The 72,089-nt window shown below is 43.6% G+C and overlaps 1 protein-coding gene across 1 annotated transcript; it reads right to left on the reverse strand.

Annotated features, from left to right (window-relative positions):
* Window positions 1-14,510: 14,510 nt before the first annotated feature.
* On the reverse strand, window positions 14,511-49,059 carry LOC118089956 (glutamate decarboxylase 1-like). The gene is made up of 15 exons (XM_035125163.2): window positions 48,887-49,059; window positions 44,480-44,614; window positions 43,268-43,510; window positions 42,061-42,151; window positions 34,358-34,470; window positions 33,197-33,312; window positions 32,119-32,198; window positions 30,642-30,696; window positions 27,766-27,882; window positions 27,403-27,467; window positions 25,856-25,934; window positions 22,480-22,629; window positions 21,254-21,361; window positions 17,417-17,506; window positions 14,511-16,088 (listed from the first exon to the last, which is right to left on the reverse strand). Exons 1-15 carry the CDS (start codon window positions 48,939-48,941, stop codon window positions 15,915-15,917), a joined length of 1,671 nt encoding a protein of 556 aa, XP_034981054.1. The 5' UTR covers window positions 48,942-49,059; the 3' UTR covers window positions 14,511-15,914.
* Between the last annotated feature and the right edge of the window lie 23,030 nt (window positions 49,060-72,089).

A 72,089-nucleotide genomic window follows, 5' to 3' on the forward strand; every position in this document is an offset into this window, starting at 1 on the left:
GGAGAGATAGAGAAGCAGAGACACTATCAAAAGGAGGGAGAGGGAGAGGGAGGCAGAGACATCGGGCAAAAGGGGGGGAGAAACCATAGAGAGGATAGTGATAGAGGGGCAGAGACATCGGAGGCTCACACAGCCAGCGAAAGACGCTGAGCAGCAGTGAAAGAGAGAGCGGAGAGAGAGACAACGAGGCTGGCTCAGTGAGCAAAAGGGGAATAGAAGCCAGGGAGAGGGAGAGGGAGGCAGAGACATTGAGCAAAAGGGGGGAAAGAAACCATAGAGAGGATAGTGATAGAGGGGCAGAGACATCGGAGGCTCACACAGCCAGCGAAAGACGCTGAGCAGCAGTGAAAGAGAGAGCGGAGAGAGAGAGAGACGGAGAGATCCCTTTGCTTTGCGCTGACAAAAAGAGAAGAGGCAGCAGCTTGACACCAATGAAATACACAAAACTGTATCTCTGCGCTGATCCAGGTCACAAAGCCATGAGGGAGCCATTCTCCCTGGCGGGGAGCAGCCCCCTCCCGAGCGCGCTTCTTTGCGTTCATATGGTCACTGCATACAGTGGGGATGCGGCCGTTTTTGAGCTCCCACCACCGTATGCGGTGACTGCAGATTCTTGGACCCGGCGTATAAGACGGGCCCCCAACTTTTGAAAAAAATTTCCTGGGTTCAAAAGCCGTCTAATACGCCAGTATATACGGTATATTAAGATTTAGATATGAGGATAAAATAGAAATTGAATATTGTTAAAGAATTAATATGAAAAATTAGATGATTGAAGTAAGATATAGAAATTTGTTAGTTAAGGTAATATAATCGAAGTATAATACAGAAATTACTAAGGATGAAATACAATGAAAAGCAGAAAGGAGAGACTTGAGGAAGTCAACAATTTTAAGATACATGAGGGTTAAATATGGTTCCTTTTCTTTTTGTATTTTGTATTTTCATGTTTTGTCTTTTATGTGATTCTTTATTGTATTTTTGTATTTTTCTGTTTTTTCTGTTTTATTTTTAGTTTTTTAGTTTTATAAAATCAATAAATATATTTGAAAAAAAGAAAGAAAGTGATGTGTCAAAAAGAGAGAAGCAGCATTTGGGTTGATTCACAAAGCAGCCCTAAGCAAAGCCTCTATGTTGTCTGAAGCCTTGGGGTGACTGTAGCAGTGTCCATCCTTTCCAATGGCTGCTACAGTCACCTGCATAGACCCCCTTCTTCAGTGCTACCCAGCTGCCACCATAGTCACTTGCTTACTTCTTGGCAAGACTAGGCTGCCTGAAGCAGCAGTAGAGAGGAGCACACAAGATACGGTGCCCTTCTTTCACCTCACAGTTTAGAGCTTTCAGCCATTACTTTGTACAAAGCAGCCCCTCTCCCGATCGCTAAGCCTGTGAGCCGGAAGGCTTGGTTCGAGAAAGCCATCTGCTTTGAAGTGGGCGAACACCACAGGGCAACATCGGAGCAGTGTTAGAAACTGAGGTATGAAAGCTAAGAGCTAAGTGGCACCTTAAACCGAGGTTATGGGCGCAACAAGAGTTATTTTTAATAACAAGAATACAAAGCTGAAAATGAATGAACTGCAGCTAAAATATTATGTTCATTTTTCACATGATCTAATCCTTCCCCTGCCCAACCCCCTAATATTCTTAAGAGGGTCTATTCTCCAGTCTTCTAAAAGTAGCTGGATGTGGGGAGGTAGAAAAAGGTCCTCCTTTCCTTCCACTCTGCAGTTTTAATCTGAAATCTTGGGCACAGTACTGCGCGCAGAGCTCAGAAATGAGATGCCCTGTCACATAATACACCTAGAACAATGGGAGTTTTGAACACTGCATCAGAGCTATGGTGAGCGCAGTATTCTGCCCTCCAATGTTGCATTTTTGTGGCGTGCGTGTTAAGCAAAATGCATCACGGCACCAAGATGAAAGAGGCCTTTTCAATTTATTCACATTTTCAATTACATTTCTGAGTAGCAGGGACATTCCAATAGTATATAGCATTGCACCAGATACAGTAATGACACCCAAACTGCATTTGAGCCATTAAAAAAATGTACCTCTGAACTGCCAGTGCTTCTAATTACATCCTACCCTTTAAACAAATGGCAGGTGGCCAATGAAATGCAAATATTCAAAAAATGGAATGTGTTTAGACAAAGGGGATGATTAAGCTGTGGTAGGACTTATAGTTATGTAAATGAAGGGTTGTTTTTTTCTCCAACAAGTTGTTGAGTCATCCCACGAAATGGAAACATTTGTCTGAATGACTAATTTGACAGGACTCACTTTGCTTAATATCAGATCATGCATTTTTTGTAATTAAAGTGTGGATTTGTCAGGGACAGAGCCAGAGAGCCCAGAATGCGGGCAGCCTCTCAGGATCTTTGCAGAACGCCAGCCAGAAGAGAGATTTGGCAGGTGCAGGTGCAGGATGGAATGAGGTCCAAGCAGAAGGCAATGCAGGAGCCGGTCCAAGGCACAGAGGAAAGAGGATCCGGTCCTGTAATGTGAGGACAGATTATGCAGAAGGTAGAGAGACAACAAGAGAGGATTGGAGCCCAGGGCAACAAACAGCAAAACAGTAACAACAACAACAACAACAACAACAACAACAACAACAACAACAACAACAACAACAGAAGAAATATTTTAAGGACATTAAGAAAATCAGCTGGTTCCAAAAGGATGAGGACAAAAGAATGACAGAGGTTTGAAGGCAAGCAAAGACAGCTGCATTCTTCCTACTTTCTTTTGCTGACCCTGACGTGGGTCACTGGGTTCAATGATATGCATTTAGATTTAAGGGCTGCCTGGCCAATACCTGGGAGTCTGGTGGCCTCCCTCAGCAAAATTGGGTCCAGAATATTGGAGTGCACCTGGTGTGGGAGCTGTTTGTCATTTATCTGGGATGACCTGATTCCTAGGACTAAGAAGATTCCAGGCTTCAGTGATGGTGTCAGGAGCTGCTAGGATTCTAACTATAGGTTGTTTTGGACCTGTATGTGGCTGCCCCATATGGCGAGCCACAGAACTGAAGATTGGAGCAGCAATTGTCTCAACAATTATGACCTGCAAGCTGACGATGGGACCTTCCTGGGCAGGAAGGACTATAAACGGGCTTGGTTGCCTGGGACCTAGGTCTTATTTAGCTCTCCTGAGTGTACATTGCTTTGCCCCCGACTTCTGGTTTGATCTTCAACAGTGGCTCCTGCTTGTCCTACAACTTCAACTTGCTCCTCAGCTCTGATTCCTTTTGCTCTTCATTGTTTACTTCCTGGCTGAACTCTTGCTTTCTGGCTCCTGGCTCCTGAACTGTCTTGGACCCAGCCACAATACCTGACTTTGAATGAGTAGCTGCCTCCTCCTCCAGCCATCCACGTGGAACATGGAACCACTGCCTGACTCACAGGGCTTCTGGTTCAAGGGCTGTAGCAGAGGAATCAAAATTGAACTAGGAGCAGACAGAAAACTAAGGGAAGTAGGGAGAGCCCTCATTGGACTCCATGGTGTCAAACCAAGGTTTAGATCAGGCATCGGCAACCTCTGGCCCATGGAGGCCATTTATCCAGCCCACGGGCCACCTGTGAACCGAGCCGCCCGCTCAGTAAGTCCCCCGCCTGCTGTAGTAAACTGGCAGGGCATGGTGCGGGGACTCACCAAGCAGCACCGGAAATCATGTCTACGCAGCTGCAGAAGCGATTTCTGGTGCTGCAGACATTTTGGAAATGGGCAGCCAGCACCGGAAATCACTTCCGTGCAGCCGCAGACATGCACAGAAGTGATGCCTGCTTCTGGTATTACTATATACGAGAGGGAGAAAAATCCTCTCTCTCTACACCATACATAATTTTGTTCACCTCTACCATGTCCCCCATTACGCACCTTTTTTCTAAACTTAAAAACATCAAACAATGCAGTCTTTCCTCCTATGGAGCTGCTCCAGCCCGTTGATCAATTTGATTGACCTTGCTTGAACCTTTTCTAGCTCTGCAATCTCCCTTTTATGGTGTGGTGACCAGAAATGTACACTGTAGTTCAAAGGTGGTCCCTCCATAGATTTGTATAATAGCATTTTGATATTGGCAGATTTACTTTCAATCCATTTCCTAATGATCCTTGACACGGAATCGGCCTTTTTCATAGCTGCTGCACACTGGGTCGACCTTTTCATCAAGTTATCCACCATAAGTCCAAGATTTCTTTCCTGGTCAATCACCACCAATTCAGTTCACAATGGCATATATATGAAGGTAGGACTTTTTGCCCCAACGTTCATCACTTTGCACCAGCTTACACTTAGCTGTTCATTGGCCCCGTTTGGAGAAAACCATTCTTGAGCTCCTCATAATGCCATTTTTAAAACTACCCTGAATAATTGGGTTTCAGTGCTAAACCTTGCCATCTCACTGCTCACATTAATGCCAGAACATTTATGAATGAGTTAAAGAGCCCAGGTTCCAATTCAGCTCCTGTGGGACTCCATCCCACCATTATGAGAATTGTCCATTTCTTCCTGTTCTTTACCAGTTACTGATCCTTAAGAGGAACTATCTGTGATTGCTAAACTTAATTAGGAGTCTTTGGTGAGGAAGATCATCAAAGCTTTTTGAAAGTCTAAGTGTACAATGGCTATTCCCCAGCCCAGCCCAGCCCCATGCATATTCTCAATGAACTCTAACAGGTGACATAGACAGGACTTACCTTTGCAGAAACCATGCTGATATTCTCAGTTGCCTAGCTGCTATTTAAAATTTGAAGCTTACAAAACTAAACGCTGCCCTCCATACATCCTGGGAGAGGGACATGTTTGTAATTCTCCAGTATTGCATTCCATTCCAAAGATTTTCATATTTTGTACTGAGAGTCCAAAATACTGAAAGTCCTTGGTCTAAAATCCTCATATACTGCCTGGGTTTTAGTCTTACTAACTTCCAGAATATTGTAGTTGATTTGCCAAATACTGTAGACTACCATCTCTCCCAATGCTTTCTGTCTACAGAGCTTTGTATGCCTGAACAGAGACGTCAAGCATTTTGAGAACCGCTGCTTCTCTCTTTCCTATGCATGCAGAGGTTGGTAAAAATAAGGATTTTGCTGCCACCAAGTGAGAGAGAGAGAAGGGGCTACTGGATGGATATCATACTAAATTTCTGAGGGCCTGGCAAGTTGCTATGACACAATGGTTTTCCGATTTCAGCAAACCTCTTCCACAGTGTGAAGGTTTAGCAGCCATTCTCACTTTCCTGAAAGCAAGCCCCACTGAACCCATTAGTAGATATGTTTAAGATGGCACTTTAATTCATCAGCTTGAGGAACAAAATATTTGAATTCTTAGCACCCACAATTCAGCTTACAAGCTTCATTTGTTTCAAGGCAGTGTACAACAAAATAGGTATAAATTTGAAGTGAAGACACATTTCCATTCTCTGTCTCCCAGACTCTCCGAGTCCCTATTTTCCAGGGACATCCCTGATTTACAGAAGCCATCCCAGTTTCTGATTTGATCCTGGAATGCCCCACTTTTCCTTTGGATGTCCCACTTTTCATTGGAGAAATGTTGGAGAGTATGGAGTTATCCGACCCCCCGAGCCGTCTGAAGGCAATCCTGTATTGGGAAGTTTTGTTTAATGATTAATGATTAATCATGCCTTTATATAAGTTGGAAACTGCCCAGAGTGGCCAGGGCAACCCAGTAAGATGTTTGGGGTATAAACAGTAAAATTATCATCATGGAACAGGACGTCCCTATTTTCATCAGAGAAATGTTGGAGGGTATGGTCTCCTTCTGCCCTGCCCTTTCTCCTTTAAAAGAAAAAAAAATAGAGAGAAAGAGACAATAACAAATGCTATGATGCTCCTGGGGTGCCTCATCCGAGGTCGAGCTGCAACCTACTTGTGGGTCCTGATTCACAATTGAAGAAGACAATTGTTCTAGTACACGCCTTCAATTCATATGGGGCAATGGTGTGGCCTGTTTCAGTTTCCCAAGATTTAAGGTAGGGGACATGACTGAAGGTGCCAGGGATGGAATCTGGGACCTTCTGCTTGTCAGGCGGGCCAACTCTATTTGATATTTGTTTGAAGGGGGCCTAGTTCAGAGTGCATTCAAGCTTCAGCACCCAGCTCCACTGGAGTGCTGGGCCTCCTCTAGAGCAGTGTTTCCCAACCTTGTGCCTCCAGATGTTTTGGGACTACAACTCCCATCATCCCTAGCTAGCAAGACCAGTGGTCAGGAATGATGGGAGTTGTAGTCCCAAAACATCTGGAGGCACAAGGATGGGAAACACTGCTCTAGAGGATGTGATGTCACACACATGCGATGGGGTCTCAGTCCTCAGTCATGGGGGCAACTGACTGTACCTATGAGACTGTACCACACAGGTCTCGCCGAAGGGAAGTTGGATAGCAAGTGGTAGACAAACTGTCTTCCTCACCTCTTCCTCACCAATGTAACCCCGAGAAGCTTCCAAGGATCCTCCCAGTTCCCCGGCAGAGTCTGAAAAAAGGACCTGCTGTAGTGTATATCTCTCTCTCACACACGCTGTGAGAACTTAGGAAAAAATGATTTGCGTACCTGTTCCCACACATAGTCATCTGCATGTCTATCGGCATGGTTAGTATTTTGAAAAGCAGAAAGGAAAAGTTGCTCAATAGTGCATTTATCAATATGAATAGCCTTAGCAAGCAATAGCAAAATTCATTCCAGTAATTTATCTGCCTGCATCAATGACCATTGACTGCTTGGAAAATCAAGATCAATATGAATGATAGATTTTCAGTGCCATTCCTATGAACATATATTAATAAGCACAGCACAGAAATGATTCTTGACCCTGTGGCATAAAGGACAGATACTCAATAGCCCCATGTCCTTGCCCAGAATGAACCCTGTACTTGGATTATGCTAATTAAAAACTAAACAAACTGCTGAGGTTTCGTATAATTAAGAGATGGAACAAGGCCATAAACAGCTTGTGGGTGATTTAGAGTTGGAGCCTTTTGATAACGGCAACAAATTGTTTCGGCCAACCTAAACCTCCTCTCTGTGCATTATTTATTTCACTGATCTGGAAGACAAGGGAATACATTGCAACAAGGGTGGTTTGAAAGTGATGTGCATAGACCCAGGAAACAAAAGCATTACTGGGGTATAAGCAAGTATTGACATGGCTGAAATGAGAGAAAGGTGAGCTCTCAATAGGCCCCATTAAGTAACTGGGAAGTCACCTGGGTTCAAGAGAGGGAGAGAGCATGATCAGAAGAACTCAGAAGAAATCTGAGAATTTGGAAAAATTACCTTCCCCATTAGGAAAGGTTCGATTAACAAAAGTGTGCTGTTGACAAATTCAAGGCTGTGCTAATGGGGTCAGTTTCCCGTATCCTACTTGGATTCTCCTCCCCATTCCTAGCATCTTTTTCATTGCCTCGGTGCAAATACTTTTGCTCTATTACAGAGATTTCCAAACTGTGGCTCACAGGAGGGCTCTGCAAGCTTCATACAGATGGTTCAGGGCCGGTCTGTGGATTTGTGGTCGAAAACACCTATCACATTAAATGTTCCTATTGGTTTTTAATTGTATTTTTATGGCAGATATTGTTTCTTCTATTATTTCATTATAATTTGAATTTGATGGCATCGGAATGCAATACAGTATTATAAGAAATAAAAGGAGTGATTAAAAAGAAACGAGGGTTACTACGACGGGCACATAAATTATTCAGTGGCCTTCCAAGATCCTCAGCAGTCCTCAAGTGGTCCATCGGGGTGAAGGAAGTTTGGGGAACACCAGTCTCTTAAATTTCATTCAGCAAAATTGAAAGCAACACGATGGCCAGAAACAATTACAGTATAGAAAACGTTATGAAATAATGCAAAAACATCAAAACTATCAAACTGAAGTCTCTGCCAATTAGTTCATAATCAATTCAATTAGTTACATAATCGCATGAGCACTGTTCCAGAGTATTTTTCATTCCCATGCATATTATATCACTTCAAAAAAAGATTGGTTAATGAAGAAATTACACATACTTCTACTTACGAGTGTTTGTTGAACTACCGGTAATTGGCTGATGAAGAAACAGTAGTTGCTATCCGGAAACACTGCTCAGCTGAGTTCAGAGTTGGACATCGGAACTGGACATTTGCCAATTATACAAAGCTTTACAAGCTTGATCTCCGCCGGGTAAAGTCTGGCACCATGACTTATTCAAAGACTTTCAGAGACTTTAGTTTGATAGTTTTGATGTTTTGCATTACTGTATTTCACAAAGTTTTCTATACTGTAATTGTTTTCGGCCATCGTGTTGCTTTCGATTTTGCTGAGTCGTATTTTGCAACACAGGGGTTTGTTTGTTTGTTTACTCTTAAATTTCGTTGGCAGAGAAAAAGACACTGCAGGGGCTAAATTGGAACATGGTGGGAGAACCACATCCTTTAAGGTTCTTCACAGGTGTGTTGGGGTGTGTTCATGACCATTGGTCCACAACTCACAGACTGCTCCGGTGCTCTGCCCTCACTGAATGTAACAGGAAAACTGATTACAGGTAGGTAGCCGTGTTGGTCTGAGTCGAAGCAAAATAAAAAAATTCCTTCAGTAGCACCTTAAAGACCAACTAAGTTTTTATTTTGGTATGAGCTTTCGTGTGCATGCACACGAAAGCTCATACCAAAATAAAAACTTAGTTGGTCTTTAAGGTGCTACTGGAGGAAAACTGATGTTATTGTGTTGTGTGTTAACAGAGCAGTGTATTCAAATGGAGGGATCCACAGAGGGACTGGATCATCTCATGCTGTGTCTATTTTGCCAAGGTGACACTGGCTTTGCATTTGCCCTGCCAAGCTCATAAAATTGCAGCAAAATAGACACATGTAACTTTCACCCATCATAGTAAATGGTGGTGCCTGCCTTCATGGAAGTTATTTAAGGGAAAGAGTTACATTCCTTTGGAAACTAAGGTGGAACTAAATAAGCCATTGGCTGACTGATAACACAGGGCTTTGGTTGAGCAAAAGGGCTGACGGATATCCCTCACTCCCATTTGTGTGTTCAGTTTCCCCAGAAGTGAGTGCTGTCACAGCACCACCAATGCTCTCATGCTTAAGTTAGTTATTGTGGGCTAGCTGTGCCACCTGGTGTTAAAGTCTGAGAGCTGCAGGGATGTGTTTGCCATGGCTCTCGTAAATTATGGTATACTGTACGTACGGAGACCTTTCACTTAGGCTGTGTTGTGTTGGTCTGGGGATGCGGGTGGCGCTGTGATCTAAACCACTGAGCCTCTTGGGCTTGCCGATCAGAAGGTCCCTTTCTCTGCCCCTGGGGATGGCTCAGGATGCTTTGAGGCTCAAGGAAAAACAGAAAATGGATAAAGGAGGATACACACAGGGAGGTGGTGGACAGAAGGTCAAGGGCCCTGTGTGAGAGACAGAGTAGAGAGGATCCCTTAGGGTGGGAGGCTGAGGGAAAGGGACAAGGCTCCTAGGTAAGAGCTAGGCAAGTTCACTCTTCCGTGTGCAGAATAAAGATACAAAGACCTTGGTATTACTATATTCTTTTCCGCCTTTGTCTTCGTCTTTCTTTTCTTCTTTTTCTCTTTTCCGCTTTCTCCCCTAACTTTCTTCTTTAGATTCTTTGGCGATCACTCGTAGCCGAGTAAGATTGTCTTCCATAAACACGATTGTCTTCCATAAACACGATCTTAACAATTGGACTGTAGAGGCCAATTCTGTATCCACACGTCCTTCCACAGCGGGGACATTGGTTTCCAGGCGGGAGTTGATCACGGTGTGGATTTGCCAAGCGTGCCTTCCTCTTAGCACGTTTCTCCCTTGCGTCCTGAGATCGAGTTTCTTCAAAGCCCATGACACCTTTGGTAAAGGCGGTTCTCCAACTGGAGCGCTCGCAGACCAGTGTTAGTTAGGCTTCCATTGTATTTTAAGTGGGAAACTTTCAAGGAAAACATGGTTTCGAAAAAGGAAATAAAATGCTACATAAACACACCCAGCCACCACGACCCACTCCTCCACAGCTCCTCTGCTGCTGTTACCCCCCTCTGGGTGGCAGGGGGCCAGTGGGCAGGCAGAAACAGGCAGATGGGGGGTAGAAAGAAGCAGTGGGGACAGCTAAGAAGGGCAGGAGTTAGTGAGCAGTGCATGCCTCAGAGGCTGGATCTGCCACTGCTCCCAGCTGTCTGTGGCCTGTCACCCTGAGGCAACTGCCTCATCACACTTCATGGGCAGCTCAGCCCTCTTGGAATGACCTGCACAAGCAAGTTCAAATCTACATCTGAGTCAGTACAGGATTCCAATTTAGGAGGGTAGCAATTTCATTGTTGCCTGGTTCTGTCCCATACCACACTCGCCAAAAGGGTTGCCCTCACCTGCTGGTAATGTTATCATGGTTTTATTTTAATGGTAGCTGTCCTCTCTGCTTTTCACCCATCTTCTCAGTTCCTATGCGGAAAGTAAAATGGGCCGCCAACCCCGTTGCCTTGTCAAAGAAGGAGGTCTATGAGTGATCTGTATTCGACGCAAATCACTAAGGTGCCTGGGCGCCAATTCATTATAGCTAAAATTATGTCTTACTCAAAAATGGGTGGCATTTTAAATGATATTCTTAACACTTTCCCCTCATGCCAAGGTCTTTACAGGATAGCTTGTCTTTATCTCGCTGACCTTTGGTTACTTAGTGCGGTTTTTATGTTCAGTAATTGGACGTGCCAATTAGCTACCTATTTAAGGATAAAGGCTATATTTAAAATGAGTCTGGAAATGCTGAAATGCTTCCCTCGGCAAGGGAAAAATGGCTGAAAGGCCATTCGAAATGAATGCACTTGTCAGTGCTAGCAAATAAGGGTTCTGTCTGCCACTGATGCTGAATTTGCCCCAGTTTATCAAGCTGTTTCATAGCTGATTTGCCCAACTGAGGGAAGTGGGGAGGTGTTTCAGAGAGAGAACACCTGAAATCAGCTGGATAGCTCGGTTGGTTAGAGCTTGGTTGCTGATAACACCAAGGTCGCAGGTTCGATCCCCATAAAGGACAGTTGCATGTTCATGCATTGCAGAGGGCCGGACCATATAATCCTCAGGGTCCCTTCCAACTCTATGATTCTGTGAGTTTACCATGAGCCCCCCAGATTCCCCTCCACTCTCAAATGCCATGCAACCCACTGCAGGACCAAACTTTCAACAAGGACAATGTTTGGCTCAAATTGCGGGCGACAGGTGCTTAGAAATAAGAGAGGGAGCCAAATTGCCCTTCCTCTTTCACATTTCTGAGGGAGAATTTTGAGGGTGGAGCAAAACTCATGAGCACCCCTCATAGGTTGTATTCAATGTCAGCCTTATCCAGAGTTAGGAGGTATCAGTGAGCCTGTTGATTTCAGTTTCCCTCTGTTTCTCATTTTCCCCCCATCTTAAAATCTGTTCTTCACATTTCCACCATCAGTGTGATTATTATTATTTCTTAAAAAAGAAAAAAAGTCATCTTGAAAATTCATCAGCATTTTAGTTCAAAGTTTAAATGAGGGTTTTCTTTTATTCAACCTATATGTATCCCACTTTCAGGGGGATGATTTAAATGAGCAACTAAAATGTTAAAGGGTAGGAATGCAAGCCTGTTATACAAACACACTCATCAGGGAGCCATGATGTGAAATGGTTTCCTAAGGTGACATTTTTAGCCACACAACCCGGGGAAGTAGGCTAAATTGAGAGCCAGTGACAAGGACAGCAAGGACATCCAGGAGCTAAAAAAAAAAAGTGTGTGTCGAGTAGTGGTTAGAGTGTCAGATTGAGGAGATCCAGATTCAAATCCCTGCTGATTGGTGACCTTGGGCCTACCTTGCAAGCTGCTTATGAAGATAAAATGGAGAAGGGGCCCATTTTTTATTCTAACAAATAAAGGGGGGGTATAAATGCAATCAACAGTGAGAAGCTATTTGAACCCTGGGAGTTCCTCATCCAATCCTACCCCCTTATCAATTGCAACATAAGTGACCCTCAACTGGCAAAAGATTCCAGGTAAGTGTCCCTTGACAGCTTGCAGTCTTCAAACTAAACTGAAAATTGCCCCAATCTAGTGTTGCAATACGTCTGTAATTTCCCTGATGTAAGGGCATCCCAGGCATCTGGGTGGAAATCGCTGAAATGTCTGGGAAAATCCAGGTGTATGGCAGCCCATGTCGATAGTGTAGATTTTTGTGAATTTCATTAAAAATAGCTTCTTTCTCTCTTTTTTGAGATTTCGCCAAGAAAAGCTCAACACGTTTTTTGTCTGGATTTTCCCTTTTTGAAATATGGCAACCCTACTCAATCATTTATCTTTCCATCATTTAAACAGACGAGCAGAGTTGAACAGAAGTAGAGCATCCTCTCCCCTCTCTAGTGTGATATGTGCTTTATAGCTGAAAAATAGCTTAGGGTGTATCAAGCTTTTGTTCCAAAAGCCGCTGCAGATGGGATTTCTTTTCAGAGAAAGGAGGTTCTGCCATTATACTAGCAAGCTGCGACAAGCAGGTAGGACATAAAATACTCACAAGGTGCTTATTATTGTGACTACCTGTGAACTGCATGTTGCAAGCAAGCTCATTAGAGTTGATCTTTTACTGTAGACAGAATGCAGAACCCCACTTTCAAACTCTATGCAGCTCGTCGCAGAGTGCCCCCATCCATTTCTTTTGAAAAGCGAACAAGGGAACAATACGTTAAAATGCACTTTATAGACAAATAAAAGGAACGCCTGGATCAGCAGAATGTGTTGGGCTTCTGTTTAATTTGTGGCCCCAAGGCTCCACCATTTATTACAGCAGAGTAGGCTGATCTCCAGTCATCAACCTGACTCCTATTATGGTTTAAGGCAGGGATGGGGACCACAAAGGAGGGCACCCTGTTGGTTCTCCTGGATTTCTCACTGGGTTTTGATACCGCTAACTGGGTTACCACAAAGGGATGGAACTACAGTAGATGGGGGGGGGGGAGCACAGTGGTTCTCGAGAGCTGAACTCATTCCCGAGAGATGGGATTGAGAAGATGGTGCTGTAACTACAGATCAAATATCACAGATACAACTTCCATATCACTTCGAACCTAATACGTTTTGATGGAGCCCATTCACACATCCAGCTTCAAGTTATCAGGTCACCTGGCATTGATAAATAAAATTATATAGGTGAACAAATTAATTTATACATGAATATGGGCCTATATGCCAACAAAGGTGTTGAAGAAGAATATGGGCCCAATTCACCCAATGGTTACAATATACAAAGTTTAGTTTTCCAGCTTGCATGTAGCTTCAGTAACTTACATTTTATTTCCTTGTTTTTTGACAGAGACAAAAGGGTTAACTTGGAGAAGTGTCAGATAAAAGAAACGTTCTTGTGTTAATGGTAATTTTATAGCTGTGGGATGATTATTTTCTTAATAAGACTGGGGAAAATCTAGTGTGTGTGAAGCTTCATAGCCCTTCAAAAATATATATGTATGCTGAGTTACATGAGGCTATTTCTTTTGGGGACTCTTAATATCTAAGAGTTAGGTGCTCTTAACAAATGTGATAAGCAGAACATTAGAAATAGTATATACTAACCTATGTTAGACAAATTAAATCAGGATTGGAATATATGTTGTTGGGGAAAGTGATATGCACACCCCTTGAGGTTTGGATAGGCAGTTAATGCTTCTATAATCATTGAGAGCATTCATAAAATTTGAACCGAGGTGTTTTATAACACATAGCACAGATGTGAAAATATATGGGTGAGTCATTATTGTTCAGAGAAGTTTCATAAGACCATAAAAGAGCTGCCCAAGGGAAGGATGCATCACCTGTGAGAATGGAACGAGACTCAGGGAAGCCATAAAAACTCATCCTCAATTTATTTTATGCCTCATACATGCAGGGAAGATTCTCCCCTCAGATCGTTGCTAGTGATTCAGCAAGGACTTCTGCAGTATCACGAGTCCTTTTGCAGTATCAGCAAGATTACCCAGCTTGAGTCCTCCTGCTGTATCTGCAATCCTTCTGATCCCACTCAAATGTGAAGAATCACATAATCTAGTACAGCCAAGGGAGCCCATCGTAAGGGACTGAGCTGGCTGATCACCACCTCTCTTAAGAACCCAACACCCAAGTTATACTGAGTCAGACCACTGACCAATTTAGTCCACTCATGATTACTCCAACTGGTAGTAGGGCTCCGATTCTTCATGTCAAACCAAGCAAGTGGGAGGTATGTGAATAGGGCCTGCTGATGTGTTAAAATGTGTTTAAGAATAGCCATGCTGGACACCAATTTGAAGCACGGAGTACCTTTCTAGTTAAAATCACCCTATGAAGCTGACTTGGGTCTGTTCTGGTTCCATTCCTGAACTGCTAGATCCCCCTGAGGTCCGCACTGAACCAGCAGAAGAACCAAGTAATTTTGGAACCAAAAATGGGCAGCTCTGGCTGCCTTGTCTCCCTGCTGGAGGGATAGGATTCCTGGCCTTCAATTACATGTTCCACACTCTTACCTAGCTAACACCAAATGAACAGGACACATACCTAGATGAAAACAAGAACCCTCCTCTGTCTTAACATGCATATTTCACGTACATAATTCATAGAAATCAACCATGTTTTACATAACTGGGAAATCACTTGTGCGTTTATTAATTTATTTAGCATTCATAATACAATGGCAATATTTTCTGCAATGCTGTTCATCATATTCTGGATTATGTACATTAAATCCATATAACTTCATCTAATAATCTATTACTCTGTGCTTATTGAGATCCCTGTCAATGTCCCTGATAGTAATGCCCCTTTTCAACACAACACAAATATAATTTCCTAATAAATATTAAGGATTTATTCAGACATCAAAAAATAAAAATAATAATAATCATCCCTATGGATCTAACAGGCAGAAGAAAGAAATGTGTATTTTTGACCTCTTGTGATGCTTGATTTGCTTAGGGCTGCCATCATATAATAAGGCAGGCTTGTACCTGTTGGTCCATTGTGCCCTGGTACATTTGGTTCAAATCAAAGGCAATGAAAAGTGCACCGTAATTTTGTGTGTCTCGATCTATCTGCCTAGACTTGGGCCTATTAATTCTATGAAAATGATACATGGACTCCTCTTGTCTGCATAAGGAAAACAGCATCCCAAATCTGAGAATTAGGATTTAACAGACAAAACCTAAGGGAGCAATATCCTCTGCACAAGAAGCTGGTGTAAAGCAAGCTGGTGTGAGTTAAGCTGATGTAAAGAAAGCTACGCCACATCCAAACTCCATTCAACAGCATGGCTACTGCTGGCAGAGCTAGCCTGGCAGAGGGAAAACAAACCTTTTATATAGTGTTTGAGTTACATCAGCTTTGGGGCAGGTTGCAAAGCCACATGACTGAGCTGCCAAAGCCTGGGGTCCAGCTTAAGTTACATCTCTCTTGCCACACACCCTTTTCACAGACCTTAAAGGTAAAGGGGCCCCTGACCATCAGGTCCAGTCGTGTCCGACTCTGGGGTTGCGGCGCTCATCTCACTCTATAGGCCGAGGGAGCCGGCGTTTGTCCGCAGACAGCTTCCAGGTCATGTGGCCAGCATGACAAAGCTGGCCTTATGACAGACCTTATGCAAGCTTAAAATTCACCACCTAAAAAGTGCTGATATTGTTAGACACATGGAAGCCAGAGATGCAGGATATCTACTAGTCTACCATCTACCCACCCCTTCCTTAAATGCTATATTAATAGATCTTGTATTTGAAGATAGTTTTAAAGATGAGCAGCTTCTAACCACAGTTTGTTCCTATTTTGAAGAGCCTCAATATTGCACCCAAGGTCATCAGAACAACAGTGACAAAACTTTAAACAGGATCCACTACACCAATGAAATGTTGGTCCCCACTTTTTGAGATTTATGGCCAGCTGTCACAAATCCTTCCCAAGCCTCTCAATTTCTTCCAAGAGAAAATCAACATCTGATTTCTTGGTTGCTGGGTTAGAGAAGACCATTCTGAAAAAATTCACGTGGTTTCTGTGAGGCTGATAACTAACCATTGTAGTACCTTCTTCTATCATCCTCGCTTTTATCTTTGGAGCAACCTAGACATGGATATATATTAAAAAGTTGCAATTATGTTCTGGAATAATTTAGGGACTAGTTCCATGAATAGGCAGTAGCAATGGTCTGGATTTGTAGCAGAGTAGATACGGTACTGTAATGTTTGGATTTAAAGAAAGGATGGAACTCATTGGACATGTTAAAAAAGAGATTTATCATGTGCTTTTGATATTTGGCAGGCATCCTCTCTGAATTCAGTATACCTGGAGGAGCGTCTCCACCCCCATCGTTCAGCTCAGACACTGAGATCCAGCGCTGAGGGCCTTCTGGCGGTTCCCTCACTGCAATAAGTGAGGTTACAGGGAACAAGGCAGAAGGCCTTCTCGGTAGTGGGGCCCACCCTGTGAATCGCCCTCCCATCAGATGTCAAGGAAATAGTCAGTCCAACTGACTTTTAGAAGACATCTGAAGACAACCCTGTTTAGGGAAGTTTTTAATGTTTGATGTTTTATCGTGTTTTTAATACCCTGTTGGGAGCCACCCAGAGTGGCTGGGGAAACCCAGATGGGCAGGGTATAAATAAATAAATAAATAAATAAATAAATAAATAAATAAATACTAATAATAAATTGTTTTAGATGACAGCTGAACACCTTTTTTCAGCAAACGTGTAATCTATTGAACTATTTTTGTTTCCAAAGTTGTACTGGTTTCTCAATGCTTTGAACAATAGCTATTTTATGTATATGTGGGTTTTTGCTGTGTTTTAGGTACAATTTTACTACATATGCCTCTTAAGAGAGCTCTTTAATTCAGCAGTTTATAAATTTCTCTAAATAAAATAAATACAAGTATTGGAAACAAATGCCAAGAAAGGGCTTATACATTATGAGAAAATTATGAATAGCCCTTTTTAAAGGGTATCTAGCCACTGGAGCTGTAGTATGATTGGCTAAAACATCCAAAGATGTAATAAGCACAACAGCTAGGACACTCTCAGGACTAAGCCATGGGCAGCAGCAGAAGGGAAACAATCTCCAGGAATCAGCAGCCAAGATTTTCAGGGTTGAAGAACATACCAAAACACATTTAAATATGTGCTTTAAGAGAACTGTGGCTTTATATTCCTGAGAGGCTTTCCCCCTAAAATTGCAGATTGATGTGGAAATGCAACAGAATGGAATTATGGATAAAAAAATATGCAAAACTGCCACAGACTAGAAATGGACATGTTTTCCCATCCCTAGTTCTGGTGTGTAGATGAAAGAAATTGGGGTCTGAAACAGATCTTCACAACAACAGCATTGGTGTTCCTATTTCTGCACACACTTTCCATGACTGACAAAAAGGTTTGCATGAGAAATTCTACCTGATGCAGTCTTTTCTCTCTCTCTGGTCCCTTTGGGATCTTTCGAAGGCTGGGTGGGATGTACCAGAAACACACATTGGTGAGTTCAGGCTTAGACAAACAAAATAAAATACAAATTACTAAATGCCAGTGTCTATCTGCAACAAATGTTTCCATTTATTAAACCCACCCAGGCAAATTCTAAACTTCACCATTCCTTTTCAGCAATTTCTCTAGTGCAATTCACTCACAAATGCTTACTGTGTGTGAATGTGAAGCAAACCTAAGCCCAATGAGCTTTTAATATATAAAATATTTCATAAAGATTCCAGAATCTGAAGGAGAGAAACTTGGTTTTCACGATTTCCTTGCACAAAATTAACATGGAAGTCAATGTTTAGTAAGACTCAATTATATAAAAAGTCCTGGAGATCTTTCATAATCTAGTTGGCAGTTGCAAAATGATCATTACTCAAAAAAAGCCCTACAAGAGTCAGTTGTATGTTACTGTGAAATCTAAATTCATCCCAATATGATATAAGCCTGGTCTCTGGGAAAGAGATGGCTTTAAAAAGTGAAAATAAATCATTTAAATGTACCAAAACCCCAGGTGAGACCAGATTTATTAGCAAATACGTCACACAAATAGTTCGATAAAATCAGTTTGTCAAATGACAACTGTCAGCACTCTTAGTACAAAGTCTGAAAAGTCAGAATTCTAATTTATACAAAAGTATTCATTTATTTGTTGCATTTATAGTCCACCTTTCCTTCAAGGAGCTCAATGTGGATTATGTAGATCTTGCCATTTTATCCTCACCACAACCTTGTGAGGTAGCTTAGGCTGAGAGTCAGTGACTGGCCCAAGGTCGCTCAAATTCAGTCATGAATAAGGTCTCAGCCAAGAATAAACTCAACCAAGACATACATTTCAATTGAATTTGTGGGTCCGAGCATGAAATGCGTCGACATTCAAAGCTCAGAGGGGAAACTGGTAGTTTCTATTGACAAAGAAAGCAGATGGTACCTTGGACAGCTCCCAGAGACCCTACTAAGGCTGCTGCAATAGATACCATCTCTGCAGGGAGCTAGAACCCAGTGAAGCTCAATGAAGCTTTATATATAGGCTAACCCAGGCATCCCCAAACTTCGGCCCTCCAGATGTTTTGGACTACAATCCCCGTCATCCCTGACCACTGGTCCTGTTAGCTAGGGATCGTGGGAGTTGTAGGCCAAAACATCTGGAGGGCTGCAGTTTGGGGATGCTTGGGCTAACCAGTAATAAAGCTCTGCCTCCCTGAAGGAGCTGGCTGGCTGGATAAAAAGGCCCTCAACTTATCATCTTCTACTCCTTGACCTCTGCGAAGCTAGAGAGACAGAGATAACATAGGAGATTCATCCTTTGAATAAGTTTCTCCCATCAATGAAGTGGCTTGAACCTCATCCACATCAGAGTCTTCTTCTATGAACTGCAAAGGTTGTGGGTTACGACAGGCTGAATTCACTGCAACCCTAATTTGCTGTTGAATTTGCCATACTTGAAGTCTAACTTTCAGACATTGGGTTGCAAACAGTGGTGGCTTTGTGTCGTTGAAAGTGTTTCCACTTGCCTCAAAGCAAGAGACCATATTTTCACCACTGCCCTGTTCCAATTGCAGCCCTGTGTGCTCTGTTTTGCACTGCCCCCCCCCCGAGACATCAGGAGAAGCTTTTGAGGGTTGGCAACAGGCATTGGGCTGGAGGGATTGGCAACCATCAGGCCTTGTGAAAGCACTTGCTAGTGTAAAATCTCCATTGGACACAATCAAATATACTGAAAGGATGGACAGTTTTCATTTGACAGACAGATTTCATTGAACTGTTTCTGTGATATATTGATTAATAAATGATTCCAGTTGTCAATGTGGATCCAATCTTGGCCAGTTACAGTCATCACACTTAGGACACTGGTTCATCTAAATTGTTTATTTTCACCCTTAAAGGCGTCTCTTTTCCCCAGACTAGGCTTACATCAAATTGGGAGGAAACAGGGTTTCAGCATAGCACGTCTGGGCACAAATGAAACTCATGCAGCAACATCCCATAAGAACCACACATATTTGGTGGCAGAGCGTATCCTCTTCTCACAGTATCTTAGCATTATATATTTTACACCCACCGGCTAGAATCACAAAGCCTCTCTGTTACTTTTACTATCTCTTTGGTTCTTACTGAGCATCATTTCCTAGCATGGTTTTTCTTCTTCTTCTGGGATATTGTGTAAAACAGATGAAAGCTCCTTCAGATACTTACATCTTTATTAAGCATTTTATGCATTAATAGCTCAGGGAAATCAGTGAGGTTACCTTGGGTTCATATCTACACACAGTACAAGTATCTGCATACATTGCAGAAGAAAACTTGCTGGAAGTATTTTATTGATCATCACAATCCAACACTATCTGAAGCAATAATCTGTGGCTCATAGATCTTTTTTGAAAAAAAAGCTGAGAAGCTTTGCATCTAATTTACTTATTTTGCCTAATTTATTTGGCTTCTACTTATCATAGGCATGCCGTGTGAGGCATTCCAACTTCATAGATCACTGGAAATTCTATTGAGTTCCACATAGCCTGGAAATATCCATTTTTTCCCTTTCTCTTCAAAAATGAAAACAGCTCAGCATTTGATTACATTAACTCAGACCAATTTTTGTGATTTTTTTTTTAAAAAACCTATGTTTTTGTAGATCAGGAGTGGGGAACCTGTAGCACTCTGGATATTGTTATACTGCTAGGGTTGCCATATTTTGAAGAGCAACAAAGAGGACACATTTGCCGTCTTCTACTTTTAACTATGGATCTCTATGATGACTCTCATCATGGAAAAGAGGATGTGTCCTGGAAAAAGAGGACATATGGCAACCCTATTAGACTCCAACACCCAGCATGACCAATGGTCAGGGAAAGTGGCAGTTGTAGCCCAACATCTGGAGGATCACAGGTTTCCAATCCTTTGATTGATTGATTGATTGATTGACAGCACAGAGACATTGATTATCACTTCTCCACTTTGCCAAAACCCCAACATGATGTACAAAGTTTAAATATACTTTTTGAAACAATCACTTGAATGGAATTGCCTCGTACACAGAGTCATGTACATGGCCAGATGAGTGGGACTTAATAAACAAAATGGCTCTGGAAAACAGGAAACAGAAGTAACTCAAAGAGCACATGCCACAAGCTAGAGGCAGTCACTCCTGTTGGGTTGTGTGTTAGTCTGTTTGTTTATCAGTAATAATTAAATTTGTATACCACTCTTCATCCATAGATCTCAGTGCGGTTCACAACATAAAATTACAAAATTATATATATCTATATCTATATATCCAATAATTCCCCCCCCCTCCCACAACACACTTAAAAGGGCATCAGACGTTAATCAGCCAAAGGCCTGGTTGAAGAGGAACATTTTTGCATTACACCAAAAGTGTGTAAGGAAGGTGCCAGGTGAGCCTCCTTGGGGAGAGCATTCCACAAATGGGGAACCACTGCAGAAAAGGCCTGTTCTCATGTTGCCACCCTCCTGACCTCTCATGGAGGAGGCAAATCAAGAAGGGCATCAAAAGATGATCTCAGGGTCTGGGTAGGTTGAAAGAGAGAAAGGGGGGGATCCATGAAGTATTGCAGTCCTGAGCCTAACCAAACCAATCCATACACAAAAGCTGAGCTTCTGTGGCAATTTATACCCTGGGATTTCAAAGGGATCTCTCATTTTGAAAAGAGGACCTCTGTAGTATCTGGGACCTGTTGTTTTTAGAGTCAGGATGCCAGGCCAATGCCTAATCCAGTAGTACTATCTTTGTTCAATACTTGCCTCGGCATCAAACACAAGCTCATAGTTCTTTCTTGCCTTCAGTTCCTTGTAAAGGTATTCTGCAAGTTCTAGAAATCTGTTGATAAGCTTTTCAAATCCTCGTGTGCCCTGTAAGATATCAGTGGAGGGAAAGAGACAAAGTGAGAGAGTTCACCTTGCATCTAGACTGTATCATATTATTTAAAGGATGGAAAGGCCAGTAAATCTAGCCTCCTGGACACTCACAGGTCAGCCTACAAAAATCAGGTGTCAGTAGGCTACAAGTATAGCAGAAATCCAGAACAAATCTGCAGCCCTTCAGATGTTGCTGGACTCCAGCTGCCATTGGCCCTAGTCAACATGCCCAATGGTCAATAATTGTAGGAACTGTAGTCCAGGTATATTTAGAGGGCTACAGGTTCTCCATCTCTGAATTGGACAATATGTGCACTGCCTACAGGGAAGAGCTGAAACTCAAAGGTAGTGCAACTGCTTTGCATGCAGAAGGTCCCAGGTTCATCTCTGGCATCTCCAGGTGGGGCCATCTTAAACCCTGGAGAGCCACCTCCAGCCATTAGTGAGCTTGATGGACCAAGCCTCTGCATGAAGTCACAGAATCATAGAATTGTAGAGTTGGAAAGAGTCCCAAGGGTGATCTAGTGCAATCCCATGTGGCACAGGAATCACAACTAAAGAATCCCTGGCAGATGGCCATCCAACCTCTGTTTAAAAACTTGCAGTGAAGGGGTCAACCACCTTCCAAGGTAGTCCATTCCATTGTAGGAAGTCCTTCCTAATGTTTAGCCAGATTCTGTAATTTGAATCCACTGGTTCAGTTTCTACCCTCTGGAGCAGAAGAAAACATGTCCTTTAGAATATCCCTCAAAAACTAATGCATCACTCTGTGGCAGATGTTTCTCAGCAGGTGCACCCAGTGCTATTTTTCTACAAAAAGAGATGCCTGAACTCACCATGAACACCTCCCTTGTTCTCTTAGATTGGCAACGGTGCCCACCTAAGAGGTGCCAGAACTGAGTTCCAGCTGAAAAAAGCCCTGGGTGCATCAATATAGAAGAGCTTTGTGGGTTTGTCAACCTCACTTTACCTGTAGTTCCCCTGCTCTCCCTTCCTCTCCCTCGCTTCCATGGCTTCGGATTCATCTTTTCATGATGAATGTCATTGTTATGCAATTTATCTCAGCGACTTCCTCCCACGTGGGATTCTGATCCCTGGAAGATGTTTCCTACCTTAGCTCTCCACATTAGCCACAGCTTGAATACGTCAACATGCCGGCCACACTGGATTGCCTTGTCCCCAGTGTCGTAAGCTGTGTCATACTGTTTGTCTGGTTGGAAGAGATATCCGGCGCAGAGCTGATTACAGGCTTGGAGAAGACCCTAGCAGAAGGATAGAACTGTTAAGATAATGCTGCATTTGAAATCACCTTCACGTTTGAAACTATTCAGTGGCAGGAAGTAAACACAATTTATTGACATTTTAATGATTTTGTAGAACCTGCTTTGAGAGATTTGCCTGAACATGATATACATGTGTACAGGGAACGTAAAGAACTCTGCTGGAACAGACCTCTCTAATCACACCTGGCCCAGCATCCTGATCTCCACAACTGGGGGCTAAGGGAAGTCCACAAGCTGAGCATGATGACTGTGACAATTTTTTTTTGCACTGTTTGTTCTATCCTTTTCAAACCAACCCATCAAGGGTTAACTCAGACTCCAGGTTGAACTGACTGAACATTCCATGAGGGGCGGAGCGGCTGAACGTTTTAATAGAATGGGCAGCCGTTTTGTCAGTTGAGAGGGTGCTTGGGAGCGGGAGTGTGAGGGTGGTTGAGAAGAAGGTCTGTGAGAGTAGGTTTAGATTAGGTATTTGTGAGGTTATCAATTATATGATTAACAAAGATATTACCCCTGAAACTAAGCTTGTTCACAAGAAACCTTGATGCAACCATTACGAACTTAAGCAATTAAATTTCCATCGTTAAAGTGCCAGTCATAAAGTCGTCTGTGTTATTTTCCAGCAAAGGTACATGAAACTCACTTGTGTGGACACTCTTAAAAAAAGCAAAACTTCCTTCAATAGTGGCATGGTTAGTTTGTGTCTTCGAGGTGCACTAAAGGGGTGAAATAGGCAGACAGACCCAGGGTGTCACAAAGTTACCTCAGGGGAGAGGCAAGCTTTTACAGTAGGGGATTTCTAGTGGTTGAACCCCTTACACTGAGGACACAAGGGATCATAGCTGCCAAGTTATCCCTTTTTTTAAGGGATTTTCCCTTATGCTGAATAGGCTTCCTCGCGAGAAAAGGGAAAACTTGGCAGCTATGCAAGGGATAGTCTCGTTTATAGCCCAGAGTTTAAAAGGGTACCTGGTCACGTTTATGCTGGAAGAGGACTCTCTTTTATTTTAAAAACCCATGAGTGCTAGAGGGTTTAAAGAAAGGCTAGAGGGATAAGTGGGATGTTTGATTTACCTCAGAAATCCCTGTTAGTTCTTTTAATAATTGAGAGGTCGAAGTTGTAAGACGAAAGGAAGGGACCTTCGTCACAATGACAATGGTCATGTTTTAGCCCCATTGAAATAAATGGCATAACTTAGTCACAATTAACTTAGATACAACTGATTTCAGTGGGGCTACAGCATGAGACTCTACTGGTGAGATCACCTTTCCCCATATATGCCCACTCAGTCTGTGGATCTGGCACTGTTGCAGATGCGGATAATACTCTCTCTGGATTTGCAAGAAATTGATCTTGAAGTGTGGCCACACTCACCATCTGGAACTCCCTGCCTATTGTCATCAAGCAGGCCCCTTCACTGCACTCCTTTCCGTATCTGCTTTAGGCATGCCTCCCCCAGATGTGCAGAATGTTTACATGTGTTTTAATATACATATATATATATATATATATATATATATATATATATATATATATATATATATATAGCTTATCGCTAATTTCAGCGATGATTTCAGTGCTCTAAAATGGCTGTTTTAACTATAGCCAAATGAAATCGCAGGCAGGATTCGAGATAAAAGCCGTGGAAGAAAAATGATAAGGTAACGGTATGTAGAGAAACTTTTTGTAATCGATCGAGATATAATGCAGCAGAAATTAACTTACAAACTGTGTGAAAAGGACAATCGGGAATTCAAGGAAGAATGGGGACTTTTTTCAAATTATTTGAAAAAACAAAACAAGAGACTTACACTCATTGGCAGGTTTTGAATAAACATGCACAACTTTTTTATTAGAAGAACGTGAAGAATTAGGGAAATGATATGTACAATTGTATAACATGCAGAAACAATATGTAAAAATAAATCAGATAAGGGAGCTGAGGGAAGTCCGAGGAGGGGGAAGGGGGAGAGGGTGGGGAAGGAGGGAGGGAGGGAGGGAGAGAAGGGGGGAGATGGGAAAAATGTAGCTGATTGTAGTATCGATAAATTGTATTGATTTAATGTTGATTAATTTTTTTAATAAAAAAAAACACCAGATATAATACAGCAGAAAAGGTTTGAGTAAAAACACGGTAGAGACAGGGTACAAAGTCAATTTATGAAACAATGTAATTACTTGATATGAAGATGATTGTGAAAATGTTTCAAAAATTTGATAAAAAAAATATATTGGCAAAAAAAAAACACCAGCCGCTTACTGTCCTTCCAGTGAGCCGCGTTCGCGGTTCAATTTGGCGCCTCCTCTTCCCCCAGATGCGACACGGCATCTTAGCTGTTTTCCCCCCATCCTCCTCAGCCTTTGTGGAGGCTCAAGGGTTCCTGCCAAACCCTCCCATTCAAATGGGCCAATCCACGGCGGCCTCGGGGGCGGGGCATGGGAAGCAGACCTGAGGGAGGCAGGCTTCCCTTGGGTCCGCCCCCCCCCCCCAATCTATTTGCCCGGCCGACCCCTCAGCACGGCATCCAGTTGGCCAAGACCATCAGGACCACCACAATCTGTTATATATATATATTGCCTTATCCCTTTTGTAAACCACGTTGAGGTTTTGTTTTATTTTTAACAATCAGTTAGTATATAAATATTATTGAATAAGAATGACTGAGTTAGTCTGGATACAACCCAAGTATTCATCATCATCATCACCATCATCATCATATTTGTACCCCACCCATCTGTCAAAGAGATCAACTCAAATAGTCTTGGTACAACTTGTGGCTGAATGCAGTTCATTGCCACATACTATGGATTGCTGGATACTTCAAAATCCTTGCCTCTGCTCACAGCCAGCATCTAGCAGGCTACACTATATAGCTGGTGGACTGCATTTAGCTTGGCATGTCACACATTGTTCCGTGTACATCGCCTGCAGATATATAGCCTAGCACAGCCTTCCCCAGCCTGGTGCTCTCCAGATGTGGACAACTAAATGCACTTTACAACCCAGTCATACACATGTTTTCTCCAAAGCAAGTCCCACCAGGTGCCATAGGAGTCACATCCCAGCACCAGACAGCAAATCTAGTCATGCTCGTGTGGAACTTAGCTCCTTTTTAAAGAAGCGGCATTTAAAACTGGTCTGGGATCCTGTGTTTGCCCTGAGATATTGAGCTCTGTCCATGGTAGGAAAGGGGTGGGTGTTACCTTCTCACGGACTAAGAAAGCAGAGCACTGCAGTGGAGCTCCCAGCAGCTTGTGAGGATTCCACGTGACAGAATTAGCCCTAGGTAAAGAAGAAAATTAAAAGATAATGAATATGCCAGATTTGAAATGGGTCGTATACTCTGAAGCATATAAGCGCACACATAAATATTAGTAGGAAGCATCAGCAATGGAGTCGCTGACCTAATAATACTTTATAGAGATGTTCATATCAGCAACTTTGATCCACAAGGTTTATCATCAAAGCAACTTGACAGGAGAATGGGGAGCGGGAGGCGGGGGAAGCAAAACGAAAAGTCAGCAGGACTTTCGAGAGAATGGGGACGCAGCATTTGCTGCTGCACAAAAAAAAATGTGTGAAATTATGCCAACAGGGAACAGAGTGCAAATAAACTTGTAGGTCTCTTACATCACGGGAGGAGGGGTCTTGTTCAGCCTGAGCACCATGGTCAACTTTTGGGGGGGGGTTGCAGTGGGCAAAGGGAGGCAAAATGTGGGCAGGGGACCATCTTTGTAGAAGATGTGTCAGGGACTGGCTGGATGAGGAGGAGGAGTGGAAGCCACCTGGCCAAGAGCCCTCCCAGGGAAAGTGCAGAGTGAAAGGGTTTGGATCCTGGATCCTGGTGGTGGGAAACCAGCCATACCACAGAGGAAGGGAAGAGCTGGGAAGTACTGAAGGCTGGGAGCTTGGAGGATGATAAAGAGGAGGAAACAGGACAGGAAGAGGAATCAGACTTGGCTGGTCCACCACGGAGCTACTCTGACACCTTCTCTGACAGCCTCCCAGAACAAGGTGTCTGTTGCATACCACAGAGCACAGAGCCAGGCAGACACAGAGAGGGTCCCTTGGGGCTCAATGTAGATGGAGGGAGGAACCTGACACAGAAGGAGGGAGAGTGGAGGGGGAGTTACAACCCAGTCCAGGCAACTGCTTCATCTAGGCAGGAGCAACCCTTAGAAGTCTCCATGTGCTCTTTGTTCTGCTTACTTAATAAAGAAATTAACTGTTCTTTAGCTAGTGTTTCACTCTCTTTCTCTGATCTATGAATGACCTGCTCTCCTTCCCAGCTCCCTGACAAGAGGCTACATTCCAGCCATGTCAGGATTTCAGAAATACACATGCAGACTCCTTCCATCCAGATTAAGTCTGTGGTATTCAAGGACACATTGTAGCCAGACACAAGTACTCCAGATTGGTCCTGAGCACTTCCATTGGGTGAGAGGTGGTGTAGGGAGGGCTGAGGCCTTGGAAGGGTCTCAGGGGCCAGAGAGGGCCACATTCAACCCCCAGGCCTGAGGCTCCTCACCCCTGTCTTACATAATATAAAACCTGGTACTGCTCTAGATTTATATTCCTTTCCCCCTCAAACTCAGTGCAACAACTCACTTCCGCTCCTACTATGAGTCACTATTACTATGGTGACAGGCCTTACAGTCTACACTTCAGCAAGAGGCCTGAAGCGAGGAGAAAGACTTGCTAATATGTTGATCTCGCTGCAGCGTACCCTTAAAGAACATAATGTGATTACCTTTCAATGCCGCTCAGTTTGTGGGAATGCCTTCTCGACAGAAGCAGGCCACCTCCCCATGCTGCCTATCAGAAACGAAACACATGCTTATCTTACTGGGAGAATGCCACCTTTCACCAACACTGTTTATTAAAATTTTGCCTTCAACTCATCTTAAGTACATAATGGAATAAGAATCCAATCCACAGACAATCCCATAGACATTCTGAACTTAGTAGCTATACTACTGATCTCTTTGCTTGGAAGATTAAATTTTTTTTATGATTTTCAATGTTATGCATTTCAATAATTTTACAATCATTTAACATTTCAAAACTCGACTTCTAGGAGCAAGATGGAACAGATAGCCAACAACCACCTTACATCCACATGCATCCAGAGGTTATACTTCTCGCAGATGTCAGCTATGTGAACGAGTGGATCGAAAGCTCCATACACAGTTGTCCCAGCTGTGGCACTCACATACAATGGTACTTTGCCCTGAAAACAAATTCAAGAGGGCAGCCTGTATCAGTGCACATGCAACATGGACTTGTCCTTTGTCATAACCTAGGCTGCCATACATCCAGAATTTCCCGGATATACCGGGAACACTGCTGTCAGAAACATCCTTTTGTGATTTGGCTCAACAGCTGTCAGGGGCTGGGCAGAGGAGGAATGGTGGAGACCTCCTCCCCATCCTGACCCTTCCAGGGAAGAGGAAGAGGAAGACAGCATAGAGTTACAACAGGGGTTTGAGGGAGGTCACAGCTCAGAGGCAGATGAGGGTAAAAGTTGGGAAATCATGGAAGAGGAGGAGCAGGCAGAGCCGGAGCAACAGCTGATTGACACATCGCCATTAGAAAGCATTCCAGACCCACCATCTCCCACAACCCAGCGAACCTGAAAAGTAGGAGAGCAAAGAGCTTGAAGAAAGAGGGCACTTACTGGCACCATAGAGGAGGTGATGAGGTTGACGAATGAGGAAGTGGGAGAGATGCAGGGTATAAAGTGGAGAAAGGAAATGTGGTTGTGTAAAGCAGTCCCAAAGTCACAGATAAAGTTGATTATTTGATGGGTACAGGGTCTATTGGCCTCACCTTGATGGGGTACAAACTGGCAAACGAATCTAAAACTTTTCCCCAATAGTAAAAGTTAATATATCCCCCAAATAAAACTATCCATCACCTGTTATGGAGATCCATCTTGACAGTGCTGAGATGCAGTCTGACTGTTAACTGCTTTTGGCTTTACCAAGACTTAAAGCATATCCCCTTTGTGACATCACACATGACATCAGAATGGCATGTTTGCATTCAACCTAGACTGTCTCCATGCCAACAGCAATGGCCAGTAAACTTCTGCAGCCAAGTAACCATCAGCCTGATTACCCAGTTGTTTCTATCTAGTCTATTGGATGTTAATTTTTTGCTCTCATAATCAAAGCCTGAAGAAGAGCTGTGCATAATCTGAAAACCTGCTTCCGCTGTTAAAGAAAACTAATTGTCAGGGACTGGGGAGAGGAGGAATGGTGGAGACCTCCTCCCCATCCTGAGCCTTCCAGGGAGGAGGAAGAGGAAGACAGTATAGATTTACAACAGGGGTTTGAGGGAGGAAGCAGCTCAGAGGCAGATGAGGGGAAAAGTTTGGAAATCATGGGAGAGTCAGGACAACATCCAGCTGACACATTGACATTAGAAAGCATTCCAGACTCTCCATCTCCCAGAACTCTGCGAGCCTTAAAAGTAGGAGAGCAAGGAGCTCAAAGGCAAAGGGCACTTAGCGGCATCCATAGAGGAGGTGATGATAATGACAAATTAAGAAGTGGGAGAGAAGGGGCGTGGAGCTTTACTCGGGACAATGCTGGGAGGCTGGGTTCTATAGCCTCTCTGTAAATATTGAATTAAAAAAGGATGGTAAGAAACCTTCCCTTGTCTGTATACCTTCCTGGGCAACAAGCCAGGAGGTCAAAACTTTAAAAAGTTCAACAACTTTCCCCAAAAAAAGCTCAACAACTTTTGTGAAACATCATAACCATTTGCGGCAGAGCATGGTAAGATTCATTCTTTTTCTTGGCAAGAGTCACTAGGATATAGTGGCAATGCTATATATTGCAAAGACATTTTGCCTATATTCTGGAAAAATGAATTGAAGCATCACAGATGGGAGAATCTATTCTTTTTTCCTTCTTTGTTTTGTGTGCACAATCATCATCATCAATTGTCAGCCTACAAATCAAAACTCTTGAGTTTCCTTTCTCAAAACTTAAAATATTTTTTTAAAAATTGGGAGACATTTCAACGTGCTACTATGACAACAGTAGCAGGGGAAACCCCGTTGCACTGGTGGAAGTCTGTGCACAGGCTTCCACTAGCAAGACTCTCTAGTCGTTGCTTGAGACTGCGTCATATGGCATATTTTAAATACAGTGGAACCTTGAGTTGTGGACGTAATCCTTCTCAGAAGCATGTCCACAACTCGAAGCGTTGGCATCCAGAAGCACCACTTCTGTTGGTTTAAGTACGCTTCGGTTTGAGTGCTTTCAGTTTAAGTACTCCGCGGACCCGTCTGGAATGGATTAATCCACTTTCCATTACTTTCAATGGGAAAGTTCACTTCAGGTTAAGTACGCTTCAGGTTAAGTACGGACTTCCAGAACCAATTACACTCATACTTCGGGTTAAGTACGCTTCAGGTTGAGTACTCCGCGGACCCGTCTGGAACGGATTAATCCACTTTCAATTACTTTCAATGGGAAAGTTCGCTTCATGTTAAGTACGCTTCAGTTTAAGTACTCTGCGGACCGTCTGGAATGGATTAATCCACTTTCCATTACTGTACTTTCAATGGGAAAGTTCGCTTCAGGTTAAGTACGCTTCAGGTTAAGTACAGACTTCTGGAACCAATTGTGTACTTAAACCGAGGTACCACTGTACAGGCTAGGGCTGATGGGAGTTGGATTCTGGTAACATCTGGAGGACCATAAGCTCCCTAGCCCTGTTCTCCTCCTTCACCATCACCCCTCTCACTTTGCAAAGGACAAAGAGGAGGAGGAGATGAGGAGCAGCCACCAAGTCATCCTCAACCACCTGCTAACTTGCCTGGGGGATGGGAGCTAGAGACCCTTCTGACCGGTACCAAATATCCTGCCAAAGTCCTATTGAGCTCAATAGGGATATCACAAACGTACAAATAAATTCCAGCAGAGTAGCTGTATAAAAAGGACCTGAAAGGTTACATGAAGGTGATGGAAGCCAAACCTGTTTTTTGACTTGAATAATGTTTTCCTCCAGTTCAGATGGAATCATCTTCCCCCTGTTAAGAACAAAGCAGCAGCAGCAGTGGCTGCTAAGTATCACTCATCGTGTATCCTTCCAAATGCATAACAATTAAGGGCACCATCCATTTCCCCCTGCAAGCTAAAGTTTTGCATAGTGGAAGAAACCCCCATAAGGCTCAGTGCACTGTGTCAGAGAGGAACAGGATGTTTGGCTCTACACTGGGAGTGTGCAATACCCCCCCCCCAGTTTTGTAATTTGGGCTGGCACCTGAAATCTACCTGGCGCCTAACAGAACCTCCTTTGCGTGTCTGCTATTTTATCTCACATTCCACCTGGAGACTGTGGTCACACCCACACCAAACATTAAAGCATACAGCTCCCCCCAAAGAATGCTAGGAATTGTAGCTCTGTAAGAAGCCGTGAAATTTAAATGTGCTTGAAATGTTTGCTGTGGATGTGAGCTATGACCCAAATGCAGACGCCATGACTTCACTGCCAGCACTTTTTCCTGGTCTCATCCATTCTGTTCTGGAGAACTGAAAAGCCCCAATGTTATTTTGCAACATTTTGATTGACCTGCTAAAAGTATTCTCCTGATACAGATTTTGGAATTTTTCTACAATTCGTTCATTTCCATTCATTTGTTTTCATTGGTTTTTTCCTTACATAAACCACTAACTGTTGTTTTTGCTGTAGCAACAGAGCTGATTTGGGCAGCTACTGTATCTCCTGATGTCTGCCACTTTTTGAGGTGGTCACCATGGTATTTTCCCAGAATGCTTTGAAATGATGCAATGCACAGTGCATTTTGGGGAGGCAGCCACTGAATGGAGTTCTGGTGCTAAACAATATGTTAAGCTTCCCATCTTTAAAAGGCTTTTTGCCAAGTAGCCCAAAAGAGGCAGGAGGTCTGAGAAATTGTTATCAGATCTGTGAAAAAAAACATGACTGTTGGATGCATAAGCCATTGCGGAATGAAGCCAATTGGGAGACCTCTGGGCCTATAGCTAAACCAGAATTTCAAAGGTGGAATTGACATCCAGGGGTAATTTCCAAAAGCCAGCACTTTCTTAGGCAAGTCAATTGGGGTTTGGCAAACCTTGGGGTTTGACTTAAAGAAGTTTGACGATTTTTGTGGCTTCCTTAAAAAAAAGCTCAGCAACTTTCAGGGTGTCCTGGTTTTTACTTATTGAAATGCGGTGACTTAAAGGGCAGTTCACTGAATGATGTGCAATTAAGTGAATTTCAGATATTATGCCTAAAATACAGGAAACATAATTCAGTTCTGCATTGAAAGCAACACATTTGTTTTTTGGGGTGTTCCTAATACTGTATGTGTTCCTAATATGTGAATCTAGAATATGAAGAAATAAAAGGTTCACACATCTCTGCAAATGCAAGTAAATTGCTTGAGTGGATATAAAAATCATGCGCAAAAGGCAGTTGAAGGCCTTACCTTTCATCACACTTGACAACAATAACATTATCCATTCCGATCCCAAGAACCGCTGCAGCTTTCTTTACGGAATAATGGCTCTTAGATATTAAGGTTGAAAAGGTTAAATAGAGGAAAGATCTCACAACATGCATTAGAGCTGAAAGATTGCTTCACGATTGCTTCTATGTTAAAGAAATACAAAGACAGACAACGTAGGGATTTAAGCCCTTGTCGTCTGTTGACATCTAGGGGAGTACAATTCAGCTAAAATACTACTTGAATTATTGTTTTGAGGAGCAGAGTGAACATCATACATGGGGAAACAGCCCATTCCTGTGTTTGCTGGTTTCAGAGTAACCATTCCAAAGTATTTATTATCTCTAATGATGTGGGGGAGGTATTGCCACCAGCTCATAAGGCATCCTTGAGATTTCTCTGGTTACCAACCAATATTTTATGAAGTTGACGAAGGCCACAACCCAGTTAAGGCCAGCAATGAGTTATGACTAAGCTCCATTGAAATCAATGGGTGAAGATAAAATCTGATATTTGAAAACTTTCCACCTGGTTTTGCAAGTGAAACCAGGCATAAATTTGAGCTCTTTTGGTCACAATGTGGGAATCAGGCAAATCTTCACAAGAGTATACACAATCTTTACTTGAAACTTGCAGAACCAGGTTGTTAGTTTCCCCCCCCCCCCAGAGAATAGAGATGTTTGAACTAGGGCTGGAATGAAATGGCCCCTCCAATTTACCATGAATTGGTGGCAAATTTGGAGTACCCATTTTGATATTTTGCATGCACACATAAAATGTTTGTTGCAAACTGATTGATTTCGGTTAGATTTGACTTAGGGTGGCGGTTCTTGAAAGACAAGCATAGCAGCCGTGCATGATTTATATATATACATACACCCACCCACACAAAGCTTCAACAACAACAAAAAGAGAAGAAGCTTACAAAGGTTTAATACTGGTCTTATAAAAAACCCTTACTAAAATATAGTGATAACAAGTCTCTACAGGATTATCATTAAAAGGCGTAATATCACAGACAAATAACATTGCATAGACTTTGTTGCGAGTGTATACTCACATGTTCAGAAACAAAGAGTATGATGTCTGGAATGGCTGCCATGCCTTTGGTTTTAATCTCAGGGTAACGTTTATAGCGGGCAACTAGAACACTGTAGAGGTTTGATATGCTGCCCCCTGGAAGACAAAGGCAGAAGTTAAGCATCTGCTTGAATAGCTTAGTCTCCTTGGGAATGAACAGTACAACATAACACATCAGGTCCACTGTACAGATTACCAAGTGGAGAGCATTATCTATCATTCCATGTAGTGGCTCTTTTCCTATAGGAAGTGCGCTTCCTCCACAGTCAATGGGACTAATGCTTCCGAACGCCTGTCACTGAGAGCCACAGAAGATCACAGGGGAGAGAGACTTTCTGCAGGCAATGGCTTTTTTCCACCTGCCTTGCCCCACCTTCCAGCCCTGGGAGCCATTCCAAGACCATGACTTTGAGAACAGCAGAAGCAGCTGCGAAAAGAGGACTTCAGGGATAGTTTTTAAAAATAAATTTATAAGTTGTTTGTCCTCGCTTCTCCATTTGATCCTCTTACATGGTTTTGTATGTTTTGTGGTATTCTATGCATTTGCTGTTGATTATATATTAGTCATTCTTCATTGTAATTGAATATGTGTAAACATTTAATTTTACTGTTTACTATTGGATTCTAATGGATTGTTGAACATTGCTTCATTTGATATAAGTTGTTTATTTTAAAGTTATTGTGACTTTTTATATTGTATCAGATTGTTGCTATTAATGTTTGACGTTTTATTCTTCTTCTTCTGTGTGATGGAAGCTGCCCAGAATGGCTGGGGCAACCCAGCCAGGTGGGTGGGCTATAAATTATTATTATTATTATTATTATTATTATTATTATTATTATTATTATTATATTAGTATTATACATAACATACCAGGTTCTGCTTGCAAGTTTCCCCCAGGCAGTATTTCTCTTTAAAGCTTTGACTTGGTAATCTAGCCATAACACTTTCCCAGTCTTCTACCCTCCCCTTAAGAAACATATTCTTACAGTGATTTTGAGCCAGTATCTATCCATCTTTCTATACACAGGCTATCTTCAAATTAATGTTCACATTTTAAAATGTCAGCAAATGATCCATGTCGGTTCTAGGGTTTGAATAAGAACTCATTGGATGAATAATAATTTTTGATCTACTTACCGGGAGAAAATATGCCATCTGCTTCACTTTCTCCCCATCCAATAATTTCTTGCATTTTTCTAAGTACGATCTCCTCCATTACAATGAATACTGGGGCTATTTCATAAGTAAACCTAATTTTTTATATATAAAAAAACACAACGACAAATGGCAGTCAGAAACACAAAATGGACTCATCAGAATAGCTTGAAAAATCAATACAGATTTCCACCTCAGTAAAACAACAGAGAATTCCTCACAGAAACTGGCTTTCACGCAGAAAGGTAACAGGGATGTATTAATACACCTGGATACATGTTCATTTGCATCTATATCCCAAGGCTCACCCTGCCTTGAAGAAATTGGCTGGATGCAATTTTTTATACATATAGGTGTGAATGAACATTCCCATCTATGAGAATGAAGTAGGTTGTTGCTTGGGGCTACTTGTGCACAGATAGAGTTCAATCAGGGGCCTTCACATTTCTTTTTCCATCCCTCCTTTCCTCAAGTACCTTTTCTTACCATCCTCTTTTCCATCTTCTGTGTCAAGGGTGGAGAAACCTATGCCAGTGGTAGGTGGAGCCAGAGGCAAAAGTAGGGATGGTTAGAGAGCAAGAAGTGGGCGGGATCAGAGGCAAAAGTCAGTGGACTTTTGTCTTTGTACTGTAGGCTACATCCCAGCAACAAAATGTCTCTGTGCACACAGCTCCGTTCAGCTGAGCAAGGGGCATTATCTCATACCAGCTGGCAAAAAGCACAAAGGAGGGCACTAAGTAGGACTAGCAAGGGAGTGTGGGAAATTCCTGAGGACTAGGCAGTCCATCCCTGTCCCGAGGTTCCCTACTGCTTGTTTAAGATAGTCTCTTCCCCACCTCGGGGGGAGGAGATGTTGTGGGCGCCACGAGGCCTTCACGTGTGGGGGGGGGAATGGTTAGCATTCCCCCCCAGCCCATTGGTCATCTCCCTGCCGCGGCACGCCCCTAGCACAGCCAATTAGGTCGCTCTGGGGGCGCGGCTCGCCTATTTGAACAAGAGCGCGGCAGGGACTCTGCCTTGCTTCTTCTGGATTCAACAACTGTGTTTCTCCCACCCACCTCCCCCACGTAGGCAGGGTTTCTTCGTGACAGTGCTATGGACTACGGTTGGTCGCCTATTGGGGCCTGGTAGGAGTTTTTCCCACTTGGCAAATTGGCTCAGGCCTTGTGGTTTTCGCCTACCTCGTAGCTACTCGTCACAACTTGGGTTTTGGCGGTAGGCATTGGATTATCTCGTGAAGGTACAGGTGTGGGGGGGAGGTTGCGGCCATCACCTCCCCCAAAATGCGGAAAGGTACTCCCTTAAGGAGTCCGGGGGCGTTGCCAAGTCCGAAGCCGTGGTAGGTGAGGGCCAGAGGGCACGCCCCTAGCGGTGGCCCCAGGATGAGCTCCTAGTTGATGTGCATTGCAGGACTCATCCAACGGTGGTTAACCTTTCACAGACTGCCAGCAGAGCGGGCTGGAGTCAGATATAGTCGGTTAGATCCAATGCCTAGGCCAATACCCCTCTACATCCGTAATCATTAAAGTTGTGGCCTTCTATGCCCATTAACCTTATGCAATGTGTCTAGTGTTTTTATTTCTCGGGGAGGCATCGGGGTATCGCCACACAAATTATGTCTGAGTTCAGTTTGTCACACATCTATTCTGATGATTGATTCAGTGGTGTGCAGTCAATTTTTTTTGTAGGGGAACAGTTAGGATCAGAGGTGCCAGCATGCAGGAGCCGATGTCACATATGTGAGCAGCACACCTCCCTCCCTAAGCCAGGAAGAAGCTTCCCGGGCTTTGGGACGGAGGCATCAGGCTTCCAGGATGCTGCAGCCAAAGCCAGTGGGAGGACTAGTGGACCCTTTAAGGAACTAGCCTCGTCCCCGTAGTCCATTGACCACACACCACTGATGATGACAGCGATGGCGATGGGAATAATGATATTTTTGAACTTTCCCAGGTTGGACAGCAGTACAGAAATGTTATACATAATAATAAAACATTATTACTGAGAATGAAAGCCTCCAAGAGTTAGTGAGTGCCTGGAGGCGGTTGGAGGATGGGTAGCAGCTAACAGATTGAGGTTGAATCCTGACAAGACAGAAGTACTGTTTGTGGGGGACAGGAGGCGGGCAGGTGTGGAGGACTCCCTGGTCCTGAATGGGGTAACTGTGCCCCTGAAGGACCAGGTGCGCAGCCTGGGAGTCATTCTGGACTCACAGCTGTCCACGGAGGCGCAGGTCAATTCTGTGTCCAGGGCAGCTGTCTATCAGCTCCACCTGGTACGCAGGCTGAGACCCTACCTGCCTGCAGATTGTCTTGCCAGAGTGGTGCATGCTCTAATTATCTCCCGCTTGGACTACTGCAATGCGCTCTACATGGGGCTACCTTTGAAGGTGACCCGGAAACTACAACTAATCCAGAATGCGGCAGCTAGAGTGGTGACTGGGAGCGGCCGCCGAGACCACATAACACCGGTCTTGAAAGATCTACATTGCCTCCCAGTACGTTTCCGAGCACAGTTCAAAGTGTTGGTACTCACCTTTAAAGCCCTAAACGGCCTTGGTCCAGTATACCTAAAGGAGCGTCTCCACCCCCATCGTTCTGCCCGGACACTGAGGTCCAGCTCTGAGGGCCTTCTGGTGGTTCCCCAATTGCGAGAAGCCAAGTTGCAGAGAACCAGGCAGAGGGCCTTCTCGGTTGTGGCGCCTGCCCTGTGGAACGCCCTCCCATCAGATGTCAAAAAGGAAAACAGCTACCAGACTTTTAGAAGACATCTGAAGGCAGCCCTGTTTAGGGAGGCTTTTAATGTTTAAGAAATTAGTGTATTTTAATGTTTCTGTTGGAAGCCGCCCGGAGTGGCTGGGAAAACCCAGCCAGGTGGGCAGGGTATAAATAATAAATTATTATTATATTATTATTATTATAGTTCTGTTCTCTTCAGCACCAAGCAACTTTCCCGACAAATGTTTGTTTTCTAACCATACCGAGTGTTCCACGTGGTGGAAGAACACAAAGCTGCTATCTAACACTGGCACAGCTCTGCTCTGCTCCGCCCCTCCCCACGCTCCCAAAAAGAGAGGTGTGTTTGCCAGTTAGCTGGTAAACAAAGCTTACTGAACAGTACAGGTAAGTGCATAATGGGTTTCGAGCCCTGAAGCTATGTTGTTGAGTTTCATGCTCCCTTTGATCAAAATCCCCTTTTGATCACACTGCACTTTGTCTCCATGCCTTGGTCCTTTTATCCTCTCTTAGAGTCATCCTGTACTGCTGGTGCCAAATTCAGAGAACAACATTAGCTAACCGTGAGCGTAATGGACATTTCCACCCACAAAGGTACAGAGAAATACTGAAGTACACAGCACATGTCCGGTGCTTGGTTTGTTGAGAGCACATAAACTTGGTATGTTGAGAGCACATAATGGAAGTACATTCCATTAATAGGAAAGGGAAATGTCATGGTGCTCCACTGAATTCAGGCTGATCTCCGCGCCTAATCAGGAAATGTGGAAAGGGCCATCCTAGTGTTTGCTGCTCTTCTCGAACTGCTGCCATATATCCCTGGCGCTTTCATGTTTGGACTTTGAAGTTCTCCTCAACTTCAGAAGCAGAGAGCTGTGCATCAAAGGGGCAGTTGGAATGAACATGAATTCAAAGGTCCACTGGGCATGTAGAATGGATTGCACAGTTGTTTGGATCTTTGCCTTTGTCTCAAAAGCTCTCAAGACTTATTCCAAAATATCAAACTCAAAGAGTGTAATTCTCAGTGACTCATTCTGGTGATCGAATTAAACTGGTTTGGATCCAGGCTTAGTTACACTTAGAAGGTGTCCCTTGAAATTGACAGGATTTAAGTTAGCCCAATTGATTTCATTGGGTTGAAATCAATTGCCTTTGAGATGCCATGCCACACAGGAGTTTTAAGAATATTTTTGAAATGTCACTCTTTCCAATCAAAGATGCGCAAGAGTAAAATCCATTGTGAAGGTCTGTCTTCAATTCTGAACAACAACAAAAAGGCTTTTTGGAAAGCTTTTGAAGCCTTTGATGCAGTCCAAATTTAGTCAATAAGCTATCTTTGTTTCCAGCTCATTACATAATGTTTAAGACAGCAGAGGAAAACGATTAAATTTGTTGAAGTTTTCCATAAGAACTTGGCATGGACATTATTCTGTTTATATCTGAAGTTATCAACAGTATTTTCATTGACGTTTCTCAGACTCCTTCCAACTTCATCTTTTGAAGAGTTCTTACACAATGCCCACTTTGTTAACATTTCGCTATGGAGACTAATTCTGCTGTTCATAGTGTTACAGATGTAATTAAAGTATGGAGGGTAAAGATTCAGCACTGTTGACCTCTCTCTTTTAAAAAAAAAATCATTTCTATTAATTTTCCAATATAAACAGCCAATTAACATATAATCATAATCCAATTAAAAACTTAAAAAACAACAACAGCAAATTGAAGTCCAAATTATTAATTATTGATTTTTCCGGGCTTCCCATAGTCTGGACCTCTTGAAGAATATCTCCCATGCCTTGTTCCTTCCTTCTTCTTGTTGTTACCCTATTTGCCACGTTCTGATTTTAACGCTTTAAAGTTCTCCGTCCCTGGCTATGCGATTCTCAATCATGTCCAAAATCATATATCCTTACACCCATCGAGTACAGCTTTATTTGTCAATATGTATTTTTCCAACTGTCTGTTTGCCAGCGCAGCTTTTCCTGACTTCATTCCAATCTTCCGATCCAGGCTATTTTCCAAGTCTTCATTTAGAGTTTAATGACGCAGCAACTCCCATGTTGTTAAGATGTTAAATTACTCCTATCCGGGCTGTTATTCAAGTGTTGCTTAATGTAAGGCATACAGTCTGCATATTGCAAAGGAAATAAACTGTATTCCACCGATATGAATCATTTGATGATCGATCGGCTTTTGGAGACCACACATTTCACATGGGCCCTAGGAGGGGAGCTGCTAGACATCCATTTAGCCTTCTCTCTCATATTTAATGAAGACATTCTGAAAACAGATGCACTGTATGTTACCAAATTATTGTCTCAAATCACTACAAAGTCAGCCAACAAGCATCTCCCACTTCCTTCAAAACAGGGAGGAACTCGCATTTTTTCTGTGCTGTGTCATATTAACAAGCGCCATCTTGTTTCTTCTTTTCTTTATCAAGTCTTTCAAACCAAGCAAAGCTGCACAATTAAATGTTTAATTGTAGATAGCAGTCCATCTGTACTCCTCAAAATAAATTAAGTTTCTTAATGAGGCTTGGCACGGAAAACCAATTGTAAGTATTGTGAAGAAAAAATAACGCACTAATACCTCCGTAAACCAAACATCATGATGAGAATCTCTTTGAAGTCCGAGCTTTGGAGTCCGAGCCAGGGACTGTACAAATCTGCAGGTTTTTCCTCAGTCCTCTTCGGTCCAGACTATGTCTGTTTATTGCCCAAATCTGATTATTTTATCAAACAGATATTTCCGGCTATGAGAGTGACTTTGGAGAGTGCAGGCCGTGTCATGCTCTAAGGACCCAGTGTCCTGCCGCTTGCACCTTGATGCAAGCTGACATTCTCGGACAATCTGCAGGTCTACGAGACAGTCCTCCCCCATCCTGGGGAGTCTGCCAGGGCTAATTACCCCCATATCAGCCCTGAATTACTGACACGACTGGGGTCCGATCATATGGGAGTCAGCCATTTCCCACCACCGAAAACAGGAAGCCCAGCACTGTTGGCCTCTCTAGATGTGTCATTTAAGCACTCAAATTTGCTTACAGCCAAACCCACCAAAACTCTGAAAATTTATATATTTCACCTGCAGTGCAGAAAAATTGATGGGATAGTTGTTATTTTAAAAAATCTTGTAAAAGTGCAAAGCACATCAGAATTCATTGTGTTATTCTTGCAGGCAAGTGAGAGAAAGGCCCTCTATAAAGTTTGCATATGTCTTCTGTAAATAGTTGCTATTTATACTTAGAATCATAGAATCATAGAGAGACCACAAGGGCCATCCAGTCCAACCCCCTGCCAAGCAGGAAACACCATCAAAGCATTCCTGACCTATGGCTGTCAAGCCTCTGCTTAAAGACCTCCAAAGAAGGAGACTCCACCACACTCCTTGGCAGCAAATTCCACTGTCGAACAGCTCTTACTGTCAGGGAGTTCTTCCTAATGTTTAGGTGGAATTTTCTTTCTTGTAGTTTGAATCCATTGCTCCGTGTCCGCTTCTCTGGAGCAGCAGAAAACAACCTTTCTCCCTCCTCTATATGACATCCTTTTATATATTTGAACATGGCTATCATATCACCCCTTAACCTTCTCTTCTCCAGGCTAAACATACCCAGCTCCCTAAGCTGTTCCTCATAAGGCATTGTTTCCAACTTACTTAGGCATGATCCAGCCAAACTAACAATCATTACGTATTTTTATTTCTCAGTGGACTTTTATTAAGGCAATAAGACAAACTTTGTAAATTTACAGCAGAAACATGTGGTCCTCCAAGATGCAGCTGGTCTATAAGTGCCATCATCTCTGACTATTGGCCATTCTGACTGGGACTGTTGGAGTCATGTAAGCTGCCTCATACTGACTCAGACCACTGGTCTTTCTAGCTTCCAATCAGCAAGCCCAAGAGGCTCAGTGGTTTAGCCAAATGAGCTCCCGTTGCTCTGTCCCAGCTCCTGCCAACCTAGCAGTTCGAAAGCACACCAGTACAAGTAGATAAATAGGTACCGCTGCGGCTGAAAAGTAAACTGCGTTTTTGTGCACTCTGGCACTCATCATAGTGTCCTGTTGTGCCAGAAACGTGGACAAACGCCAGCTCCCTCGACCTGAAAGTGAGATGAGCGCCATAACCCTATAGTCGCCTTTGACTGGACTTAACTGTCCAGGGGTCCTTTACCTTTAACTTCTATCTAGCTCAGTATTTTCTATGCTGGTTGGCTGCGACTCTTCAGGATTTCAGACAGGAGTCTCTCCCAGCCCTACCAGAAGATGCCATGGATTAAACCAGAGACATTCTGCCTGGGATCACTGATTTGAGTCCGAGTACACCTTGCAGGCCACAGGCTCCCTACTTTTCATTTAAAGGGTTATTCAAGTGAGACTTAAACATGCTTAACTTTGTTTTAATCTTGCCTACAATAATAGGCTCAGATTACCATTGTTATTGTCCTCAAGGCAATCTGCTTTTTGTCCGGGAAGATACTACTTGTTGCAAATAGTGTTTTCAAAGCAATAGCTCAAGGAGTAGCATTTTTTTGTTTTTAAAAGAGGATATGGAGTGAAGGGCTCACTCACTCTCCTCTCATGCTGTAGTCCCAATCCAGATCAGAATCCCCACACAGAGAGATGCATGTTAAGGAGGTGGTGTGACGGGCGCTAAACATGTTTAAATCATATCATTTGGCCCTAAACTGAAACTTTTGTTATTTCATTAGAAACTGGACTCCTTAACTACTTTTTTCTTTCTAGTTTTTCCATCGCTCTGAGTACAATAAACCTGTCTTCCCAAATGTATTTAGTCTCTGTTTGCTGGATCTCATACATCCTTTGCATTCTTAAAGAGCAATAAAAAAAGGAGTTTGGTTTCACTGTCGTTACTTAATTCAGATTGTTGTTGTTTCAATCTGAATTAAGTAATTAATCTTGTATAAAAACGACAATCTACAGTACATACATGTTTGTATTTGCTGTAGCCGTCAGCCATTCTCCAGCAAGTCCTATAATGTCGAGGCCACTGGAAAGTTGGTTGAAGTAACGAGGGTGCCCTGAAATGTGGACAGATTTAAGATAGATTTAACATTTTTGAAGAAATGTTACAGGTGCATCACTTCATCAGCAAAGTTCCCAATTTGTTAGGGTTGCCATATTTCAAAAAAGTGGGAAAATGGGGGTTTTGAGCTATTTTTAAGGAAATTCACCAAAATCTAGACTTCTGACATAGATTTTCCCGGATATTTCAGTGATTTCCAACTGGACACTGTTCTGATTGCTGTATTCTAGCTATGTCCAGGTAGTTTCGGACGTATGGCAACCCTAAATTAGTGGTAGAAATTAGTGGGAGTTAAAATATATTGTGAAGTGGGAAGAAATCCCTAGATACCAGCCTTGAGGGGTTGCTACATAGGTAGAGCCAAGGGATATGACATGTGGGGGTGTTTCTCTCTCTCTCTCTCTCTCTCTCTCTCTCTCTCTCTCTCTCTCTGTGTGTGTGTGTGTGTGTGTGTGTGTGTGTGTGTGTTTGTACAGGGAGGTACAGTAGCAACTGTGGTAGAAGACACAAACAGAAACGGACATCTACTTCTTTTCCACAAGACACCATAGTCTCTAAGGACCTTCACTCCTAAAAAAAACCGAACTCGGAGTAAGCGTTGGAACCCCCCCGAAGTCTCACCACTTGGAGATTGTGACATGTGCAACCATATGGCTCTTCCATAAAAGTGAGGAGGGAGAAAGAAGAACACAAGAATTTGGCATGTCTAAAGCTCTTGGGTTACGTATTATACTGCACATATGTGCCGGTAGGATGGTGCTGAGCGCACTCGTTCCTGCAGCACATAAACAAGACCAATGGCCAGATGAATGTATGGCTCTATGTCTACCCTGAAGACAGAAAGTTTGTAAGCCACCAGACTGCAATAGGAAGATGCACGCTAGAGCAGCATGAACAAATCAAGGTGGTCCACCATCCTGTTTCCCATGGTGGTTGGCCACATGCCTCTGGGAAGCCTACAAGCTGGGCAAGGAGGCAATATCCCTTCCCTGTGGTTGACTCCCAGCTACTGCCATTCAGACACATGGTCTCTGTGAACCCAAAGTCCACATATAACTACCACGGCTGCTAGCCACCGAAACAATGTTGTATAAACACAACGAACAGTTACCTGTTTTGACTCCATATTTCAAGGTATCCCTACAGTCAACAAGTATTTGTTCCAGAGGTTCTGGCTGATCCGAAAGTTCCACACTGAAGCCTTCCAACCCTTCCAGAAGCTGGTGAGGGTGATGGAAATCCAGCACTTTGGTCTTTCCATCATAGGTCTTTTTGATGTAACTCAGGAGAATACCCACAACTTCATGCAGGAAACGTTCTGTCAGTTCCTCGCCATTCTGAGTAGGCAAAAGATCTGGGAGTTGGAGGAGAGAAATTCTGTTTAATCATGTGTAGGATTCAGGAGGAGACTTGGGGCAAAGGTTGGTTTGCATGAGGTTGCACATTTAAATCTGCAACTGGATAGAAAAATGGGTCCGAGCTTCTCCCAACCATTTTAATCCATCCCCTGCCCCAGTCCCAGTCCCAGCAAGTAGGACTCTATGTGTGCCACACAACAGGACCTTGAGATGAATGGAAGGAACAGATAATGACTGTTAAACAGTGATGGGAAAACTGAGACTCTCCAGATGTTCCATAGTTCTAGTTACAGGTAGCCGTGTTGGTCTGCTGTAGTCAAAACAAAATAAAAAAAATTCATTCCAGTAGCACCTTAGAGACCAACTAAGTTTGCCATTGGTATGAGCTTTCATGTGCATGCACACTTCTTCAGATACCAGATGTTGTTGGACACCTGGACTTTATCTCCAGCTATTGGCCACCAGCCTCAACTTCCAGAGGACCACAGGTTCCCTACCCCTGCTGTAAAAAGTACAGGGGGAGAGTCTCCAGCTTCAGCTTCAGCATCAGCATTGCTTCTTTGCATGCCACCTTTCCATAGTTCCAACCATGCAAAGATGTACTGTACATAATTTTAAAAATATGAGAATAGTGGTCATAAGTGATAAATAAAAACTTATCGAAACATACACACAAAAATTAAACAATTCCCACATGCCGTAATAAGATTTTAAAAGTGATATACAAAAATAGCACAAGTAACGGCAAAGCTAGCACCTCCTAAATTAAATATGGACCGCAACAATGACCCCTAAGCAACATCCCGCTTCAAGATTCTGCAGACATCCTGAGAAGCAAGTCTTGAAGGCTTCACAATGGGGTGATTCAGAGACTGTACATGTAGGTCTTAAATTTCCACCTCTCTGCCCAACACACACACACACACACACACACGAACGAATAAAAATGAATATACTAATCCTACCTGACTCAAAGATGTTTGAAAAATTGGTCACAAAGCTCTCAATGTTAGAATCTTTTTCTCTCTCTTCAGTTTCTCCCTGGAAGCTAGAAAGACGCTTTTGTCTCAGTGGATAAGGTCCAGTACTGATCTGTTTGTCTGGAAATGAGGAATTAAAAAAGGTCAGCATACAAAGGTAACGTAAGCTTGCTAAAATAGCCCTACCCAGTTCAGAACTGTGGTGCCCCATATGGATCAGATTTTTTTATTACATGTGTGATTGTTGCTGTCTTCTTTTTTTTGTATCTTCAGCTTGTAAACCACCTTGAGTAAACCGCCCTCCATTTCCCTTCTTTCGACACACAAGCATACCCCTGTCTCTCTGCCACAGCAACGCCAAATTGGGCACCACACTGTGGGTGCTCAGGGTGTGCGTCACAGTGTGGCATGTGTGCTCCAACATTGCAGTGGTGCCTGGACCAGGACCTGCACCTCCGCCTGCCATGTGGCCTCCATCCAGGGCTGCAGTGGGCCCCAACAGAGCCCCCACATTAGAAGCACAGGCCCCGGCCCAGTCGTGGTGCCTGAGCACCAGAGGTAAGGTGGTGGCAGTCGGGGGGTGGGTGGGGGGGTGGAGGTTGGGCACCCACAATAAACATTTTGTGAGGGCCCCCTGGAATTGGTGCCAGTGCCTAATGCCTCCATGTGACGAGATCAGAGTGAGGGAGAGCAGGAACCAGCGAATTAAATCTGGAAGGTGATGCATAGTAAAAATGCGCACAAGAGTACAATGGGGAGCAGATAGTTAGTGACTCCAGGAGGGTACATAGCTTTAGGGCATTCAGGTAAAAGTCTGAAATCATCCTTTCCACCTGTTCTGTGGTCTCACCTATTCTTTTGCTCTTTGTGTGCTTAGAGAACACCAGGATGAATCCCAGTAGCCAGCTTTTGTTTCGCAAATTCTATAGCACTGTTCTGCTCAATAGCAAAGTACAGCACTCCCTTGCTATACTGTACACAATCTTCCCCGCCAGGGAAGAAGGGGTGAGGGAAGATCTCCATTAGCAGCAAGAAGGGAAGAAAATTGACGTTGGGATCTGCTGCCCCTAGGGAGCGTGCCGCCTGAGGCAATTGTCTTACTTTGCCTCTCACAGCCTTTGAGAGACTGTATTTCCCATGGCCTGACTTTGTGCTGCACTTTGTCAGGTATATACCAGGTCAGGTATAGCCTCTCCTTCCCTTATTCTCTTTTTTAGTGCGGGTCTGTGGCATATTGTCACACTCACTCTTCAGCCTTGGGGGCCATTTTTACCCAAATTGTGTGTGTATCCTGTATTGGCTGGTTATATAGGTATAATCTCGTACCTTCCAACATTTCCTCGATGCTATTTGAAATTAATTTAGCAGAACTCAACTCTGGGGAGAAAACAAAACAAAACGTGAAACATCTGATATTTGTATTAGTGCGTTTGATTTTTGCTGAAATTTTCTGCATCGGGGAAAAAATAGATCATTTACACAGTTAATGACTCAGTTTTACCTGCAAAGCGCAGGTGCCTACGAAGATATTTGCATACAATCATCTGGAATGGGCGAAATTGCACCTGCTACAAATCGAAATCTACATTCTACGTGTCAATCCCCCATTTTTCTCCTGGTGTGTTTTATGGAACATTCTACAATGTGGCTTTGTCATTAAAATATACTGTGCTGAAAATGTAAATCTGTTCTCATTTTGCCCAGAATCCATTTCGGTATATTTAATACCTCAAATGAAAGCATGAGTTGTAAAGCAACTCCCCCCACCCCACCCCCCACTCACGCACAATGACTGTGAAGTAATTTCAGAGATATAATCTTTTCCTTTTAACCACTTACAAAAATTTGATAAGGGTGAGGGGTGTGGGAGTGGAAAGAGAGAGAGAGAAAGAGAGAAGAAAAGTGTCAAATTATATCACTGGACAATTAGCTATTTGCAGTGGCATGCCTTCCGCAGAGCTTCGTATTCCCATGTTATTCTTCCTTTTCATATTTATAGCATCTTTGAATGTACCGCCAGTGCTCTTGTAAAGTTACATATTTTCACTGGGGAAAACTTTAAATGAGAAATGGTGAGGGAGTGGGTGTCCCTTTGTCAGCAGTGAAGCCTTGTCTCTGTGTGCAGAGGGATCAAGAGATTGGGTTACTGGCCTGGGAGCTTAGTAGGAGACAGGAGATGGGGAGCACTCTAATAAGAAACAGGAGGTGGTAACCAGAGTCCTGAAACTGGGAAATTATGGCTTGGATCCTAATGAGGCAACTATGAATGAAAGGGCTCCTTCCCTTCAGAGCTCTGACTGAGGAGCCTGCCTGCTTAAGGAAGGGGTGCAATTTTCACAGATACCCCCTCCCGTGAACCATGTCTCATGCTGCTCCGGAGGGTCCCCTAAATCTACCTGCCCTCTGGAGCCCCAAGAGGCTATGGGGGGAGCATGGGAGCCAATTCCTAGGGGCCAGCGTCCCTTTGCCCCCCCCCAAAGAAAATATTTGAAGGGGGATGGCCTGCCCAAATTGATAGACTTTGCCATTCAAATTGTGTGGTGCATTGTGTCATGTGATCAATTGTGCGGGGCAGGGCTTACCTGCCCCCCAATATTTTATACAAGTTGACACCTCAGGAGAGGGGGAAGAAGGGATCAATGAATCTCATCTCCCCTGCCCCATTCTGCTGGGCGAAGCATCACTCGAACAGCTCTCCATTTAGAGAGACTCCCCTCAGCTGGAAGTCTGTCTGGTTTGTAACACAAGAAAATCTTTAATTAAAAACTAATAAAAGAAAGAAGAAGAAAAAGGGGGGAAGAATCCAAGCCATTGAAATTGCTGTCATTCGCCAAAGGTCTTGGATTGCATAATAATGATTGATTGATTGATTGATTGATTAAACTAAACATCTACTATTAAAGAATGTACAGAAAGGCAATACAGTGGTATCTTGGTTCCTGAACGGCTTGGTTGTCAAACAAAATAGGGTCTTGAATGCTGCAAACCCAGAAGTAAGTGTTCCGGTTTGTGAACATTTTTCGGAAGCATCCGACAAGGCTTCCAAGGCCTCCACTTGAGTGCAGGAAGCTCCTGCAGCCAATCGAAAGCCGCACCTTGGTTTTCAAATGGGTTTGAGAGTCGAATGGACTCCTGGAACGGATTAAGTTCGAGAACCAAGGTACCACTGTGCTGTATATGTTTATCCCTGAGAAGGAGGAGAATTTGGGTTCAAATAAGTGTTTGCTGGATGGAATTCCATAGCAGAGAATCCACAGCATCTTCCACAGCCCAGATAACCAATACAGTACCCTCCCACAAGTTGTTAAACCACTACTCCCATCAGCTCCACCAAGCACAGTCAATAATAGTCAGGGAAGGTGGTAGTCACGATCCAGCCACATCTGGAAGATGCCCCATCAGCAATATGTCATAGAGATTTCCTGGACAAATGTCCAGTGTTTCTCAAACTTGGGTCCCCGAGCTGTTGTTGGACCACAACTCCCATCATCCCTGACCACTGGTCTTACTAGCTAGGGATGTTGGGAGTTGTAGTCCAACTGGGGATCCAAGTTTGAGAAACACTGTGGGATACACCAAAAGTATTAAGATTCTACAGGCTAATGATTTCCCTCCAGGATTATACCTGGAGGAACATCACAGGACCCATTCTCATGTTGCATTTTTAGATTTCTGCCTGCATCTGAATACAATGAAAAGAAATGTGAAATCCGAATCGGCTCTATGAAGTCTGCCTTAAAGAAGCAATGAGAAACCACCAAAGATTTCTTAGAAAAGTTTCTTTTTAACTGTTGAAAATTAACAGCAGAAATATTTATTTCAAGAAAGCACACACATGAAACATTTCAGATAAAAGACTGGGCTGCTCTATGCCTGATAAAAAATTAGCTACCTAATAAATTAGTCAAAATTAGTCAAAACCTTATCATTGATTCTTTTGGTTTTCTTTTTTTTTTATTTAAAAAAAAACCATCACCACCCCTTGCTAGCAGGAAAGAAGGAAGCGTTTAAGATTTAATTTCTTTTCTGACAGTTTAAAAACAACAACACCACAGCTTCTCATCATATATAAAGCAGCAGGTGGCTTTTGAGGGGGGGGGGGACATCAGGTCTGAGGAAACAGCAGACAAGAGACCAATTTGTGCTTGCTGCTCTTGTCTTCCATTGAAGATTCTGACCCCAAATGTCCCGAATCTCACAACTGTCACCCAAACACTTTGAATGACTTTTCTTTCGCTTTTTAAAATGTACCAGTACAAGAGGGAAACCATGTCCTAGACTGTCTCGCCCTGACAAAGTCATCCTCAAAACAGATTAGGTACTATTTTTAGACGTCTTGAACAGCTAGATTTTTTTACAAAAAAAATCTGCTAATGATATCTGTGCACTTACTTGTTCTGTTGTTCACCATCTGGAAATCCATTTCTTTGCCACTCTGAATAACCATGCACGGCAGAAAAATATCCAGAGTAGTAAAAAGTGCAATTTCTCAGCAACCCTAATATAGACAAACACACAATTCTCAAACGTATGTGCTGCAGAACTAATTTGTTTTACAATGTAGCACATAGTTTTGTATTTGTTGAATAGATAGTGTCTTTGGGCGTTCCAGTTACTTGTTAAAGCAAAAAAGGGTGGAGACAAAGAATTCTGAGTTCCTTTGTGTGGGGTTCTCTCTTTTTTGGCATTGCTGGCTTAAGGCTCTTAGGATTCTTTAATTATTTGTTAGGTCAAATGCAAGGAAGTACTTTTCCTTTCTGCTGTGCTCCTTCTCTCCCTCCCAAACACACAGACATCCCTATACATTCTTTGCAGCAGCTTGATCACAAAATTAAAGACCTTTCACTTTCGTTGCCCTCTATTAGGGTTAATGGCATTTTATAGCAAGAAACTCAGGGAGCAATCCTGCATGCAAGAAACTGGTGTAAAGCTAGCCAGCCTAAATTAAGCTGGCATAAAGTTACACCAGATCATAGGAGTTAATTCCAAGGGGCCGCGGTCCCTTCTCTCCCCCCCCCCCAAAAGTAAAATGCAGAGCATAAAATTAGCACCAGCTTAGCTGTCTGTAGGAGTTGTCGGAAGGAGGCGTACATGATTTTTGTCGGGGGGGCAGGCCTTTTATTGGGGGGGGCGGAAACTCTGTTAGCTACGTATTTTTATTGATTTTTATTGATTTAGGCGGACAGCTGCCCCTCTCTGCCCCCACCCCGGCTATGCCCATGCATTCAACCACTCAAGATTTCTGTAGTGTCTTCTCCTTAGCCTCTTCTTCTCCTGAAGATGTCCCACAAGGCAGTGGGTACTGATTTTTCTTTATTAAACCTATCTCACAAATTAGTATAGCCGCAAGGCGCTGGAGGTTTAGGACCAGAGTTTCTCTTCTCCTAGATGTGCTACCTTCCCAGGCTGATGAGCCCCATAGTCCCTCACTTTCCTCTACAGCACATGCAGAAACCACCTTCCTGATCATTGAACCCACTATTGATCTCGTCCGCTGAATCTGCCATAGCTTGTCTTCACATGCAGGGGATGCCATTGAAGGTTTGAGAGCCATCAGCTACCCTCACCTGGTTTAGCCGGCCAGTCGAAGCCATTTCCTGGAGTGTGGATGCTGTCACATAATGTCAGCTTCTAGGAGCCACAGATGACAACTGAGGCATGGCGGGGACTAAAGGTGGGCAAACTACCCCAGAAGGAGCATAACATGTCCTGTGGGGGATGCGGGTGGCGCTGTAGGTTAAACCACAGAGCCTAGGGCTTGCCGATCAGAAGGTCAGTGGTTCAAATCCCTGCAACGGGGTGAACTCCCGTTGCTCGGTCCCTGCTCCTGCTAACCTACCAGTTCGAAAGCATGTCAAAGTGCAAGTAGATAAATGGGTACCGCTCCGGCGGGAAGGTAAATGGCGTTTCCATGTGCTGCTCTGGTTCGCCAGAAGCGGCTTAGTCATGCTGGCCACATGACCCAGAAGCTGTATGCCGGCTCCCTCGGCCAATAAAGTGAGATGAGCACCGCAACCCCAGAGTCATCCGCAACTGGACCTAATGGTCAGGGGTCCCTTTACCTAACCCCCCCAATACACCCTGGTCGCAACATCTGGAGAGCCATGAGTCCCCCATTCCTGGCTTATAAACTGATATTCTCTGCATTAAGGAAATGTTTCTAGTGGTGACAAATAATTTACTTGGAAACTTCCTAAGAATTGGGCATGAGAATTGTTGCCTTAATATAATATTTTCTATTCATGTCTCTCAGATACTCTCAGAGGACAACATGATTGCTTGCACCTTCTTTTCATAGTTTTTAAATGCCTTTCATCTAATTTCCTGCGGCTTAATAGATGTTCTTTTCATTTTCTGGATCATTTATCATGTTTTGATCAAAGTTCTTTGTACATTTCCCAGCTGAGCAATCACGTGCGCTTTTGTTTCACTGGTGGGAATGGGAGTAATCAGCTAAGATTAACCACAGTTCTTGTAATGGCAGAATTATATCAACAAAGAGGACTAGAGGAGATAATAATTCACAATATTTTGATGTTGTTGTCTAGACATTCCCATGTTTTGCAAGAAGAGCAAGCAGCTTTTAAAAATCCAACAAAATAGGAAACATTAAACAAAACTTCCCTATATAGGATTGCCTTCAGATGGCTCGGGGGTCAGATAACTCTATACCCTCCAACATTTCTCCAAGGAAAATAGGGACATCCTACCATATCCTCCAACATTTCTCCAATGAAAAGAGGGACACCCTAAGGAAAAGTGGGACATCCTGGGATCAAATCAGAAACTGGGATAGCTTCTCTAAATCAGGGACATCCCTGGAAAATAGGGACACTTGAAGGGTCTTCCATATGCTACCAAACCTTTTTCCAGCTATTTGTATTGGTTCAAGGGCCCAGAGACCTCCAGTGGCAGGCAGGGCGGCGATCCCTGTGTTGCTGATTCCTGTGTGCCTAGCATGCTATACAATTACCAGTGCTCCAGCCTGAAACAAAATATTTATCTATGGAGCATTAGCGGGAAACTACTGCTTATGCTGGCCTGCAGCACGGTTTTAAGTTTGGGTAGCAGAAAGTTACCCTAACCGAGCTTTATGAGCGAACAGGGAAATTGAAGAACCAGTACACTTTGCATATATGACAAATGGAATGAGCATGATTCTGCCAATTGTGCTTTTAAAACTGATGAATGTCAAGTGGCGAGTGACTATTTTTGAGAAGTGTCTCTTTTCAATCATCATAAATGAAAGAACGCTCATTTTATGGTTTAAGTATATGTGAATTTGTCTGTCAAATAACCTCAGAAATTGCACTCGCAGTTAAAGGCGATGCCTTACTTCATCCAGAAGGACAATTAATCCTCCCTAGAGCGGCAGTAAAATCTAAGATATTAGTTATTGATTTAAAGTTTGGACATAAACTTCAAAAGGTCAAACCTCAACATTCTAATCCATTACTTGCTGAAAGTGTAACATTTTCCCATGGTGATATATTCTGTAGCACCAAACTTTTAATATATGTATATCCTAATCTTTACCCAGCAAATAACAGAGTAACAAGTAACTCTAAAACATTGTTGCATCGCAGACCACTTTTTTCGATTCTTAAATAGCCTATGACTCCCCATCCCTCCTATAGGAATCCACCTGAAAGGCTTCTGTATTTCAACTAACCTCCCACTGCACTCATAAATTTCTCCTATACTTTGAGGTGAGCATTATGAAGTCTCAATGCTCTACCTGGGCCCAAGCATGACAGTTTCTGCTGACCAAGCAAATGTTGGGACTTCTGCTGACAGGACTCATTAGCTGAATCCTACAGAGTCCTGTCCCCCCGCTGCTGAAATTAGGCATGAAAGAGTGTCTCTATTACAGCCAATAGAATAGGTTTCTCTGTGTGTTTGGGTTACAGGTAGGTAGCCATGTTGGTCTGAGTCGAAGCAAAATAAAAAAATTCCTTCAGTAGCACCTTAAAGTAGCACCTTATTCAGCTGTTTTATTACAGAAAAATTTCAGGAACAGACTGGAAAGAGAAGTTGCTGAATTGGAACTCATTACCAAGCTTAAAACCATGGAGCCACCTGGGATGAACAAAGACATAGGATTCTTATCTCATTATGCATGATCAAGCTTTCTTTAGCGTCTCAGCCCTTGCTTTTCCCCCGCAGGACCAATTGCAGTCATCAGCAGTCGTTAACAGCCATCTACAGGTTTACCACTCCCATCAGCCCATCACCCATTCCCACCCACACCCACCCCCCTCTGTATATACATAAGGGTCTGACTCTTCTGTTTCAAGTGTATCTGAAGAAGTGTGCATGCACACGAAAGCTCATACCAAAATAAAAACTTAGTTGGTCTTTAAGGTGCTGCTGGACGGAATTTTTTTATTCTCTGTGTTTGGTTATTTTTATTTATTAGATTTGTATACCACCCTTCACATGATGATTTCAGGGCAATTTACAATGTAAAAATACAAAATGAGAACACAAAATACATAATGAAGCAAAACCAAAAACAAGCCAATAGCCACTCCCACCAACGTCAACCAACCAAAGGCCAGTTAAAAGAGAAACGTTTTCACCTGGTGCCTAAAGATATGCAATGAAGGCACCAAGCGAGCCTCCCTCGGGAGAGCATTCCGCAAACAGGGAGCCACTGCAGAAAAGGCCCCTTCTCATGTTGCCACCATCTGGACCTCTCACAGGAGGTGGACAAAGAAGGGCCATCAATAAACGTCTTGTTCTGGTAGGGGGGCTGCAGAGAAGTTGTCAGAGTGCCTCTGTGGGAGAACTGCTAAGTCTGACTCCTGTCCCTGCCCTGTGCTGGGGCATCTGCCTGTTTCCGCCTCTTCACCAACCTTCAAGCTCCCAGCCTCCAGTACTTCCCAGCTCCACCCCCCCCCCAGGGTGTGGCTGGTTTCTCACAACCAGGATTGAAATTCTCTCCCTCTGCGCTTTCCCGGGGGGGGGGCTCTTGGTCAGGCAGCTTCCATCACTCCTCCTCATCTAGCCAGCCCCTGACACCCTGAGGAGAAAGAAACACTCCCAGCATGTGCCGTTTCCCGTTCTGAACTCACTTAAATCATAGCATCCGTCAGAATTACCAAAAGTAAAGTTTCTTCTGCCCTGATCACCAGCACAATTTCCACAGGAAGAAGCACCATTGTTGAAAAGGACAATACATATTTTAAAGGAAGAAATAGCAATAAAATGAGCATCTGTCATGCCTGGCTGGAAAGCCCCTGGCTATAAAATGTTTCTGAAAAGGAAGGGTGCTGCAGGGACAGGCCCCAGCCCCATAGTATCATGGCATGCAAATGCTACTTTAGATGCTCTCTGCATGGCTATTCAGTGACCTCCTAATCTGCAGGGCTCTGAAGACCTGCCCTGAGATGTATTTAGCTGCACCACAGAAGGCAGGTAGGTCCATAGACTAGTCACCCCAATAATTTTGGTTAGAGGTAACTTTGGTTTACTTTAGACCAGATGTCCTCCTTTAGATCTACACATATATGTATAGATATAAAAACTGAAGCGAGACGAGACCTAACTAAGAGAAGCATTTGGGAAGCTAATTGCCTTGAAACAGCTGTTCAGCTCCTAGCTTCTTGCTCACTGGGGCAAAATTAATCTTCTATTGCTTGTAATAAGCTTCCCTGAATTTCTTTCTTACCCAGGCAGTGTGGGAGGTGATAATTAAATAAGTTTACCCTTCCTTGGGGCACAAAGAAAATGAGAAAGTTCATAAAAGTGCATTTTTATTACCCTGTTTAATTAATTCCAGAGAGCCGATTGATTCAGAGAAGTATTAATAAAATTCTACGAGAGGCAGAAGTAAGACCCAATACACATTTCTTAACAGTTTGGTCCCAATTTCTCCCTTATGATGGAGACGTGTTAAATGGCTCAATCAGAAAACCGGGATTACCACTAGTAGAATTAGCCTGAAGTTTGGTAAGTGGCTATCTCTCCAGAGTGGTGCATGCTCTAGTTATCTCTCTCTTGGACTACTGCAATGCGCTCTATGTGGGGCTACCTTTGAAGGTGACCCGGAAACTACAATTAATCCAGAATGAGGCAGCTAGACTGGTGACTGGGAGCAGCCGCCGAGACCACATAACACCGGTCTTGAAAGACCTGCATTGGCTCCCAGTACGTTTCCGAGCACAATTCAAAGTGTTGGTGCTGACCTTTAAAGCCCTAAATGGCCTCGGTCCAGTATACCTTAAGGAGCGTCTCCACCTCCATCGCTATTCCCGGACACTGAGGCCCAGTGCCTAAGGCCTTCTGGCGGTTCCCTCGCTGCGAGAAGCCAAGTTACTGGGAACCAGGCAGATGGCCTTCTCGGTAGTGGCACCCTCCCACCGGATGTCAAAAAGAAAAATAACTACCAGACTTTTAGAGGACATCTGAAGGCAGCCCTGTTTAGGGAAGCTTTTAATCTTTAAGAAATTAGTGTATTTAAATATTTCTGTTGGAAGCCACCGAGAGTGGCTGGGGAATAAATATATTATTATTATTATTATTATTATTATTATTATTATTATTATTATTATTATCTTTAAGCGCTGCTGAAAGGTGAGACTCCTTGAAGCATCTTTCAAGGCTTCTATGAATGGAGGGATTAGAATTCTGCCTTAAGAGTAATCCACAAACATTTGTCACTGTGTGCATAGATCAGCCCTCTTCCCCTGCTAATCTGCCCTTCATCCCTGATCCAGAGGTCCCCAGTCAGGCTGACCCACCCTGGGTTGATCCAGAGACCACCCACCTTGCCCAGGATCTTGGGAACAGGAAGTGAAGGGGGAAATTTTATTTATTTATTTATTTATTTATTTATTTATTTGTTAAATCTGCATCCTGCTCTTTATCCATATAGATCGCAGGGCGATTTGCAACCTAAAAATGCAATATAAAAACCCACAAACTACTGTACATAAGAAAAATAGGGGGAGGCAACCAAAAATCTGCCCTCCCACATTTTAAAGTGTATCAGATGTTTATCAGCCAAAGGCCTGACAGAAGAAGAATATTTTTGCCTGGCACCTAAAGGTGTCTAATGAAGGCGCCAGGCAAGTCTCCTTGGGGAGAACCACCACAGAAAAGGCCTGTTTTTGTGTTGACACCCTCTCTCTCGAGGAGGAGGCACACAATGAAGGGCCTCCGATGATGATCTCAGGGTCCAGGTCGGTTCATATGGAGAGATGTGGTCCTTGAGTAATTGGAGGTATTGCCAGAGTAGGAGATCAAGCATCTCCTTCTCTCCCCCCACCATATGAGAGCAGGTGGGAAGCCACTCACAAAGGAACAGCAACCAGGACCATGCAGGGTCGAATGTTTCTGGTTTCCAGCTTCTAAGCAGCAGAATACAATCCTGCTGCTTCGGGGGAGAGGCAGGAAGGAGGGGTCTGGTGGGAAGTGCCCTCACTACTGGACAAAGATCTCAAACTCCCCATTTGCCAAAGTCTTCAGTGCATAAACAAAGTTTGGTACATAAGGCAGTGGTCCCAAGGTATAGCAGGTGCAAAGGAGGTTTAGACGCATGTCTTGGCACAAGCACAGACATTGATCCAACAAGTGACTTGCCCCCTGCATCTTCCTTCTGAAGAGCAGGGCAGATACATCTCTTAGTCCTGGGAGTTGGCAAGCAAATGAGTGGGCTGGGCATGAGAAGAAGAAGCAGCAAGAAGAAGAAGCAAACAAGATGAATTTTAACAAGGATAAATGTAAAGTACTACACTTGGGCAAAAAACAACCCAAAGGCACAAATACAGGATGGGAGACACCTGGCTTGAGAGCAGTACATGTGAAAAGGATCTAGGAGTCTTGGTAGACCACAAACTTGACATAGTCAACAGTGTGATGCAGCAGCTAAAAAAGCAAATGCAATCCTGGGCTCCATTAATAGGAGTATAGCATCTAGATCAAGGGAAGTAATAGTACCACTGTATTCTGCTCTGGTCAGACCTCACCTGGAGTCCTGTTTCCAGTTCTGGGCACCACAGTTCAAGAAGGATACTGACAAGCCGGAACGTGTCCAGAAGAGGGCAACCAAAATGGTCAAAGGCCTGGAAACGATACCTTATGAGGAACGGCTTAGGGAGCTGGGTATGTTTAGCCTGGAGAAGAGAAGGTTAAGGGGTGATATGATAGCCATGTTCAAATATATAAAAGGATGTCATATAGAGAAGGGAGAAAGGTTGTTTTCTGCTGCTCCAGAGAAGCGGACACAGCAATGGATTCAAACTACAAGAAAGAAGATTCCACCTAAACATTAGGAAGAACTCCCTGACAGTAAGAGCTGTTTGGCAGTGGAATTTGCTACCAAGGAGTGTGGTGGAGTCTCCTTCTTTGGAGGTCTTTAAGCAGAGGCTTGACAGGCATATGTCAAGAATGCTTTGATGGTGTTTCCTGCTTGGCAGGGGGTTGGACTGGATGGCCCTTCTGGTCTCTTCCAACTCTATGATTCTATGATTCTAAGAAGAGTTTGGATTTGATATCCTGCTTTATCACTACCCTAAGGAGTCTCAAAACAGCTAACAATCTCCTTTCCCTTCCTCCCCCACAACAAACACTCTGCGAGGTGAGTGAGGCTGAGAGACTTCAAAGAAGTGTGACTAGCCCAAGGTCACCCAGCAGCTGCATGTGGAGGAGCGGAGACGTGAACCCGGTTCACTAGATTACGAGTCTACCGCTCCTAACCACTACACCACACTGGCTCTGAGAGGTTTGTTCGTACCACTGCCTGTGTCTCAAACTCCTCAGGGATGTCAGAGGTGTCTGCACTAGCTCGGCAGCTGATTTGCTCCTCCCTGCCTGATGCTCCGCCCCTCTGACAGCCCTAAATCACTGTGGTCCAACTAAACCTCACCTGGACTGTCTCAACCTGACTTGACCTGTGCCTGGATTGCTCCAAATAGGCCTGATTTTGCTCGGGACACAGCCAAATCAGACGCACTGCTCTAGTGTAGTGCAGAGGGTGGAAACTGAAACTCAGGAGAAGGAGAGGAAAGCTGTACACAGCTTTACAGAAAGAAAACAACTTGGGGTCGCTGCTGCTTACTGGAACGGGGGGGGGGAGCTATCCAGTATATGTTTGCATTGCCCTGATCTTCCCTGTCCTCGTAAGCAGCCATGATCCACTTGCCAGGATGCTAGCATAGCAGCAGCCTTGCTCCATCCAGTGAGTCACTTCTGCCACACTGCTCCACAATCTGCGAAATGTATCAAATGTTAACAAACCCAATCAATAGAAAGCTGAGGTGAGGTAATATAAAGCTAGGGGAGGAAAGAAAGGGACAATTGAAGGTGTGCAGGTCATAAGCAAAGTTTCCCTTTATCCATCTGCCACCCCCCTGAATGAAACAGTTTGCTGATTGCTTTTCAATCCTTGGTATTTGGCGGCCACAGGTAACCACCCTTTCCACTTGTGGTGAGCATTTTGAAGGGAGAGATAAACATTTGCCTTGCCCTGAAACTATACAGCTTTTGTTATCGTGATTCCCAAGTAAGAGTAAAGAACCTGAAACAATGTGGACATTCATAGGTAATCAGACACTCACATATCCAGTTCCCAGGCATCGGTTACACCAAAACAAAAGGACATCAACAAGGGATGGTTGCACCTGCAAATTTCGGTTTCTCTTGGTCTTTCATCTTCCCAGGCTGGAGTTCAGTTCTCCACATTCCCACATCACTTTGTGATTTTGATTTGTAAACAGAATACTCCTCCCAATGAGAATTTATCAGCATTTCAGGGCTAATGCATCCCAATACCGTACACATATTTTCTGTGCACATTTTTTGCAAGCCAGTTTCCCCTGATGTAATGCATTTTGTGCATTTTCACCAATGGATGCACTATTATGAACACCTTTTATATATATATAAACTTTATTGAGATTCAAATCAAAACATATCAAATCAAAACACATCAAATTACAACAATAAAAACCTAACAGATTTCCCTAACAGGTATAATACAATAATACAACTACATACCTGCTATTGAAACAAATATATTATCCTCCCCATTCGTATACTTCCACTTGTCTACATCTTGGTCTCCTTAAATTTTGTTAGATACTGCTCCCCTCACCATTCTATGCTTTACTCATTTTCTCTTCTATTTTATAATCCTTACACCCAGTACCGATCTTTAGAAATGGATCCAGGATTTTATTGCGGGGCATGGTTGTTTCATATAATTTCCAAATTTCTCCCAGTTCTGTTCAAATTTTTGTTTGCTACCGCCTCTTATTGCATTAGTTAATTTTGCTAAATCTACATATCCAAATAGTTTCTCCTGCCATTCATTGATTGACATTATTATGAACACCTTATCCCAGTATATGCACATGACTGGACTGGAGAACTACACAGCAAAATTCAGAGGAATACACATTTTGATGGATGGCTGGCGTTTTGATTCATCTGTTGTTTGGGAAAGAGTGAATTGGGTACGTTTGCCTTGACATTTGAACTGAATCAAAGTTCTCCCTCAGGCCTACCTATAATATGCAGGCAAAACATTAGAGCTCTGCAAGCAAGGTTGGGTCGGTTCCCAACGGTCCCCGCAGAACAACGTTCAGGATTCAGCTAATGAGTTCCATCCATGGAGACCCTGCACAAGGTCTTCCACTTTCAAAACAAGGCTCTGTTCCCCCTATGTGCCCCCTGAACCCCTGAAATTGCCTCTGAACCCTCCAAAACAGCATGTGGGGGAAAGGAGGGGGGGATATTTCCGTCCACAAGCCCAAATAGTTGACCTGATGGAACAAACACATTAGCAGATCACTGAATACCTTCCCTTGTATAAATATTGTAATCTGGAGCGCAACTGAGCACAATCTTCTCACCAATACATTGAATATGCTCCAGCTATCCCAGAGAGGGCCTGCCCTATCATTAGGCAAACAGAGGCAACTGCCTCAGGTGGCAGAAGCACAGACCCTCCAAGTGTCCCTATTTTCCAGGGGCTTCCCTGATTTAGATAAACCATCCCAGCTTCTGATTTGATCCCAGTTTCCAGAATGTCCCACTTTTCCTTAGGATGTCCCTATTTTAATCAGATAAGTGCTGGAGGGTATGGAGTTTTCCAACCCCCCAAGCCGGCGGAAGGCAGCCCTATATAGGGAAGTTTTCAAATGTTTAATGTTTTATTGTGTTTTTATGTAAGTTGGAAGCTGCCCAGAGTCAGGTGGGCAGGGTATAAATAGTAAAATTATTTTTATGGAATGGGGCGTCCGTATTTTCATCCGAGAAATGTTGGAGGGTATGGAAGCAGAGAGGTGGTAGCAGGAGCCCCCTGGCTGTTCTTCCTGAGCCCCACCACTTCCACCATCCCAGGAGGATAGTGTCAGGATGCTGTCAGCGGCTCCCAGCTAATTGCCCAGGAAAGTATAAAGACAAGGAGAAGTTTCTTACAGTCCTTTTTTTATTTCAAACTTAACAAGAGAGGCCATAGAACCCATCCTCTTGGATAATAGTGTTGTCCCGAGTGAATCTCCACCCCCTTCTCTCCCACTTCCCCATTCGTCGTCGTCATCATCACCTCCTTTGCAGGTGCCGCTAAGTGCCCTCTGTCTTCAAGCTCTTTGCTCTCCTACTTTTAAGGCTCACCGGGTTCTGGGAGATGGAGGGTCTGGAATGCTTTCTAATGACAATGTGTCAGCCAGCTGGTGCTCCGGCTTTGCTTGCTCCTCTCCCAAAATTTCCCAACTTTTCCCCTCATCTGCCTCTGAGCTGTGACCTCCCTCAAACCCCTGTTGTAAATCTATACTGCTTTTTACAAAGAGAAAAATTGCATTGGTACCCTTGGGGCAACCAGAAGAGTCTATACTGTCTTCCTCTTCCTCCTCCTCTGCCCAGTCCCTGCCATCTAGGCCTGCATGTGCCATGGGCCTCATCTGTGCCCCCCCTCCAAATTAGCCTGTTCCTCTCAGCATTGAAGCAAGATCCAGCTCCTAGTCCAGAGCAGAGGGAGGGCACCATCTTGTCCTTCACTTCAGGCAGCAAAACGTTTTGGGCCCGCCCTGTCGAGAACCGGCACTGTCTTCTGATTCTTGTCACTGCCCCTATTTTTCTTCTTGGGGACAAATTATTATAGGCTTTGTTAGAGTGGCCTAGCTAGGGTTTTCTGTCTTCCCATTCTGGCCTCACTGCCTCATCAGCATGGCAGAAAGTAAACACATCTGGTCTGCAAACCACTTAAATAACCCTAGTGCAAAAGAGAAGTAAAACTAGGATTGCCATATTTTAAAAAGTAAAATCCACGACACCCCGAAAGCTTTTTACAGGAAGACCCGAAAATTGTTGAGCTTGATTGATCCAGAACAAAGCGCTGCCTTTCAGAGATTCCCCCTGGATGTCAATTCCGCCTTCTGATAATGTCCAGGGGGGAAACCAGGACACCCAAAAAATTTTAGGAAACCCCCAAAATTGTTGAGCCAAAAAAACCCACAGTTTTCCCATTGATCCAGGGCAAAGCACCACCTTTCGGAGATTCTCCCAGATGTCTATTCTGCCTTCCAATAATGTCCGGACGTATGGCAGCGCAGCCCTAAGTAAAACGAACGAGAGATGACTTGGATTGGCACATTATACTGAACAAGCTGTGGATCTAAATTGCAAGCAGAACAAATTGTGAGTGTCCCTGTAGGAGCCAAATTTAGTCGTTGGCATTACTGCTGCTGCTGTTTGTATCCTGAAAAAATGCATTACATAACATGAAAAACAAAGTGAAGCAGTGGTTGCCAAGTGTTTTGATCTTCTGGAATAAGTCGTGACCTTCTATAATAGGAGACATCTGGCCTCCCTGAGGGTACATTTCCATAGCAGCTGCCCACACTTTTGATTCAGCGGCAATGGAAAGCATGGGAATCTCCCTCTAAAGCCAGGCAGTTCCTTCTCTCCACCCTATGGGCATGTCCCTTCCATCACGAGAAAGCCAGCTGTGAAGATTTCACAGGATTATATCAGTCTAACAATGGTTCCCATTGGACAAGTGGGCAGGAGGGGGATCAGCATGGGCTGAAGTTCCCAGTGCAAGGGGACTTTAGCGCACACACATTCAATCCTTTAAATAAGCATCCTGCAGATGTTCCCCAAGACAGCTATGCACTCACAGTGAGGCAGGGGGTGTTTGTTTTGAGAGCAAAAGATTATTGCACAAAACACAGTGAGGCAGGAGGTGTTTGTTTTGAGAGCAAAATATTATTGGATGTTGTGTATAAATATGTTGTGTATAAATGTGTTGGATATTGGATGTTGTGTATGCCATCAAATGCCAACAGTGCCCTTCAGATCTCTATATTGGACAAACAGGCCAAACCCTACACCAAAGGATAAATGGACATAAACGGCCAAAGGATAAAATGGACATCTGTTCCAACTCTACAGACAGAGAATCTCACCTAAGAGATCTACAGCAAACCTTTTTAGAACTAAAATATCCACCTGATGAAGTTAAACAACAGATCAACAGAGCCAGACTGATACCCAGAGAGAACCTGCTGCAAAACAGACTCAAAAAAGAAAATAACAGAACACCACTAGTTATCACATACAGCTCCCAAGTTAAAACAGTACAACGCATCATCAGAGATCTACAACCTCTCCTAGACAATGACAGCTCTCTTTCTCAAGCTCTTGGAGGAAGACCTTTCATTGCCTACAGACAGCCACCCAATCTTAAACAACTCCTCACCCACAATAATACAATAACCAGACTTAACATGGACACTGGTACCAGAGCCTGCAATAAACCCAGATGCCAACTTTGCTGCCACATACACCCGGACAACACCATTACTGGCCCCAACAACATCCAACATCCCATCTCAGGACTGTTTAATTGCTCATCTTCTAACATTGTGTATGCCATCAAATGCCAACAGTGCCCTTCAGCTCTCTATATTGGACAAGCAGACCAAACCCCACGCCAAAGGATAAATGGACATAAATCTGACAACAGGAATTACAAGACAGAGAAACCAGTAGGAGAACACTTCAATCTCTCAGGACATTCTATACAATATCTCAAAGTAGCTGTCTTACTACAAAAGAATTTCAGAAATAGACTGGAAAGAGAAGTTGCTGAATTGCAACTTATCACCAAGCTTAAAACCATGGAGAGACCTGGTTTGAACAGAGACGTTGGATTCTTATCTCATTATACATGAGAAAGCGATCTTCAGCCATCTCACCCCTTGCTGTTTCATGCAAGACCATTTGCAGTCGTTTACAGTCGCCAACAGCTATCAGTCAGTCAATCACCCATACCCCTCCCCACCCTTTCTCTACAAATAAGCGCCTGGGGACTTCTATTTCAGTCTATCTGAAGAAGTGTGCATGCACACGAAAGTTCATACCAAAATAAAAAACTTAGTTGGTCTTTAAGGTGCTGCTGGAGGGAATTTTTTATTTTGTTTCAATTTTTTTTTTTAAAAAAAAAAGCATTTTCGCAGCGTTTTTTAAATATTTGCATAGATCCACTTCTGGTTGCACTTTGCTGGATCAAAATTCTGGATTATCCAGAATTGCGCTTTCAACCCCCTTTTGGAAGCATGGAATTTGCACAGTGGCTACTCCAGTTACAGGTAGGTAGCCATACTCCAGTTACAGGGAGGTAGTTACAGGTAGGTAGTTACAGGTAGGTAGCATGCACACAAAATCTCATACCTATGACAAACTTGGTCTCTAAGGTGCTACTGGAAGGATTTTTTTATTTTGTAGTGACTTCTCCAGTTTGTTTGTCCCCAGCATTGATAATCCGTTGCCTGTGAACATGGAGATTCCATTCACTACCCTGATTTATATATCTTAATAGACCTCCAAGAATCTGTCTAATCCTGAAGCTATGTCAGCCCAATGGATGCAGTTACTCAAAGATGAGGAAATTTGTCATGGCTACGTTGGAAGGCAATAAGTCCCTCTGCATGGTGACAAATATCCAACTGCTTCCTCTCCTGCTCCGAAGAGATAAAAGCTTTATAGTTAACACAGAAGCTTCACTTGAAGCAATGAAGAAATTGTGAAGGGACCTCTGCTGGGAGCAGCTGCCCACCTTGCTTTCACCATAGCAACAAGTCTCTCCCCCCCCTTCACTTATTCAATATTACATTCTAAAGTCTACTGCTGCCCTCATCGCCTCCCAAGAAACAGCAGCAGCAGCAGCAGCATTGTACGAAACTCTTGTATGAGGCCAGCTCAGCATGGTGATTTATGACCAAACTGCGGGAGGCAGTGGAAGACAGGAGTGCCTGGCATGCTCTATTCATCACAGAAGTTTGTCAAATTGTCAGTGCTACGCATAAAAAGAACATGTAACTGCTTATGGCTCCACTGTCTGCAGGTCACACATAGGAATGGTCTTTGTGGCCTGTGTCCTTTGCTGAGCAATTGGTAGACATGACAACAGGTTCTACTTCTCTGGTTGCCAGGTGATCAGAGAAGATGATGCCGCCTCACACCTTCAGTTACTGTGAGATTATCTCCAGTGTGTTGTGACGGGGCCAAATCTGGAACTGGGGGGGGGATCTTAAAATCTTTCCCCCAAATCTGAGCGAAACTCAAACTGCTTCCAAAATTCAGTCTTGGCTTCCTGTTGAGTTTGCCACCAACCACCTATCCTGGCCCAATGCATTGAACCAGGAGGCATAGGGTATTCCATTTCCCATGATGCACCCCAACAGGAACGGTCATAGAATCATAGAACTGGAAGGGACTCTACGGATCATCTATGTCCCACCCCCTGCAATGCAGGAATATGCAACTGTCTCATACGGGGATTGAACCTGCAACCTTGACATTATGAGCATCACGATCTATCCAGCTGAGCTATCTGGCCTGCTATCACAAAGCCTCTCTTGTCTACAGAAAATGCTCTCCACCATCACAAGAGTATGCTTGGGAAAAGGAGCATTAAGTATCAACAGCTGGACAAACTCCTTGGGGGTGGCAGTTATTGTTCTTACCTTTCTTGGGGAAAGCTCGGAAGGATCCAGGCTTCCTGAGAAAAGTTCTGCATGGCTAAATGAAATTGCTTGAGGCAAGCGCAACAAAGGGAATGTTCCTTCAAGGCAACTTGTCTCCGTTGATGTCAGCTTTAGCCAGCAGAGGGCTGTGTTCTCTAACAGCAAGCAAAGAAGCTGAGGTTTCTGCTCCGAACTTCATTTTTTCAAAACATCATTCCTCTCCAACAACTCCTAAGCACGTGGTGTTAACAGAAACAGAGGAAAGGTCTGCTCTTCGCAGTCACATGCCTTTTGCTTATCCTGCCAGAGGGTCGTGTTTTTTTCATCTGTTCAGCTCACCAGAAATCCTCGGAAATAGAAATGGACGGAATTCGGTGCCTCACAATTACAAGCAATCTTGTTTGCACTAGCATATATCAGCTGGCCAAACAGACATTCCCATTTCCCCTCTCCCCTGGCATACCACTCCGGCAGTTCTTCCAACCTTCCAGGAGCCCATTTCTGGAGGAGCAGGGCCAAGAGAAGAGGGGGGAAAGCTCACGGCACAAGCCGAAAACCTCCCGCAGGGTTTCCACTGATGGGGTTCATCATCGTGGCATCCATCTGGAATTGATATTTGTTCCTGGGAATAAATGTGTGGGCTTAAGCAGTGGGCATTTTAAGCCTGTTGTTCCCAAGCGGGTGGTGATTACCTAGGGGGGGGGCACTAAGAAGCAAGGGGGCAGCAGTAGGATGCTGCAGGTGTGAATTTCATTCATTCATTCATTTTTTATTTCTTATTTCATAAAAGTTATACACCTCTTGGCTGTAAAAAAACAAAAACAAAATCCCCAAAGTTGTTTACAAAAAATAAAACAGTAAAATTGAGAAAAATTCACACGCCTACTTTGAAACATACAAAAAATTAAAATACTAAAACAGATTAAAAATTCCTCCGATTTCTAAGCATATGGGTAGGTTTTTCTTTAAAAGGTAAAGGACCCCTGACAGTTAAGTCCAGTCGCGAACGACTCTGGGGTTGTGGTGCTCATCTCGCTTTACTGGCCGAGGGAGCTGGCGTTTGTCCGCAGACAGTTTTTCCGGGTCATGGGGCCAGCATGACTAAGCCGCTTCTTGCGCAACAGAATACCGAAACCAGAACAGCGCACGGAAATGCCGTTTACCTTCCTGCGGGAGCGGTACCTATGTATCTATTTGCACTTTGACGTGCTTTCAAACTGCTAGGTTGGCAGAAGCTGGGACCGAGCAACGGGAGCTCACCCTGTCGTGGGGATTCGAACTGCCAACCTTCCAATTGGCAAGCCCAAGAGGCTCAGTGGTTTAGACCACAGCTCTACCCGCGTCCCTAGGCTTTCCTTAGGGTTGCCATATTTCAAAAAGTAAAAACCGGAACACCTCGAAAGTTGTTGAGCTCCCCCACCCCACCCCACCCCGGACGTCAATTCCACCTTTGAAATCCCTGTAACCTCCGGACATATGGCAATCCTGCTTTTCTAGACAGGAATGTTTTTTTTAGCAAGCGCCGAAAAGACTACTGTGAAGGCACCTGATTGATCTCAATAGGCAGAGAGTTCCGAAGTTCAGGGGTTGCCATGCTGAACGATCAAGTTCTTGCCAATGTGGAATGGGTATTCTGTGGCCCCTGTAGGAGTACCAGTTCCACTGACTGAATTGGTTGAGCACATGTGGAGTAAGATGGTGAGTAAGGGGGTGAATTTATGGGACTAAGGCGGCAGTGGCCCAAAAGGGTTTGGGAACCACTGTTTTAAGCCAACAGGGAAAGCCAAAGGGCAACTGATGAACCTGTTCTCCCTTGTCTATCTGAAGCTCCTTGTAAGTCCTTAAACTTGCAAGGTATTTCATGCCTTTTGCCTGTCTTCTCTTTGGGAGTCAATACAGGACACCCAAAAACATAAGCTTGGTCTATTGCTGGAACAACTAACGGCCAGCAGATGGCGCTGTTGTACTTGGTTATCTCAAGGTGTCAGGTCAGAGGTATGGGGAGAATCGATCTGAAGAGTTTCCGCTACTAGCCAAATGCTCTGTTTGAATATTTAAAAGACTCATAGGGGAGTCCAGTGACCTCTGTGCCTAACCTGCGTAGGATCCAGCAGAGGCTGCCCAGGGTCTGGAGACCTGGGCAACAAAATGCAAGTCCACCTTTATTATTTGGAGTGAGAATAGCAACCACTCACTAAGAGCCAGACTACATGAGATGCCGTTCATGCAATTGGTAATTCTGTCCATGGTAAATAGCAGGTATGGTCTTAATTCAAAGCTGAGTCATGTGTCTGCTAATTATATTGGAACTATAGTGGAGGCTTTCTTCCAATTCAAATAGCAAAAGAGAAAGGGATCCGTGTTGAGATTATTGTTGTTGTTGTTTAGTCGTTTAGTCGTGTCCGACTCTTCGTGACCCCATGGACCATAGCACGCCAGGCACTCCTGTCTTGCACTGCCTCCCGTAGTTTGGTCAAACTCATGTTCGTAGCTTCGAGAACACTGTCCAACCATCTTGTCCTCTGTCGTCCCCTTCTCCTAGTGCCCTCAATCTTTCCCAACATCAGGGTCTTGTCCAGGGAGTCTTCTCTTCTCATGAGGTGGCCAAAGTATTGGAGCCTCAGCTTCAGGATCTGTCCTTCCAGGGAGCACTCAGGGCTGATTTCCTTAAGAATGGATAGGTTTGATCTTCTTGCAGTCCATGGGACTCTCAAGAGTCTCCTCCAGCACCATAATTCAAAAGCATCAATTCTTCGGCGATCAGCCTTCTTTATGGTCCAGCTCTCACTTCCATACATCACTACTGGGAAAACCATAGCTTTAACTATACGGACCTTTGTCGGCAAGGTGATGTCTCTGCTTTTTAAGATGCTGTCTAGGTTTGTCATTGCTTTTCTCCCAAGAAGCAGGCGTCTTTTAATTTCGTGACTGCTGTCACCATCTGCAGTGATCAAGGAGCCCAAGAAAGTAAAATCTCTCACTGCCTCCATTTCTTCCCCTTCTATTTGCCAGGAGGTGATGGGACCAGTGGCCATGATCTTGGTTTTTTTGATGTTGAGCTTCAGACCATATCTTGCGCTCTCCTCTTTCACCCTCATTAAAAGGTTCTTTAATTCCTCCTCACTTTCTGCCATCAAGGTTGTGTCATCTGCATATCTGAGGTTGTTGATATTTCTTCCGGCAATCTTAATTCCTGCTTGGGATTCATCTAGTCCAGCCTTTCGCATGATGAATTCTGCATATAAGTTAAATAAGCAGGGAGACAATATACAACCTTGTCGTACTCCTTTCCCAATTTTGAACCAATCCGTTGTTCCATATCCAGTTCTAACTGTAGCTTCTTGTCCCACATAGAGATTTCTCAGGAGACAGATGAGGTGATCAGGCACTCCCATTTCTTTAAGAACTTGCCATAGTTTGCTGTGGTCGACACAGTCAAAGGCTTTTGCATAGTCAATGAAGCAGAAGTAGACGTTTTTCTGGAACTCTCTAGCTTTCTCCATAATCCAGCGCATGTTTGCTATTTGGTCTCTGGTTCCTCTGCCCTTTCGAAATCCAGCTTGCACTTCTGGAAGTTCTCGGTCCACATACTGCCTAAGCCTGCCTTGTAGAATTTTAAGCATAACCTTGCTAGCGTGTGAAATGAGCGCAATTGTGCGGTAGTTGGAGCATTCTTTGGCACTGCCCTTCTTTGGAATTGGGATGTAGACTGATCTTCTCCAATCCTCTGGCCATTGCTGAGTTTTCCAAACTTGCTGGCATATTGGGTGAAGCACCTTAACAGCATCATCTTTTAAAATTTTAAATAGTTCAGCTGGAATATCATCACTTCCACTGGCCTTGTTATTAGCAGTGCTTTCTAAGGCCCATTTGACTTCACTCTCCAAGATGTCTGGCTCAAGGTCAGCAACCACACTACCTGGGGTGTACGAGACCTCCATATCTTTCTGGTATAATTCCTCTGTGTATTCTTGCCACCTCTTCTTGATGTCTTCTGCTTCTGTTAGGTCCTTACCACTTTTGTCCTTGATTATGGTAATCTTTGTACGAAATGTTCCTTTCATATCTCCAATTTTCTTGAACAGATCTCTGGTTTTCCCCATTCTATTGTTTTCCTCTATTTCTTTGCATTGCTCATTTAAGAAGACCCTCTTGTCTCTCCTTGCTGTTTTTTGGAAATCTGCATTCAGTTTCCTGTATCTTTCCCTATCTCCCTTGCATTTTGCTTGCCTCCTCTCCTCCGCTATTTGTAAGGCCTCGTTGGACAGCCATTTTGCTTTCTTGCATTTCCTTTTCCTTGGGATGGTTTTCGTTGCTGCCTCCTGTATAATGTTACGAGCCTCCATCCATAGTTCTTCAGGCACTCTGTCCACCAAATCTAAATCCTTAAACCTGTTCCTCACTTCCACTGTGTATTCATAAGGGATTTGATTCAGATTGTATCTTACTGGCCCAGTGGTTTTTCCTACTTTCTTCAGTTTAAGCTGGAATTTTGCTATAAGAAGCTGATGATCTGAGTTACAGTCAGCTCCAGGTCTTGTTTTTGCTGACTGTATAGAGCTTCTCCATCTTTGGCTGCAGAGAATATAATCAATCTGATTTCGATGCTGCCCATTTGGTGATATCCATGTGTAGAGTCGTCTCTTGTGTTGTTGGAAGAGAGTGTTTGTGATGACCAGCTTGTTCTCTTGACAGAACTCTATTAGCCTTTGCCCTGCTTCATTTTGAACTCCCAGGCCAAACTTGCCAGTTGTTCCTTTTATCTCTTGATTCCCTACTTTAGCATTCCAATCCCCTGTAATGAGAAGAGCATCCTTCTTTGGTGTCATTTCTAGAAGGTGTTGTAGGTCTTCATAGAATTGGTCAATTTCACTTTCTTCAGCACCGGTAGTTGGTGCATAAACTTGGATTACTGTGATGTTAAAAGGTCTGCCTTGGATTCGTATCGAGATCATTCTGTCATTTTTGAGATTGCATCCCATCACAGCTTTTGCCACTCTTTTGTTGACTATGAGGGCCACTCCATTTCTTCTACAGGATTCTTGCCCACAGTAGTAGATATGATAGTCACCCGAACTGAATTCACCCATTCCCTTCCATTTTAGTTCACTGATGCCCAGGATGTCGATATTTATTCTTGTCATCTCATTTTTGACCACATCCAGCTTACCTCTATTCATGGTTCTTACATTCCAGGTTCCTATGCAATATTTTTCTTTACAGCATCGGACTTTCCTTTCGCTTCCAGGCATATCCGCAACTGAGCGTCCTTTCGGCTTTGGCCCAGCCGCTTCATCAGCTCTGAATCTACTTGTACTTGTCCTCCGCTCTTCCTCAGTAGCATGTTGGACGCCTTCCGACCTGAGTGGCTCATCTTTCAGCGTCATAACTTTTATATGCCTGTTGTCTTTGTCCATGGAGTTTTCTTGGCAGGGATACTGGAGTGGCTTGCCAGTTCCTTCTCCAGGTGGATCACGTTTAGTCAAAACTCTCCACTATGACCTGTCCATCTTGGGTGGCCCTGCATGGCATAGCTCATAGCTTCTCTGAGTTATTCAAGCCCCTTCGCCACGACAAGGCATTGATCCATGAAGGGGGTTGAGATTATAGCTGGGCAGATAAGCGGATGGAAGCCTAGTGGATGTTGCAAACAAACATAAACGTGGGGGATTTCTTTAAATTCACTGACCCTTCTTTGGTATTTATCGTTCTTGTTTGCAAATGCATTTGATCATAACAGATAAGTTGTAGGCAATGGCTTTCGTTATACAATTCGGATTGCAGGATTTCCAGTCTAGGTTGGTATGAGCATCAGTGAGTTTGCTGTAGACATTTTGTTGTTCCTCATTGGTGAGGGAAGGGATGAATGGATTATCAATGGTGCTGTAGAATGTTGATAGCTGGGTGAGCAGAGCTGATGCAATTTATGAATTGTTCTAGATTTGCTTTGCAATTTGTCCACACCACAAAGATATCTTTTGTGCATCGCCACCATGTAAGTGGTTTCTTAATGGGCTTTGTGAGGATGTCTTGTTCAAGTTATCCCATGAATACATTTGTATTTGGCATGGTAAGGGTAAAAGGTAAAGGACCCCTGGATGGTTAAGTCAAGTCAAAGGCGACTATGGGGTTGCAGCACTCATCTCGCTACAGACCAAGGGAGCCAGCATTTGTCCACAGACAGCTTTCCGGGTCATGAGGCCAGCATGACTAAACTGCTTCTGGTGCATGGAAGACTGTGACAAGTGCCAGAGCGCACAGAAACACCATTTACCTTCCTATCACAGCAGTACCTATTTATCTACTTACACTGGTATTCTTTTGAACTGCTAGGTTGGCAGAAGCTAGGACAGAGCAATGGGAGCTCCCCATATTGTGCAGATTTGAACCGCCGACCTTCCAACTTGCAAGCCCAAGAGGCTCAGTGGTTTTAGACCATAGCGCCGCCCACTCCATTTGGCATGGATGTATATGTAAAGCAGGAAGATCGTCTATTTTTTAATGGAAAATTGTAGCAGACGTTATATTTACTTCATGCTGAATTTCCACCAATAAAATTTCATGCGGGAGTATTATGAGAGTGAAACGCAGTATTCAAAAATTTTGGTTTGTTTTTGTTTTAGTGCAACGTGCTTTGAGATTTCTAGGCTCCTGTGGATGTGGGAATGTTGGTTCATTACCAAAATCTGACATTTATCTTAAAACAGGTGAGTCACTTTGGTGCTGGATTCTTCACACCGATAGGCAGCAGGTACGCCGAACAAAAGCACAACTCAGAATGCAACACCTGAGATTTGGTTAAAGCAGGGGCTTGTCTTGCACCGACAAGGTTGGTTATAATTTTTATAGGACATAATAAAAGAAAACAGTCTCATCTAATTCTCTTAAAGTGAGAACCACAACAACACTGTGGTTGTTGATCTCATTGAATGTTTTGCCCAAGAGCTCTCAGAAGAGTGTTTGCTTCCCAGAAGCAGGACTGGGAGAGAATTGGGGAAGATACAAACAATACGTGCAAACATATAGTAAAGGTTTGTTGTCTATGCAAGCATTTGAATGATCTTGGAGAATGGACTATTAGAACCTTTGTTTAACCGAGACGCCCCAAGAGAAAGTAATGTATTAGATGTTGAATGTAGAAGATCTTATTGAGTTATGTACATCTGGGTTAAAATATTGATCATATATCAGGTACTGACAGGAAGTCCAAGGGGGGGGGTAGGGGTAGAGGGAGGGGGAAAAGAAGGGGGGATGAAAAGAGAGGGGGTTTCTTTTTTTCTTTTTCTTTTTTGATTTGGTTTTTGTAAAAATTAAGATTACTGTTGTTATGGAATATGATGTAAGTTTCCTTTGTGTTATGTTATGTTATGTTTTGTTTTGTTTTGAAATGAATAAAATGTTAAAAAAAGAGAGAGAATCTTTTCACACCATTGTGTATTCACACAGTGCTGCCCTTAGAGTGAAATTCATTATTCAACACTGGCAGAAGCTTGTTGTTCTAATCAAAACACCCACCATGCATGCAGTTAGGGGAAAGGGGGGGGGGGCGGCCTCCTCTCGGCTTGTTTGCTGTTTCGGTGGAAAGTTAATTATGCCCCGACTTTATTTTATTTTTGTGT

The sequence above is a fragment of the Zootoca vivipara genome, chromosome 8 (genome assembly GCF_963506605.1).
Source record: "Zootoca vivipara chromosome 8, rZooViv1.1, whole genome shotgun sequence".
NCBI lineage: Eukaryota > Metazoa > Chordata > Lepidosauria > Squamata > Lacertidae > Zootoca > Zootoca vivipara.

Excerpts from the sequence above, each read along its gene's own strand:
- LOC118089956 (XM_035125163.2), bottom strand. The coding sequence starts at position 48,941 with ATGGTTATTCAGAGTGGCAAAGAAATGGATTTCCAGATGGTGAACAAC. Across the intron at positions 43,511-44,479 it reads TTCAAACATCTTTGAGTCAG|ATCTTTTGCCTACTCAGAAT; the intron begins GTAGGATTAGTA and ends TCCAACTCCCAG. Across the intron at positions 17,507-21,253 it reads AGCTTGTGTTTGATGCCGAG|CCTGAACTCACCAATGTGTG; the intron begins GCAAGTATTGAA and ends TGTTTGTCTAAG.